The sequence below is a fragment of the Sodiomyces alkalinus genome (genome assembly GCF_003711515.1).
Source record: "Sodiomyces alkalinus F11 unplaced genomic scaffold SODALscaffold_6, whole genome shotgun sequence".
In the NCBI taxonomy this organism is placed as follows: Eukaryota; Fungi; Ascomycota; class Sordariomycetes; order Glomerellales; family Plectosphaerellaceae; genus Sodiomyces; species Sodiomyces alkalinus.
In genome coordinates, this window is record NW_021167084.1 from 2,168,189 (window position 1) to 2,238,479 (window position 70,291).

The 70,291-nt window shown below is 45.0% G+C and overlaps 10 protein-coding genes across 10 annotated transcripts in view; 3 read left to right on the forward strand and 7 right to left on the reverse strand.

Moving 5' to 3' along the window:
* The window catches only part of SODALDRAFT_379463 (RTA1-domain-containing protein), a 1,843-nt gene extending 976 nt beyond the window's left edge, over window positions 1–867 (reverse strand). The window contains exon 1 of the mRNA XM_028615046.1: window positions 1–867. This exon is cut by the window's left edge and continues 283 nt beyond it. Coding sequence (XP_028466072.1) covers window positions 1–508 — 508 coding nt within the window. The 5' untranslated portion in view covers window positions 509–867.
* Window positions 868–1,568: 701 nt separating this feature from the next.
* SODALDRAFT_334034 (Rtt106-domain-containing protein) lies at window positions 1,569–3,509 on the reverse strand. The gene is made up of 3 exons (XM_028612118.1): window positions 3,252–3,509; window positions 2,819–3,157; window positions 1,569–2,707 (listed from the first exon to the last, which is right to left on the reverse strand). Exons 1-3 carry the CDS (start codon window positions 3,343–3,345, stop codon window positions 1,755–1,757), a joined length of 1,386 nt encoding a protein of 461 aa, XP_028466073.1. The 5' UTR covers window positions 3,346–3,509; the 3' UTR covers window positions 1,569–1,754.
* A 20,620-nt stretch (window positions 3,510–24,129) lies between these two features.
* SODALDRAFT_312851 (argininosuccinate lyase) lies at window positions 24,130–26,083 on the reverse strand. Its single transcript, XM_028609213.1, has 2 exons — window positions 25,982–26,083; window positions 24,130–25,863 (listed from the first exon to the last, which is right to left on the reverse strand). The coding sequence occupies exons 1-2, from the start codon at window positions 26,034–26,036 to the stop codon at window positions 24,518–24,520; spliced, it is 1,401 nt and encodes a 466-aa protein (XP_028466074.1). The 5' UTR covers window positions 26,037–26,083; the 3' UTR covers window positions 24,130–24,517.
* A 447-nt stretch (window positions 26,084–26,530) lies between these two features.
* Window positions 26,531–27,397, forward strand: SODALDRAFT_324659 (DUF1742-domain-containing protein; the record flags this gene model as incomplete). Its single annotated transcript, XM_028609909.1, has 5 exons — window positions 26,531–26,666; window positions 26,696–26,727; window positions 26,802–27,020; window positions 27,120–27,184; window positions 27,271–27,397. The coding sequence occupies 5 exons, from the start codon at window positions 26,531–26,533 to the stop codon at window positions 27,395–27,397; spliced, it is 579 nt and encodes a 192-aa protein (XP_028466075.1).
* A 2,866-nt stretch (window positions 27,398–30,263) lies between these two features.
* SODALDRAFT_379468 (phosphatases II) lies at window positions 30,264–32,980 on the reverse strand (the record flags this gene model as incomplete). The annotated part of the gene is made up of 5 exons (XM_028615047.1): window positions 30,264–31,962; window positions 32,076–32,153; window positions 32,220–32,318; window positions 32,643–32,683; window positions 32,954–32,980. 5 exons carry the CDS (start codon window positions 32,978–32,980, stop codon window positions 30,645–30,647), a joined length of 1,563 nt encoding a protein of 520 aa, XP_028466076.1. The 3' UTR covers window positions 30,264–30,644.
* A 369-nt stretch (window positions 32,981–33,349) lies between these two features.
* SODALDRAFT_360623 (hypothetical protein) lies at window positions 33,350–34,965 on the forward strand (the record flags this gene model as incomplete). The annotated part of the gene is made up of 9 exons (XM_028614289.1): window positions 33,350–33,360; window positions 33,398–33,466; window positions 33,561–33,643; window positions 33,738–34,069; window positions 34,129–34,143; window positions 34,314–34,385; window positions 34,443–34,517; window positions 34,730–34,858; window positions 34,933–34,965. 9 exons carry the CDS (start codon window positions 33,350–33,352, stop codon window positions 34,963–34,965), a joined length of 819 nt encoding a protein of 272 aa, XP_028466077.1.
* A 99-nt stretch (window positions 34,966–35,064) lies between these two features.
* SODALDRAFT_360624 (hypothetical protein) lies at window positions 35,065–39,298 on the reverse strand (the record flags this gene model as incomplete). The annotated part of the gene is made up of 10 exons (XM_028614290.1): window positions 35,065–35,560; window positions 35,634–36,701; window positions 36,830–37,365; window positions 37,450–37,564; window positions 37,640–37,656; window positions 37,740–37,764; window positions 37,824–37,883; window positions 37,937–37,999; window positions 38,275–38,443; window positions 39,265–39,298. 10 exons carry the CDS (start codon window positions 39,296–39,298, stop codon window positions 35,065–35,067), a joined length of 2,583 nt encoding a protein of 860 aa, XP_028466078.1.
* A 405-nt stretch (window positions 39,299–39,703) lies between these two features.
* SODALDRAFT_360625 (hypothetical protein) lies at window positions 39,704–41,326 on the reverse strand (the record flags this gene model as incomplete). Its single annotated transcript, XM_028614291.1, has 6 exons — window positions 39,704–39,750; window positions 40,045–40,140; window positions 40,655–40,693; window positions 40,856–41,016; window positions 41,114–41,162; window positions 41,209–41,326. The coding sequence occupies 6 exons, from the start codon at window positions 41,324–41,326 to the stop codon at window positions 39,704–39,706; spliced, it is 510 nt and encodes a 169-aa protein (XP_028466079.1).
* Window positions 41,327–67,013: 25,687 nt separating this feature from the next.
* On the reverse strand, window positions 67,014–67,746 carry SODALDRAFT_360630 (hypothetical protein; the record flags this gene model as incomplete). The annotated part of the gene is made up of 3 exons (XM_028614292.1): window positions 67,014–67,062; window positions 67,339–67,470; window positions 67,562–67,746. 3 exons carry the CDS (start codon window positions 67,744–67,746, stop codon window positions 67,014–67,016), a joined length of 366 nt encoding a protein of 121 aa, XP_028466080.1.
* A 1,103-nt stretch (window positions 67,747–68,849) lies between these two features.
* SODALDRAFT_379471 (Fe-S cluster assembly protein Dre2) overlaps window positions 68,850–70,291 on the forward strand; it is a 1,584-nt gene continuing 142 nt past the window's right edge. The window contains exons 1-2 of the mRNA XM_028615048.1: window positions 68,850–69,726; window positions 69,886–70,291. The exon at window positions 69,886–70,291 is cut by the window's right edge and continues 142 nt beyond it. Of these exons, the coding sequence (XP_028466081.1) occupies window positions 69,075–69,726; window positions 69,886–70,193 (960 nt within the window). The 5' untranslated portion in view covers window positions 68,850–69,074 and the 3' untranslated portion in view covers window positions 70,194–70,291. The remainder of the gene's footprint in view (window positions 69,727–69,885) is intronic.

Here is a 70,291-nt window from a genome sequence, read left to right on the forward strand (position 1 = left end):
CGTCCAGGATCGCCATATCCTCGCTATCCGACGCGACGGCCGAGACGGCGCCGCCCACGGCCTGGATGAGAATCGACATGAAATCGGTCCCGACAAAGACCCAGGGGTAGAGGCTGGGGCGGAGGAAGGACCACCGCGGGCCGTACCACACGACGAGGTGCTTGCAGGTGATGGAGATGGCGGCGGCGACGAGGGTCGGCGCCAGGATGAGCATCAGCAGCTGGACGACGAAGCCCGGGTAGTTCCAGGGGTTGTAGGAGAGGGCGATGCGCGCGGCGTAGCCCATCAGCTCGAAGGCGGTGCCGATGGCCAGGTAGGAGATGTAGGACCATGCTTTGGAGCGGTAGCCGAGGTAGGACTGGGCGATGAGCAGGACGGCGTATATGGCTACGAAGAAGGCGCAGGCGCCTGTGGTGAAGTAGTCGCCGTAGACGGTGAACTCGACGGGGCAACGCGGCGATACGCCATCGCAGGTGCTGTAGCTCGGGGGTTCGTATTCTGTGTCCATTGGTCGCTGGGAGAGGCCCGAAGAGGGGCGAGACTAGGGTGATTCTGTCGAGCGGAAAAGACAGTCGAGACCGTTAGGGTAGTCAAAGAGTGTAAAAACCTCAACCAACGGACCCCGGTGTGGTAGAGATCGGGCTTAAGGCGTAAAAAAAAAGAGAGAGAGAGAGAGAGAGAGGCAGAGCCGTAGAGACGAGAGAGAGGGCGATCTAGTCGAGGTCAGGGCTTTGCCGTGATGACGATAGAGGGAGCAAGATAAAGCACGAAGCTAAAAGAAAATGGCATCCAGAGTGGCCCGTAAGGGGAAGGAGTAGGAGTAGGCAGTAGGCCCTCCCCAACATCCTAAGCGAATGTAGGCTGTCGCTTGTCAATGGCTCAGCCCCATAGGCCCCATACCCCCATCATGACCCCTGTTCGGTCCGCATTTTCCGAAAGACTTCGTCGTAAGTCAACGACTCCTTCTATCATTAAAGGTCAAGTCACAGGGTATAAGCACCGATCAGGGACTGAATGGGCCTGAATCCTCCGATGGGATAGCCACGACATCGGGGATTAGGTTCTGTAAGGAACTTCTACTCAGGAACAGCCAAATCTAAGATGGTCTTCCTCGGCCAGTTGGGTCTCATCAATTGCTCGGACTTTTCGCGTGATAGATCGAGGGGCTGACGAGTGGGTTGGGTGTTTTAGCGTGGCCCGAGAGCTCCGGCGTCCCGAGTACGCTCGCACTCGGCTTAATCGTATCCGCTCCGAGCTCGGTCCCTAACCGAGCCTCTAAATGGTCTGAATGGCTCGATCTAGGTTGTACTCCGTAGCCTTTCGAGATTCCTTCGAAAGGGAAATTACTTCGAAGTACATTCCAAAGTACAAAGGACGGAGTACCTACCTTATCACACAACCCACCAGTCACACACGAAGTACCACCCCTTTATCTTGACCAGGGGATGGCTGCGCCTGGCCTTCGCATAATTTAATTCAGAGCACGGTCGCCTGTTCCCGTCCCGAGTTACTCTTCTTAGTATCGTAATCGGACTTGTCGAAATCAATCTACCTATCCGTACGAAGTAGTTGGGCCTAGCGCCGAGGTGGTATATCGGTTCCGTACTCCGTATATTGTTCGGGAAACACAGCTCGATGGACTCGGGACCCCATGGACATTAGATAACCCCGTCTATTATACATGACAAACCATTCAGTAACTCGCGAGGCGCAACCGTACTCTCAGGTCAGAAACCATGGCACCAGGCCACATCTCATCGGCCCGTGACAGCTAAGCGTTCATCGCCCTCGTCCTCGTCCTCCTCGTATTCCTCAGCCTCTTCCATGTCCGCATCGTCATCTCCCTCCGCGTCTCCCTCATCACTCGTCTCCCCTTCCCCTTCACTATCCCCCTCACTCCCCGGATCGTAGTCCTCTTCTTCCTCGTCTTCCTCATCCTGCAGCCTCTGTTCCTCCTCCGCCTGCGCCCTCTCGAGCTCCGTCAACCCATCACCCGCATTCGGCGCCGCATCCCCTTCATCCCCGCCGCCCTTCTTCCCGTTCCTCATATTCTCCGCGAGCTCCATCTTCGCCCGCCGCTGCTCCGCCATGCTGCGATCCTGCAGCCCGTTCCGCCGCACATACGCCTCGTCAATGCCCCGGTAATCCTCCTGATCCAGCATCGCAAACTCGAGCTCCTCCGTCCCGTCCCCGCCCTCGCCAGTGAAGACCTCGACGACCATGTTGAACGTCCGCTGGAGGACACTGGTGTAGCTGACGGCCGCGATGCGCGTGAGCGGCACGAACAGCAGCGGCTTCTTGAACCCCCAGAGGATCCCGTTGGGCAGGAAGAAGAGGTACCCGTCCTTGGAGCCCCGGAAGGCCTTGACGTGCACCGCTTTCTCGTTGGGCCGGTGGGGCTGGCGCGCCATGCTGTGGAACCGGGCCGGGTTGGCGGAGACGATCTCGGCGGGGTTCCCCGCGGAGCGGAGGTGTTTGGTGAGAGCCCAGTCGAAGAGGGTGCGGTAGCTGTCGGAGACGGCGGTGGCGTCGCCTGCCTCGGGGCCGAGGACGGTGCCTTGCTTCGGCGCTGTGGCGGGGATGGTGAAAACGAGCGGTTCGGCGGTCGGGGTCTCGGTTTTGGAGGGCAGGCAAGAGCCCCGCGGGAAGAGGATGTAGTTGTGCTGCACTTGTGCTTTTTCGGGCACTGGCAGATAAAACGCATACTCTTGAAGTATCACAACCATTAGCAAAAGAACTGGAGGGGGACAAGGGGGACTATAGGACTATGGGACTATGGGGGAAAAGAAAAGTCACTGGGCCAGAGGGGCCTTCGTACCAATGTCCGTCCAGGCATGGCAGATGCCCTGTACGGGCGCTTTGGTCCCCGGCGCGCGGGCGTAGAAATGGTTCTCGGTAAAGCATAGGTCGAACTTTTTGCGTTGGGGTACCGACACGGAGAGTTCCTTGATCTCCAGCAATACTTGCTCGTCGGCAGCGTCGCCGCCTTCTGATTTCACGACGACCTCCGACTTGATGCCATTCGTGTTGGAAGCGGTAAAACCATTGCCAACGCCGTTGTCGACTCGGCGACGTTTCGCGGCGGGTTCGGAGCCGTTGATCTGGTCGTAGACGAAGTTTGCGATGTTGTTGAAGAGGGTCACACGACCTGGTGAATCTGATGGTTGGTTGTCAGCATCGTCAGAACTGTAATCCTAGGTTCTCCCCTTCTCCCGTGTCCGAAGAAGGAAAAAGGAAAAGGATCTCCATACCGGCTGCTCTTTTTATTCCTTCGATAATGTCTGGTCGAGAGTGGAAAACGGCGCCCAGCCTGTGGCTGTCGAGACCCGCAGCCATAATGGGCATGTTGCTGTACAAAACAAAAACAAAAAGGGGGATTTTGCAGTTTCAAGGTGAAGGTTAGGATAACTATGACAAGCGGTATGATAGGCACTGGACGGTGAACAGAGGCAAGGCGATGCGATATCAGGGTGTTTCGCAAAAGTTGGCGTTGCTTGTTCCGAGTTGCAATTAATTACGAGTATCCAAGTAATTCACGGAGAACGCGCTTCAAGTTTTCGCCTTGACGTGATGCCGCATGGGTGTCATGTGTCATGGTACGTACCTTAGCTAGCGCCCGGGATTAATTCGGTTGATACATTGGTACTGGACATCCCCTTGGCATACTCCTATTATCTGTTGGTTATAGTCGGTACACACTAATTTCGAGTCAGACCAAAAATACCCCACCACTATATCACTACTACTATATTCGAAGTCTTCTATATATCGTATTTCTTAGTAAAGTTAGTAGTATTTATATAATCTAGGTATAGGAAAAGCAGGTCTCTCGAATAGTATAATTAGTATTTTATATACTACCCTTCGCTTTAAATTATAGTATTAATCCTACGCGGTATACTAGCTATTAGCCTTTAGATAAGCTCTTATTTAAACTCTTCCTATACTATAACCGCGGTGTGTATAAGTAATTCCCACGATTCGATATTCTTTTTTATATCCCCGAGGTTCGGTTCCTTCTTATAAATACGCTCCTTTATTAATTTCTATAGATTTTCTATAGGGTTAAGGTCAGGGGAGTATACTAGCTAGTCCACGATTTCGACCCTGTTTTCTCGAGCCTATAAGTATAACTATTTTTACACTACGTGCGCTATATACGTAAAGGCGTTATCCTAGGCGAAGATCTTACTAGGATTGTAGATAGTTAGAAGCTAGTCTTAAAGGCACTATAAAATAACTTAATCTATAACCCCTCCGCGCGGCGATTCGGGGTTACCATAAAGCTCGTATAACGATATACGCGCGCTATACAAAATCGCGCCCTAGAATATCTAAGAGTATCTTATTAGCTTAAGCCGTGGCTATATATTTTAGGGGAGTAAACATTCGCCCTAGTAAAACGTTAGTATAAAGTTCTTAAGCCGGGATAATAGCCTACCTTTCCGTAAAAAACCTAACTCTACCTTATACCCTGCCCGCGCGCGATAGTGCTCTTATTAGAGAAGATAACGCGTTTCCAGAAATTAAGGCCTTTGCCTGCGTATACCCTAGTAAAAATAAGCCTCTCTTTCGCGTGCTCTTCCGTTAGTTCTAGTCGTTAAAGCGCGCGGTAGTGCTAGATACCTCTACGGATAAGCTCCCTCTTAATTATCTCTATAGAATAGGTAAGGCGCGCCTAGGCCTTAAGTTCCCTACACGAAATAAAAGGGTTTTGCCTAATAAATCGAAAGAGGTACCTTATATCGCGATTAGTAAGGTAGCGTGGCCGGCTAGGCCGTGGGAGTAACCTAGCTAATTTCTACTCTTACTATCACTTATATATCCTATAGATAGACCCTAGGGATACGCTTATCCTACGCGCGACCTCGTGATACGTTAGCCCTATTTCGACTAAGGATATAATCCTTGTTCGTTTATACGGCGAATAATACTATTTAGGGGTCTATAGCTATTAAACTAGTATTATTACGGCTGTTTAAAGATAGAGGGTTATAGTAGGAATAACGTGTTTAAACGAGTTAAGGGTGAAAATATGGGTTTTGACTCGAAATTAGTGTGGGGCCGCTGTACCTTATTAAGGTATTGGTGTTTGTTTTCCAAGTATTCATTTATACTCCGTACGGTATACGGATACTTTATCAATCATCCCCTATCCTTGCCTAGTGCTATTAACACGACCGAAGAGAGGCGCCGTTATTATCGCACGTTAAATAGACACTTAAATGATTAACTTAGTAGAGCAGAATCTCGTATGTATGTATTATATTAAGTTATATCTAGGAGAGTCTTTTATACCCTTAATTTAGGTGGTAAAGACTCTATTATGGGTACTAAGTTATTTAGATCCTATCCGGTCTTTTCCGGTATCTGCCCCTATTATATCCGAAGCCCTTAGTTATAGTGTGGATCCCCCTGGATCCTCTATAGACCACGTCGTGGTCCGTGTGCCTATACGATACACCCCCTTAGTTATGGTGGGTCTTCTCAGGTTAACTGACTAATCAGAGGCTTCGGTTTAAACTAAACGCTCTTAACTTTTCTATCGTAAAATTAATAGTTAGGGGAAAACGCCCTCGTAAAAGGGATCTAAATCCGCCCTATTTAACCGTTTAATTTAATTCTATCTTAATTAGTTCCTTAATTCTAATTAGCCGGATCTGCTTAATCTATATCTATCGGATCTACTACGCCCTCGGGGGCCTTCGTGGTCGCTACGGCTTTAGCTTTAGCGCGTTTAATCTCTTCGTGTAGCCGTTTAGACTACTCGATATAATCCTTTTAATCGGTTAAATTAAGCTGTTACTATAGTCTTTTAATCCCCGCCTCTGGTAGTACCTTTATTAAACCGTCCGTGATTATCTGCTTCGTGTTAACGTATGTAACCTTAAAGAGACCTTATTATACTAACTAGCGCGCCTACTAGTTATATATATCGACGTGCCGTAGCCTTATCCGCAGGCGTTATGCCTTCTTATTAACGAGGTTAATAGTCTATTAATTATCGTAGTATAGCTGTAGTTACTATTAGTCTAACCGAAGCTCTAAATCCCTTAATATCCGGCTAACAAATAACGTCTTTTTAGCGGCCTCTATAAGAGTAAGCAGTTCCGATTCTATTAACGACATCGTGACCGTCGGTTACTTACCCGCCTTCTAGTTAACGGTTCCCCCGAAGAGCTTTATCGTATATCCTTATAAACTTTTACGGTCTGGATTATCCCTAAAAGACGCGTTACTTACTATTAGGAAGAGCCTATCCCGGCCGAATTCCAGGCAGTAGTGTCTTATATAGTATAGGAATAGTAGTATTTATTAAGCCCTCTTAAGATAGTTAGAGGAGGGATTAATATTATATTAGGAAAGCTTTAAATAGGCGAACGCGATATCGGGTCTTATCATGATAGCGGCGTATAGGATAGAACCGATTATACCCTGGTACTAGCGGACCTCGGGAATCGACGCGCGGGTGCTATCGCGGGGTATTACCGGCTCTATAGATAATAGGACCTTTAGTGGTTTTTAGCAGAGTATATCTGCGTAGTATTTAACCGCGATCTTCTCCACGTAGGAGGATTATAATAGCTATAGCCTATAAGTAGCTCTGTCCCTTAGGACCTTAATTCCTAGGAACTAGCGGATTTTTTCGCCTCCTAATAACCTATAGCTTCGCTTAAGGGTGGCCTTAAGGTTGTCGGCGTTAGTCTTATAGTCTCTATAGTATATAAGTCCGATATCGTCGACGTAGAAGAATAGGATTAAACCGTCGCGGATTATAATATAGGGGTTATTAGGCACGGCCGTGAATCCTATCCTCTATAGCGTGCCGCTAAATTCCTCTTACTATAGTAGTGGCAATACCCTTAAGCCGAAGAGGGCTTTCCGTAGTAATAGTACCTTACCTAGCACTTTATAGCCTTACGGTATCTTTATAAATACCTCTTCTTTAAGACTAGCGTTAACGAACGCGTTAACGGCGTCGAACTACCTTATCTTTAGGTTAAATCGGGCGGTAATCGCTATTAGTATACGGAAGGACCACGAGGCTAGCGTTACGGCGTAGTTATCTTTAGTCTCTAACCGTTTTTATTAACCCCCTTAGACTATAAGGCGTGCCTTATACTTAAGGAGGGTACCCTCCTTATTATATTTATAGGTGTATACCCACCTATAAGCGAGGACTTATTACTTATTAGTGTAAACGACTAGTCACAGGTTATAGCACTAAGTAAGGTCGTAATAATAGATTATCTAGAACTAATGAGGGAAAAGGGAAAAAGGAGAAAAGTCTACGGCGTTAGGCTAACTATAAGGTAGCGATAACTTAGCGATATAGGTCCGTTAACTAAGCGCGTAGTCAGAAAGATCCGGAGTATAGCCGGATCCTCTATATCGGGGTTAACCCGTGACACTATCCCCCCCTCCCCCTCTAAGGGTTATATAACCACGCGTTACCGTTATAGTTCGGCTCCCCCTTATATCGCGGTGATAAAGGAATAGTCGCGTCCTTTTATCTTACCTCGCCCTTACCTCGATATTAAAGAAATCTTAGGTTACCTACTAACCTTTATTTATATACCCGAAATAGTAATATAGGCCCCCCTTGCGTAGATACTATCCGTAGATATATCGGCCCTATTTTCCTTATAGGCCCTCTTTTCCTTTATTCCCCTCCTTACCTTTAATAATAATACTAATAGTAATAGTGGTTCCGTACGTATTCGTTCTTCCTTATAGCGACGACTCTTCTAACTTCTCCCGTCCTCGGACGATATTAGTAATACTTAGTTAGTTTAAGAGTTCTCCGTCTAAAGGAAGCCGTCTCTTACTCGCGATCTATTATAAGGAAGCCTCCGCTAACTTATATTATTTTATAGATAGCGTTAGCCCCCGGCGATAATAAGGGTAATAATAGTAGTAAGCGAGCTACCGATAACGATATAGGTATAATACTCTTATGCTTTAAAGCAATACTAACCGTATAATAGTTCGCGTTATCGCCCTCGCCGCCGCCTAAAAAGAAGAAATCGGCGGGTAGTCGGCCTCCTAAGCACCCTCCCGGTAGCGTTTATACTAAGCTATACCTCCTTTACACGCGTGATATCGCTAATAGGAAGTATAAGCACCTTTATCGTGGCTAGACTAATTAGGGGAAGAAATACTATATATACTCTACGAAGATATACCGGTATACTCCTCTCCTAGTATACCTTAAAGGCTACGTATAGAGGTTATTCGAGATAGCTACCCTTATTAACGACGATAATAAGAACGCCCTTATAAGGCCTCCTCCCTTTCTAAGGTCGCGACCGCTTCGTTAACCTTCTTTTAAGAGTAAGAACCGTATCTTAACGCCTACGCAGTATTCTAAGATACCTTTATAGCTAAGAAAGCGATAACGGCGATATTACCTATAGCTATATATCCCGCGGAGGCTCCTAGTATAGTAGTCGCGCTAGTCTTTTCTCCTCCCTTAGAGGTTATAGAAAAGATGGCGTCGGGACTAAATATATCATTTCCGGAGGAGGTTATTACTAAGGCGGAATAGCTAGCCTTATCTCCTCCTTATAAAGTTATAGGTAAGGTAGTAGTTTTAGGCCTAATCTCTCCTAATATCGTAGCGGAAAAGAACGCCTATCCTATTACTCCTACTCCCTTATCGGGGTTAATATTATCGGATGAAGATTTTAGGCGCCTTAGTCTTATAAAGCTAAAGAAGTATACTCGGCTATTTAGGGAGATACTTATACTTAGTCGCGCTAATATCGTGATCTCCGAATTCTAATAGTATATAGAGCGTAGGCGGGCTTTTACGCCTACGGGTATAACCGTTACTAGCACGGTTATAATCCCTAATAATAACGACGATAATAAAGACGACGATAAGGTTAAGAAGATAGACTCCGACCTATAGCGGGGCGATAAGGGTAAGACTTTTACGAAAGTCGATAATCCTAAGGATAGCGATTTTAAGCCCGAGGATATTAATCTAGGCTCGCGTTAAGCGTAGCTAAGGTATAGGGCCTATCCGGCCTAAACTAAATCTAACTTTTACCTCTTTCCGATTATCGTGATACGATCGCTTATATATCGGTTTCTATATCGTGATAACGCGAAGGTATCTAATAGGCTATTATTTATTATTACTAAGCCGAATTTCCTTTTAAACTCGTTAAATACCCGCGTTTACGCTAATAGTTTTAGCGGTTTCTATATAGGCTTATAGTATCCTACCTATCGTACTAATACCTTACGTCTTAATCTCTTACCTCGCCTCTTCGTCCTCGCGTAGAGGATTTTCTCGACTTCCTATTCTTTACTATCGGTCGCCTTTTAAATAAACGGTAGTTAAGGGTCGTTTACTACCTATCCCGGAAAGGGGTTATCGCCCGCGCGATATAATAGGTCTATATAGAATTAGGGGTAGATTTATAATAGCACGGCGAGCTCGACTATATATAGACTAATTACCTTTATAACTCGGTATTTACGATAAAGCTAATTAAGCTTATAGGATAATTGCGGAGTTAAGTAATTAGCTAATAATAGCTAGACTAAGTCGTTAACCTTAAAACGCTTAGCCGGTATACGATATTAGTTAATAGACTCCTTATTCCAGAGCTATATTAATATAATCGCGGCCTAAGCAAACTCGGTCGCTTCCTATAAGCGCCGTAGTAAGTTATAGGCCGCTAATACTCTAGGTTCTATAAGGGGCTCTTCGGTTATCTAGATCGGGTCGATATAGTAGCCGTATTCTAAGAAGAAGGGACTAAACCCCGTTATAGAGCTCTCGCGGTTATTTAGGGCTAGTTATACTACGGGTAATAGGCGATCCTAGTCGTTTTAGGCGTAATAGATAAAAGCTCGTAAATAGGCTTATACTTTTAGTTTATACGCTCTATTACTTTATCGGTTTAGGGGTAGTATACCGTGCTAAGCTTATACGATATTTATATAAGCTTATAAAAATACTTCTAAAACCTATTTACCTAGTTTAAGCCTCGGTTACTAATAATCGACTTAGGTATCCCATAGAACCGGAAATAGTAGTATAAGAACTATTCCGCGTAAGCTTCGGCTTTTATTATCTTTATCGCTTCTAATATTATAGCCTTAGTTAGATAGTCTATAATAACCTAAAGGTAACGCGCCTTCTTCTCGCCGGCTAATAGTAGGTCCGTTATAAAGTCTATTAATAGATTACTCCGTATTCGTTCTAGCACCGGGAGGGGGCGTAAAAGGCCTTATTTCGTATTTCTCTATATATACCCCTTTCCGTAGACGTTATAGTTCCGGATAAATTATCGGATATCCTTATTTATCCTCGGCTAGAAGAAGCGACACGCTACTAAAGCGATAGTATTTTCGTGTCCGGGGTATCCTCCGATTACTAAGTCGTGAATTAACTAGACGATCCTCCCTTATAATATTAACCCTTTAATAGACCCGGGCACTTAAATTCGGTCACGGAATAATAATAATCCGGTTATAAAGACTAAGCACTTAGCTATTTATAGCTTTAATTCTAATAATAGTAAGAACTATTATTCTTCTTTAATAACCGTAGATAAAGCTCCGTAATACTATTTATCGGTCGTAAGTGTTTTATCCTATAATCGCTATAGCTTTTAGTCGGCCTTAAAGATCGTTTAACCGCTATTAATATAGCGAATACTAGGTAGAATCGCGGTATCGGGGATTAATTAAATATAGCGAGATTACTCTTATTTATCCGTTATATCTTAGGGCTTATCTTATTATTAACGCGAGAGGGCGTCCGCTATCGCGTTATCCTTTCCCTTCCAATATTTAAGTATAAAATTAAACTATATAAGCTTATTAGCCTATCGGCTTTATCGTTTAGTAAGCGTTCGCTGTATTATAATGTACTTAAGGGCCTTATAGTCGGAAAGGACTATAAACTACCTATAGCTAATAAACTTAGCCCGCTATATCGCTAGATAACTTATAACTGCTAATATCTTTTTATCGTGGATTAGGTAGTTATATTTTACTCTATTAAGTTTATAAGAGTAATATATAACTATATAGCGATTTCCGTCCGTATCTTCGTATATTAGGCTACCCCTAAGGGTAAACCCCGAGTAGTCCGTCTTAATAAATATCTTATTTACTAGGTCCTACTATTATAGTATCGGTCCTTCTTAAAACCTCGCCTTTAGCTCGCGAAAGGCCGCTTCTTTATTAGAACCCTATTAAAAGGCGTAATTCTTTTTAGTAGATACTATTAACGGGGCGGAGATCCCCGAAAAGTCCTTAATAAAGATCTAGTAGTAATTTATAAACCCTAAAAAGCTTCGCACGCCTTTAACCGTTAAGGGCGCTTCTTACTCGCGGATAGCTCGTAACTTTAGGTCGTAAAATATACCCTTCCCCGCGGTAACTATAAATCCTAGATACCTTACCGTCTTTACGCTAAACTCGTACTTTAAGAGATTTAGGTTTAGGCCGGCGTCCGCGAGCGCGCGGAGTACTTACTTTACCTTCGCTTCGTGGTTAGCCTAACTCCCGCTAAAGTAGATTAGGATATTATCGATATAGGCGGTAATAAAGTCGTCTAGGAAACGCTATAGCATTTTATTAATATATCGCTAAAACGTCACGGGGGCTTTACTTAAGCCGAATAGGCAGATAAGCTATTCGAAAAGCCTAAACCGGGTTCGGAATATAGTCTTATATATATATATCCTAAGGCTATCCTAATCTTATAAAAGGTAACGACTATGTTAAGCTTCGTAAACTATTTCGCTTAGCTTAGGTTCTATAGTATCTTAGCGATTAAAGGGAGTAGGTAGCGGTCTTACTTAGTAATCGCGTTTAAAGCATAGTCGTCGTAATAAAAATAAAATCCTCCGCCTAGCTTCCTTATAAAGAGGATAGGAGCCGCGGCTTCTAAACTACTAGCACGGATAAACCCCTTATCTATTAGGTTAGTAAGTATTTTCTGTAATACTAGGAGTTCTTCTCTTAATATATTATAGAGCGGCCCTTAGGGGAGCGATAGTTCTTTACTATGGCTTTCGGTTATAAGGTTTACCTTATAATCGATTTCTAATTAGTATAATAGTAATTAATTAGCCTTATTAAACGTAAATAGGTCGCCGAATTCTTATAATAGCTCTTCGGGTATAAAGTCCTTCGGGTCTACTAGTTACTTTTTATATAACGCTTTTTCGATATCCTTTAAGCTTACTCCCTAGACTAAGACTTCTTCGCCCTTCTATTATAATCGTCTAATAATACCTATAAACACGGATCCGGTAACTAAATAAGCGTCACGAATAGCTTATACTCTAATAGGTTCCTTTTCGTGGTAAAGTCGTATATTTAATCCGGCCGCTCCGTAGTAAAGCCGTTTATCCTTAGCATAGTACGTTATATCGTTTTATTCTATTTAGGGCTTCCCGAGGAATACGTCTTAATTAAGCCCTAGTACCACGTATATAAATATTCTTTACGGGTAGCTGCTAATCTTAAGCTCGTAGACGGCGATCCTTACGCTACTAATAGTCCCGGTAGCTTCTAAGAAGCTATTTAGTAGTCGATTCGTCTTATCGACTAATAGTAATTAGAGTCTTTAGGTAAACTATTTATTTATAGCGGTATAGTAGTCGTAACTAGTATTAATATAGGCGAGGATACGCTATTTATTTACTTTAGCTACTATAAATACCGGGTTATTACTAATACGTACTCTAAACGCTTTTTACTCCCGTTATATCGCGGCTATCGGCTTTAACGCCTATTTTCGCGTTAAAGCTATTCTTTTTCCGAGTTATCCTTATTAGTTAACTTATCCACGCTCTTATCGCGATCCTTCGCGCGGTTCTCCTTAACCTTCCGGACTATATCTTAGTTTTCTTTTAGCTTTTTATAGTTCCGCGTAATATACCCCTTTTTATTATAGTTATAGCACGTCTAAGTCTTTTACTTCGCCTTTCTATCGCTAACACGGTTTACTCCGCCTATCTTCGTATCGCTATCGATATTCTTCTTCGTGGTTATATAGTCTTAAGCTCGTTTATCGTAGTTCCGTTCGAACTAATAACCTTCGAGTTTCCCGGCGATCTCTTATACACCGTTAACCTATATAGTATAATAGTTAATGGGAATACGGGCGGAGATAAGCTTATCCCTAAGTTACGAGGTAATCGCTCCTTTAAGAAATAAGATCTATACGGTAGCTTCCTATTTAGTACCGCCCGTAAAGGCGATCTATCTTTTAAAACGTGGTAGGAAGGCGGTAAATAACTTATCGGTTTATTAGCGAATCGTGCGTAAGGCTTAGGTAGCCCGCAATTATTCCGTAGGATTAAGGTAAATACGATTAAGGTACGCTATGAAGTTATTAGGGTCTATAAGCTTACCTGGCCTATCGCTTTTATAGAAGGCTAATATAACCTATTATACTTCGGGCCCTAGGTAATTATAGATTATATACTAAGCTTGTATATTATTCTAGAATAGGTTATTATCGATTATAAGCTTCTACCGTATCGTGTAGGCCTACGCGCCGTAGTATACTCGCTTCCCTAAAAGCTTTGCCGGGCTATTAATAGTCTTACGGGGTACCGCCGTTAAGGTCGGGGCGACTATTATTATTATCGGCTATAGCGCTAATAATAGAACCGGTAATAGGGTAGACTCTACTAGTATAAGAATTATCGGGGTCTATAAAGGAGCCGGAATATTTAAGTCAGGCGGTATAGGATTCTACGGGGTAAGCGATCCTAGGAGCCGGGCTATAAGCTATTCGACTAATTAGCATTATCGCTTATTAGCTTTTTCTCTCGCGCGTTATCGGTCTATAAACTAGCGTATTTCCGAGTAATATTCTTATATTGGAGTAAGCCTCGAGTTAATATCGGTATATTATTTATAGAGAGGGCCTAGTCTTACGTTTAGGGCTCGGTTATTTTCTTCGAACCGTTAATTCGTCCACTCTACAACCTATTAAATTCTAATAGGTTATTAGACGGTAGCGTTAGGATTCTAATCTATTACTAGCGTAGTGCGTAGGTATCGCTAAGTTCTAGATATATAAACGATTAGTTATAGGTCGTGGTACTAAATAAGGTCATAATAATAGATTATCTAGAACTAAGGAGGGAAAAAGGAAAAAGGAGAAAAGTCTACGGCGTTAGGCTAGCTATAAGGTAGCGATAACTTAGCGATATAGGTCCGTTAACTAAGCGCGTAGTCAGGAAGATCCGGAGTATAGCCGAATCCTCTATATCGGGGTTAACCCGTAGTAATTAGCTTAATTACTACCTACCTCCCGCTAGTAGCCTATCTATCGGTGTCCTTTAAGGTATTCCCCCTTAGCCTATAACCACCGCTCCTATAGTGGGTAGATGCGTATATCGCGGTGGTGGTTTAATAAAGGCGGGAGATCCTCGCGGGTTATATACGATAGCGATAGCGGCTAAGAGGTATAAGGGGAATCTATAATACTAACGTCGTCGTTAATAGCTTACTTCCTCGCGCGTATAGGGTTATAAGTCCTTCTAGCGTTAAAGAACGCCTTTTAGGCATTATCGTTCTATACCTTCTCGGTCTTATAGATACTTACGATAGATAGGCGCGCGGGTAATAAGCGCATAGCCAATAAGCACCCCCTAAGGGTATCCCCGGCTATCCGTTAGTGGTTATCGTGTTCTTCCACCTTAACGCCCCTAACTACCGCTAACGCTATAAGGAACGCGCGCGCGGGATCTTCCGGGGATATTAAAGGCGTAGAAAACGGTTTAAACCTTATAGTAGTAAACCGTAAAGTATCCGTAGTAATAGCGGTGGCCTCTCCCGTAGTAATAGCGGTGGTAAAATCTTCTCCTATAGTAATAGTAATATCCGTAGTAATAGCGGTGCCCGTAATAATAGTAGTATCCGTAATAATAGCGGTACCCGTAGTAATAGCGGTAATATAGTCTATAGTAATAGTAATAGCCTCTCCCGTAGTAATAGCAATGGCATTAAAGTTACGAGGTTCTAAGTCTATAGCCTAGGTATTAGGCTATATATTTAGAACCTTATCTATACTAATAGTAGTAGCCTCTCTTATAGTAATAGCGATAGCCTCGCCTTTACCCGTAGTAATAGCAGTGGCGTTAGAGTCTTCCGACTCGAGATCTAATACGTCTACGGCTATACCCCTTAATAGTAGCCTATTTGCGGTCTTATTAGATTAGGTAATACGGATAGATTATAGGCATTCTCCGATTTCCTCGGTGGAAGCTATAGCTTATAGCGTTTTAATCCTACCGTCGAACGTCTTATCTTTGTTAAAGACTACGTCTTTTATAGTAATAATATCCGTTAGGTGTGGTAGCTAAATACGGAAGCTATTCGAGGATTAGTATTCGATATAATAACCGATTTATACCTTCGGTTTTAGCCTTTATAGGCGGTTCCCTTTTAGCTTAGGCATCGCGCGTTTTTATAAAGGCTTTATAACCGTAAGCTCGTAGGTGCGTAAGGTTAGGTTAACGGCCACATAGGCCTTCGTATAGCGTTCGCTAGTCGTTAATATATTATAGCGTCCTATTATATAGATACACGGTAGTCTTAAAGATCTTAGACTAGATAGATATAGGCAGATTAGCTCTAATCCTTATAGCCCTCGCTCTTCTCTTAACTATACCTTTAATCCGTTCTATAACGCCGTTTTAATCCTATAAATATAGTGCTAACGGCTAGCCTTTTACCCCCTTAGTAGCGAGGAAAGCAACGACTTCTAAGTGCTAAAATATCTCGGAATCGACTTATAGGATATATAGCCAGACGTCGAATTAGGTCTTAAGCAGGGCAAAAACGTCTTTTAACGCGTGCAGGATAGAACCTTAGTCTCTCTTCTATAGATAGTAATCTCACGTATAACCTATATACACGTCTATAACGAATATAATAGACTTATATAGGCCGCCTATTAACGGCTCCGCCTTTTCTAGATCGTGAAAATTAATTGCTAGGGCCTCTCCGGGCTTTAACGGGTAAAGGGATAGTATCCGCCGGATTTATATAGGCACTTACGATTACCTATACGCGTTATAGTCCGTTATATAAGGTCCCTTTATCTTTACCCCCTAAGTGGCGTTAACGATCTTCGCGAGAGTATTAGTGCCGTAGTGGCTAAGGCGTTTATGCCACCGTTATACCGTAGTCTTCTACGGTTACCGCGGTTATTATAATCTCCCCTACGGGTTATCGCGCGGGTGCCTTACCGAGACCGCGAATACGGTGGCGGCCGTGGCTTCCGCGCGCTCGATTATATACTAGCCGTGGATATCTAGTAGCTTATAGATAGGCTGGTTATCGGCGGAGCTAATAATAGTATCGTTTACGGTATCCTAGTGGTAACCTTATAGGCGTAGCTAGAGTTCCGAGACGATATTAGTAACGAATTCCTTATAGTATACGGCATTATAAAGGCGTAGTAGCCTTTTTATACCCGATAAGAATTATATACGTAGCTTAACGTCTCCGTATCCGAGGATAGGAGCCTTATAAGTACCCACCTAAAGGGATAAGGATAAAGTATCTATAGGTAGTCTAACGGCCGTAAAACGGCCTTAATTATTAAAGATATAGATTAACGGTCCTGAATCTAGAATCGCGTAGTATAATAACGCTCTGGCTTAGTTAATAGAAAGAGATACCCCTTATTCTTATTACAATCTTAATAATATCGTTGTACGACGACGCGCTACCTCTTAGGTTAGGTAGGCTCCTAGTCCCGTCGCGGTAACAGATAGGTCTTTATAAACTATTATAGTAGTAGGCGTAGTATTATAGAGTTAATCTTCCTAGACTTCCTCTATCTTATTAGCGGTAGTAGCTACTGCTTCCCGCCTCTTTTATATCGCGGTGTTTACGCGGCTTTTAAAACTATAGTTACGTATCTTCTTTTCCGTAACCTTCGTAATATCCTCGCGGCCACGCTAGGTATAAGGACGTATATCCGGCCTTATGTACTAATAGGCGGCGGTAGTATAGGGGTTTTTATATATCTCGTAAGGCCTCCTTATTACGGGAGGGATAGCCTTTACGGACGTATCGCTACGAGGACGCTTCTTATTATCTTTATTATTAGTAGTATCCTTAGTATTAGGGAGGTTCCTAAGGGTGTTAAAGGTGCGTCTCCCGACTCTAGGCTTTATAGTAGAGGATTATAGGCTCTTTATATTACTAAGAACCGCCCGTAAAGCCTTTACGAAGTTGTTAATCGTTAGCTTATTTTCCGTAATCTTATCGTAGTTATTTACTAGGTAGTTATTACTCTATTCCTGGGCGATAGGTCTAATAGCTTTTAACGGGTTTTCCGCCTAATAGTCCGCGCTTAATGGCTCTAAAACGCCTATATATTTATAGTATATTATCGCTATTTTCTAGCTTACCATCTAGGCGTTTATATCCTTAGGTATAGCCTTTATAGGCGTAGTATATTATCGGTATATAACTAGGGCTTCCTTACGGAGGTCTATAGGTATCGGTTTTACGTATACATATAGGAGAGTAATCTAGGCCTATATGTTATTTACGGTATCGTCCTATAGCTAGGCTAGAAGGCTACGTAATATAGTATAAACGGTCCCTTTAATATAGGAGTATACCTTATTAAACTCCTTCTACTACGTATTATAGTCTGCCTTTTCTTCGCGGTATACGCGGCGATCTTATAGGTAGCGCATATACCTCTTTTTAGGGAGGTTATCGATAGACGTGGGTGTCCTGGTCGGTGTTTCTTTTATTACGGCCGTAGCCTTCCGGCGGGCGGCCGTCTTCTTCTTACCGGCGGCCGTAGCCGCCGTGGTAACGGCCGTAGTAGCGGCGATATCCGTAGTATCCTCGTCGCCCTTTAGCGTGATAGTGGAAGACGGAGTAGCCGTGATAGTAGTGGCTATAGCCTCCTCCGCGTTAGGGTCCACGGCGAGGGCCTTATACTTACGGATATTAGGTAGTATAGGCTTAAGAAGCAGGTAGGTATTAGCCTCCTTATCGCTTAGCTTTAGATCGAGATAGTTTTTCTAACAGGAGGTAGATTTACCGCGCACGGCGCGCTCCCACGTTACCTAATCCCTCTAGTTAATAAGGGTAGTGGTGGTTACCTTTTATTCGGCGTTAGATATATTAGAAGATATCTTTACTAGTTTATTATTTATTAGTTAGTCAAATTAATAAGTAGATTAATTAATCTCTTAATTACTCTAATTAGGTTAATTGTAGTTATTTAAGAGTGCTTATATAAACGTGATTACTTCTTTATAGTAGAATAGGGGTAGCCTTATTAATATCTATCGTTTTAGCATTATAAACCGGGCTTATAACTATCGCACGTTAAATAGGCACTTAAATAATTAACTTAGTAGAGCAGAAATCTCGTGTATGTGTATTATATTAAGTTATATCTAGGAGAGTCTCTTATACCCTTAATTTAGGTGGTAAAGACTCTGTTATGGGTACTAAGTTATTTGGATTCTATTCAGTCTTTTCCGGTATCCGCCTCTGTTATATCTGAAGCCCTTAGTTATAGCGTGGATTATCAGATAAAGCGTAGTCAAAATCGTCACAGAATAGGTTAAAATTGATTAAGGCAATTGTGTATAATTGTAACTGTGTTAGACCGTTAGGGAAATGCTGCCACCGTATTTTATATAGTGCAGATTCTATAAGCGTCTACCCGGATTATACTCTTAGTAATTCGGCCCGTTACGTAACCGAAAAGACTATAGTCTATTCGATATACCCCCTAATCGCCCTAAAATGTTAGATAGGCGATTAAAGCTATTCGTAATCGGCAGATAATCCAGTTATATAATCTATTCGCTATATCCGCCCTTAAATTTATCCTCCAGGTCCTCTAAATATTCTATCCGGACTTTCTCTAGCTATTTCTGCTATAACCGTTCCCGTATATCTATCACGCCTACCTAGGACCTGAATATCTTAAATTTCTCGCCGTATAACGCCTTCGTTAATCCGTCTACCACTATTTCCGCGCTTATAATATACGTTACGAGTATTTACCCTTATTCCTTTACTTAACGTAACTAGTGGCCGTGGATATCGACGTGGCGGAGGCGTGTTATTAATATACTAATCTCTTAATTAACTAATCGAATTATTTAGTTATTATCGTATAAGGTCCTTAATTCCGGATCGTTAAATTCTACTCCTATACTAAGTAATAAGCGTTATATAAAGATACCCTCTTTTATATCTTATACTAACGCTAATAGCTCTGCCTCTGTTATTAACGTCGTGACCGTATCCTGCTTATTAGCGCGCCACGCTATTATACCGCTAAATAAGCGTATCACGAACGCTTGACTGCTCTTACGATCGAGGGTATTATCGGTAAACGAGGCATTAGTATAGATTTCGATAGTATTGCTACCCCCTAGTTTGAACGTAAACGATTAGCTTTTAATAGATAAAGAATAAGATAATCTACGGCCTTATAGTGTATAGGCCCTGGATTAACGTTAAAGCGGTATAGCCTAGATACTATAAACGCGATATCAGGCCGCGATATCACTACTACGTATAGCATAGATTCTATCTTCCGTTAATAGCTTTTGATATTAGTCGAGGTCCCTAAATAGGGTAGTAGTTCTGCGATTTTGATTAGGTGTGTTAGGTAGTAATTACTGCTATACTTACTATTCGGCTTTAAAAGGCGTTCTAATTTTATAACGTAGTCGCGTTATAATAGCCAGATTTTACGGGTAACGCAGTCGCGAATAACCTTAATACTAAGAAACCACTATCGAGGATCGCTATCTTATAGGTTATAGTGGCGTTATAGGTTATTAACGGCCTGCTTTATCTACGCCTTATATTATTCCTTATAAGTAATAACGATATCGTTAACGTAGAAGAATAGGATTAAACCACGGCGCAGAAAATAATACGGTTCCTACGGCACTATCTAGAAACCGTCCGCTAAAAGAATAGCCGAAAAGTGCTTTTACTAAAGCAGCGGGGACTCCTTAAGTCTATATAGCGCCTTTTTCAGGTATAAACGACTCTTAGGGGCTAGAAAGCCTAGCGGCGGGTATATAAAAATATTATAGGGGAGGGACGCATATATAAACGCATTTATAACGTTAAATTATAATAGCGTAAGGTTAAAAAGGGCGGCTATTACTATTATCGCGCGGAATACCTATCCCGTAGCGTTACTGCGTACGTCTCCTCGAGGGAGGATTAATACTACTAATCTCCTCGTACTATAAGCCTTACCTTATATTTATATAGAAACCTATACTTATCGAATTTATATATTATTACCTATATCGAGTTAAGAACCTAATTCTTATCTGCGGTAGACGCTAGTACCCGTATCCACGACCCTATCTCCTCGTGGCTCCGTAGATGGTCTTCTTATACCTGTCGGAATAGGTGGCCGTAAGGGTATAAGGGTATATCGCGAGGGTTGTTCAGAGGAGGGGGGAGGTCTTTACGATAGATCTTCGCGGTAAAGGCTACCGGAGTAACCGCCGGAGTAACCGCCGGAGTAATACTTCCCGAGGCTACCGCCGGGGTTATATTTTCCGAGATAGCTATCGGGGCCTTAGGTTCGAGTAGTAGCGATAAACGCCGCTATAGCATTATAGGAGTAGTCCTTTTTAACTGTAATTTAGTTAGCGGAGTCCTATCTAAGGTGCGTATATTAGGGGCGTGGTGGCTAGCGTTAAACGTAGCTACCTAATAGTCTCTTTTCTAGCTATCTCCTTACCGAATTAGTTATGCTCCTTTATTTAATAGGAGCCCTATAGCCGTAGCTATAGGGGTATCGTAGCACCGTATTCCGTTATCCTGGAACCCTACGGCTATAACTGCAGGGGTATCACGATTTCCTAATATAACGGCTACTATTAGCGCTATAACCGACGGCGGGGTTACTAGTAGAGAGGGAAGTAGCGGAATAGGTGGTTATAGACGGTAATTAGGCGCTATACCCGCTAAATCGTACTATTCGTGACCTAAGTTTTATCTAGCCTCTTCCACCCCCTTACGGCCGGGTATTACGGACTATAACCTTAACGGTAAAGCCGTTGAGGAAGGGGATCCGGGGGCGTTTATCCCCGGATCTAATAATTCAAAATAAGCAGTTATATAAAGGGAGGGGTCCTTAGCTTATACGTCCGTAAACAGCCGTGAATCTCTAGTCCTCTCCTGCTTAATCTAACTAATTAGGTCTTTTAGTTACTTCTCGGTTAATTAACGGAGGTCGTCCTTAAAGGCGTTAATATCGCCGTTAAAGAAGGCGCGTTCGTTAAAATCCACATCGCGCGTGCGGACGACGCGGTTATAACGTCGTAGGCTAGGCACCTAGATACGGAAGATATTAGTGGAATCGTAGCCGATAAGGTAGCCGATATAGGCGCGAGGAGTAATATGATTTTATAGTTTATTAGCACCCTTTTAGGCGTCCTTAGTTATCGCGTACACCGTATAGCCGTAGGCATAAAGGTGTGATAGAATCGGCTTCCTTTTAAAGAGGACCTTATAGGGCGTTTTCTAATCCTTTTACTGCCTTCGTGGTATCCGGTTATAGACGTATACGGCCGTGGGAATAGGCTTAGGCTATATAAATGGTGGTAGTTTAGCGTGGATATTCATCGTACGACCCTTCGATATAACTATAGTAGTAGCGCGTTTTGCACCTCTATTCTAGGCTTACGTATTGGTAGCAGAGGCCTCTAAAAGGATACCCTCTTCACGTAGAAATTAGGTGATATCGTGGGATTAAGTTAGCTTATTATTAGATCCGAAAACACGCACCTTATAGCCTAACTAGCGGTCTACCTAGGCGAGGAATTCCTTGATTATTATAAGGATATCCACTGTTAGCTTACTCTTTATAATATAGGTGGCCGTAAAACTACTATAACGGTCGGTGAAAAATATAAACCGCGAGTCTCCTTCGGACGTTCGGTTAAAATCCGTGAAATTAATCGCCCACCGCTCCCCTATAGAAGCAGGTGCGTTATAAGGGTGCCTGCTAATATACCGCTTTATCTTTATAAGCTCGTAGGCCTTATAGTCGATAGTTATTGGTCCCTTGATTTTAACCCCCTGCGTCTGCTCTTCTAGATACTAAAGTGGTTTAGGGCCTACGTGCCCTAGCCGTAGATACCACAGGATACCCTCTATAGTGCTTAGATACCGTATCGTCGATTCATAAACGGCTTTTCGGGTAATAGAAGAAGAAGAAAAGCCTAGAAAAGCAGCCGTAGATCGGTTAGAGAGCACGTATTTAATAACGGTTTAATTAAAGCGGTGACTTAGCTAGTATAGTATAGATCTATCGGAACGCCGAATACAGTTATTTAGTGGCTTCTAATCCTACTAGTATCCTCGTAGTCGTAACCGTTCGTTTAAGATTAAATTATAGGTAAAATCTTCGTAGTATACGACGTTTAATAGTCTAAAATCGAGGCCTCCTAATAGTCCGTTTAATCTTACGGTCACGTTACCGTAACCTTTAATAGGCAGGGACAAACTACCGGCTACTACGTAGTCTCCCTGCGTGGCGGGTATAAAATCAGAAATTCGGGAAAAATCGTTAAAAATATAAATAATAGCACCGGAATTAAGGATAGCAGAGGCTCGAAGAGGGTAACTAGTAGTAGCGGTTCCTGCTATAAAGCTAGCGGCGTGGGAGACGCCGTTACGGATACTACGGACGCGGCTATAGTCGAGTCACGCCTCTTTAAGCTATACAGAGTCCCGGCTTATATCCTTTTTCACCTTCTTTACGGCGCGTAGGTCTTCTATTTCCGCGCGTAGAGCGGGGTCGTATTTAAGGATCCGTTAGACGGTTATTTTAGTGTTCTCGCAGGGCGTCTAGTTATTATATACCGTATCCGGGAATAGATAGAAGTAGGCGTTAATATCGTGGCTAGGTATAGCGTATACGCGGTAGATCTACCCTCTTTATAGAGTAGATTAGCGGCGTTTAGAAAAGGAACGGTTAGCTAAATTAGTAGAAGGTATAGCTATAGGATTCTTAGCTTTATTCTTCCCACGGCCACCCTTCTTAGGCTTAGCCGTGGTATTTAAGGTATCCTCGCCCTTTTCGCTTCCGGTATATAGTGTAGGGAATACTATAGCGCGGTGGCTACCGCGTTTTCCTTAGTCTTTAAGTCTAGTATTAATATAGTTCTAACCGAGAGTATAAAGGTCTTCGGGTATAACTACCTAGTTATCTATAAGGCGTCCCTCGGCCTTTATCTAATCGCGGCCGGTATAGAGGCGTATACCTCTAAAGAAATCTATAACCTATATATACGTGGCGGGCTTCGAACCGGTATTTTTATAGCTTTATAGTAGTAGCTGCTATTTATCTAACCACTCCCTGAGCTTTCTTAGGCTATTCGCAGGATAACGAGTATACTCGATATACTCTTTATAGGTGTCGATTTAGCGGGTGGCTAGGTACTAATCCGTATCGCGTTTAACGGCTTCGTACACCTTATAGGGTATACCTCCTCGTAGTAGTTATCTACGGCTTTAGTCGATAGTATTAACCTGCTAGGTTAGTATAGCGTTGATCCCCTTTAGGTAGCTATCGTATTACGCTTATATAATCTTCTAGCGCGCGATTTTAACGTCGTACGCCTTCTGGCCGGCGTCTGTAAGGTTAAGATATTATATAGGGGTAAGCCTAGGCGTTATAGAGGGGAAAGAGTCGTAATTCGGTATTATAGGCTCCTCGGGGGTTTAAGTCGGATTAACTAGGTGGAGAAACCTCCATATATTATTATAGGTGGTAACCGATTCGTATAGGCATCGCTAAAGCTCTTAATCCTTATAGGTTTTATACGTAATAGTGCTAAGATACGATATCTTTACGGTTACGTAACAGGATTATAAATAGTCGTAAAGTGTTATATAGAGGTTATAGAATAGACTCGCTATATCGGCGTAGCTAGATAGCTTCTTAAATCGGTAGTAGTAGTAGAGGTAGGTAATTCACTTAGTAAGTAAGACTCTTAATTATCAGATAAAGCGTAGTTAAAATCGTTATACAATAGGTTAAAATTGATTAAGGGAATTATGTATAATTATAACTGTGTCAGACCGTCAGGGAAACGCTACCACCGTATTTTATATAGTGCAGATTCTGCAAGCGTCCACCCGGATTATACTCTTGGCAATCCGGCCCGTTACGTAACCGAAAAGACTATAATCTATTCAACATAAATCCCCCCTGGATCCCCTATGGACCACGTCGTGGTCCGTGTGCCTATGCGACAGTTATCACCATTCTGCCAGCATCATGACAATGGACGAAAATAAGGTAGTCCGTTCTAAGATGGAAAAAATACAAATACCACGCAATGTATTACATTTCTTTTTCTTCCCCATCTGACCCGCTCCTTCAAATATAAAAGACCAAGTTCATCCTCCTTCCCCAAAGATGCCCAAGACGCCCGGGGGATTCTGACCCAATCCCTATTACACCCTCTCAACCCACATGCAACCTTCAAGCCAGCATTTCCCGCAACACCTTGATCTGCTCTAGGACGGTCGCCCGGCTAGTTCCTCCCTGCGCAGATCGCATCTCAACGCTCTTCTCGTAGTCGAACGTCTCGGCAATATCCTCGTCAAACCTCTCATCAATCCCCTTCAGCTGCTCGTACGTGAGCAAATTCATCGGGATGCCCGTCTGCTCCGAGAGGGCCACGCACCGGCCCGAAATGTGGTGCGTCTCCCGAAATGGCACGCCCTTCCGGACGAGGTAATCAGCCACATCGGTCGCCAGCATGAACGGATCCAGAGCGGCGCGCATCTTGTCGGGCCTCGTCTCCATCGTCGCCAAGACGCCCTCGGCGATCTGAATGCTGTCCGCCACCGTCTTGACGTGGTCCAGCATCGGCTCCACGCTCTCCTGGAGGTCCTTGTTGTACGTGCTGGGCAGGCCCTTCTGCGTCATCATGAAGCCGGCCATGTGGCCGAAGGCGCGGCCGCTCTTGCCGCGGAGGAGCTCCAGGCTGTCCGGGTTCTTCTTCTGCGGCATCAGGGAGCTGCCGGTGGAGTAGGCGTCGGCGAGGCGGACGAAGCCGAACTCGGCCGCCGAGTAGATGATGAGGTCCTCGGCCCAGCGCGAGACGTGCTGCATGAGCATGGCGCCCCACTGGAGCGTCTCGGTCACGAAGTCGCGGTCCGCCACGCCGCCCATCGAGTTCCACAGCAGGCCCTCGAACCCGAGCTCCGCCGCCATGGCCTCGCGGTCGATGTGGAACGGGTTGCCCGCCAGCGCGCCGCACCCCAGCGGGCTCCGGTTGACCCGCTTGATCACCTCGCGCAGCCGCTCCAGGTCGGCCGCGAAGGCGAACCCGTATGACAGCATCCAGTGGCTCCACCGGATCGGCTGCGCGCGCTGCAGGTGCGTGTAGCCCGGCATGACGTGGTCCATCTCCTTCTCCGCCCGCGCCGCCGTGACCTGGAGGAAGCTGACCAGGTGGGCCTCGATCTTGCGCAGCTCGTCGCGCAGCCACATGCGCATGTCGCACGCGATCTGCTCGTTGCGGCTGCGGCCCGTGTGCAGCTTGCCGGCGATGTTCTTGCCGATGATCTCGCCCAACCTCCGCTCATTCGCCGTGTGGATGTCCTCGTCGACGCCCGAGATGATGTTGAAAGTGCCTTCCTCCCATTCCTTCTCCACCTGCCAGAGACCCTGCTCAATCGCCTCGAACTCTTCCCGGGTCAGGATGCCATTCTTGCAGTTTGCGCGCGCGAACGCAATGCTGCCCAAGATGTCCTGCTTGTGCAGCACCTTGTCGAAGAAGATGCTTTCGTTATACTGGACCATCAATGGGTCGAGGCCGCCTAACAAGAGACGGAGATGTAGTCAGTCTCCTGTATTCTATTGAGTCTACGGCAGGCCTGGGTGGGAGGAGGGACGGGCCGTGGGAATAGACAATTGGCAGGGAAATTGGAAACCTACCGGTAAAGCGGCCTCCCCAAAGCATGTTCTCGCCGGGTTTCGACTGGGAAGCCATTGTTTACTTTCAATGGTTGCAAAAATGCCTGTAGTTGTTGTGTTGGGATTTTCAATGGGAGCTATGACTCGATCACCTTTTTTTTTTGGGGCGTTGGATCATTTTTCTGCTGGCCCAGGCCGACTTCGGGGGGACCAAACAACAAGGAATGATTTGTCCCTAAGGTACCTTACCTCAGGTAAGGTGCGGTATCTTAATTATGGGTTATCACTTATCGCTGGATCCTTTATCGCTCATCAAGTATCGCTCATCAAGGTTATTCGAGAGCTTGGACCAGTCGAGCCCGTTGAGAAGCTCCACCACAGCTCATCTCCCCCCTCCTTACCTACTTCGTTATTACCTAAGGTAGGTAAGGCGCCTAAACTTCGACACCATTCAGTGAACGTTGTCCAGATCGTCAGGTCCGAAGCACAACACGACGCCACTCAGCCGTTTACTAGTGTACCCCCGCCGTAACTTCGTCAAATGGGTCGGCGGTATTCGAGAGGCTAACCATGTCCTTTGCCAACATCTACACTCACCGGAAGGTCGCAGAGACCAACGCGAAAGGCTGCGAAATATGTCATCGGCCCACCAGCAGTGTCCTTGTGGCCCCCGAAAAAAAGGTGCCGTGCTCCCATAGAAAGAGAAGTGGGTTAAGAAGACGGAGAGGGAAATAGAAAGAGGGTCAGAGGCCGGACTCGTGCTAACTGTACGTAGGACTTCTTCTACGCATGCCCGGGCCATCTCAAGGACACGCATTTCTGTTCCCCTATCATCGACCAGGCCGCCGTCGAGGCCAAGAAGAAGAAGAAGGAGTTGGAAGATGCGCTTGAGCAAGTAAAGAAGGAATACGAGGAGAGACAGCGTAAGAAGAAAGAACAGGAGGAGAAAAACAAGGATAAAGACAAGGATAAAGACAAGGATAAAGACAAGGATACAGATGCCGACAAGGACAAGAGCAGTAAGGTCGATGACGAGAAGCAGGACTCTGCATCTCAAAAGGTGAGCCCCCCTCCTTTTAGCACGGCCGCGCTTCTACCCACGCCCCATCGGCAGGGTCTCGTTTCGTTGATATTGGCTCTGTCCACTAACCAAACACAGGACAGGAAAACCGAAACCTCCACCCCGGACCCCGAAGATGAACCCCGGGTGTTTTCCCTGCACAGGTTAGAGGAGTCTCACGATGCCGTTCTCTTTGTTTTCGCCTCAACAACCACAGTACATCATTTACTAATTAGCCCCCTCGCGACAGAAATTTCTTCGCCATGCGAGTCGAGAAGAAGCGGCAGATGGAAATTGCGAAACGGAACAGAGAACGGATGATGCAACCGACCTTCTTCCCGTCCGTGCCCAAGGGTGCTCCCGGCAGCTCTTCCTGACGGCGCCGAAGAGCTGGGCGCCTTTCTATCTGCATACTTCCATCCTTCCATACTTCCGCTTGGAGAAGCTGCACCGTCCTTTGCCGCACTGCTTCGTACGTATGGTCCGCAGCGGTCTCTCGTGCGGCGCACAATCTACAAAGTACTCGGCAGATGGAGAACGCCGCGTTTCGACCGCTCTTCACCCTCCCAAGAAGCGGAACGCACTACATGGATACGGGATGAGACACTCCTTTCGGAGATCGTCAAGCCTTCTGGAATGGCCTGTTCCGGTATCCCGAGGGTCAGCATATATTGCAAAGACAGGCAGGCTGACAGGGTCGCCAAATCATCCCGAGAGGCTGAGTTTCGGGTAATTAGTTATTGGGCAACACTCATCAACATCGCGACCTCGCCGACGTCCGCTTCACAACGGGCTTTTTATTGCCAGCTCGGGTATTGAACTATTGAACAGACATTGTTCTCGGGCCACAGTTCCGAAACCGGGCTTCAATTCACGAGACCGACCTACTGGCCTAGTTCGGCGGAAAAGCCTCGAGGCATTTTGTGATATCAATCACATCCCCGCGAACCCACAATCCGCGAGCCTTCAGCATTTCCTTTTTCTTCCACAAAAGGACTAGCGCTGCCAGCTGTCGGCATCTTTGGCCGTGCTACACCAATCAGCCACTAGCCGTCCACAAATTAAATCTGGTTTTCTGCGCCATATGTAGCTCGGCTCCATCGTCGTCCGGCTCCTTCATTCATCATAGAAAACCGAATCTCCCGGACTGGGGATCAAGGGGGATAGCCGGTTGCTCGTGGGGGACGGCAACGTCAGGACGCGTCTCAAGACAAAGGACGATGACCCTGTGTTGATACTGAGTCCACGGCGCTCGGGGAACGTGGTTGGTTCGACGAGGCTGAACCAGAAGGACTCGGGGCACTTTGAGTCAGCCCGGACCCGACGGGCCCGGTGCGGTGTACGTGTACAACGTACCCTCCCCGCAGGTCAGGTCCTTGAGAGTAGTGGGCCCTCGAGCGATTTCGTCTCGTGTCACCTCCAGGTTGTAGCCCTACGCCTTATGGCTGGACGACAAGGGTTCCCTCCTCTTGGACGCAATTACCTACGTAGTGTGCCAATCAAGCGACTGCCTAAAAAGCCACGTTGGGTCTGAGATTGACCCTGCAGACTTTTTCTTCCTCTTCTTTCTTGTTTGCGTCTTCCCCCAACGAGGAGCGAAATCCCCCACGCGTCGTACGTTGTACTCAGTACATTCTCATCAATGACCCTTGTCCTGGGGAAGGAATGCTGCACTATTACAAAGTATTTTATTATTCATATGCATGTTTACTTCGCCAACCTCCAGAGATACAACGTAATCTTGCCGTGATAACCCCGGACGGCATCATATCGAGCCAGACCCACAAATGAGAAGACGCCCAACCCTCTAACCCCCTAACACAAAATGCACCCTCGTGGGCGGTATACAAAACCCAGGGGTTACGGTGTAGGGCTTGGGGGTCTTCACTCTCGAACACCGTGGCGTGAATCTAAGATACCTCACATATATTAAACAGGGGGGCCTTATGCAGCCGTCGATTTCTAGAAAGTCACGTGAAAGAATACACCCCCTTCCCTCCCCCTAATAGCTGGTCAGCTCGGTGCCAAGTCCGTGACCCAAAGAACTTCCAGGCTGATTCCTTTCCTGGGATTTAGTATGTAGGGCGAACTGCCGCAACCTGATCACTGCAGCTCACCGTCAGAAAGGACCTTTGGACTGATTTCACCCCTACACCTACAGAGTTAGCTCCACCAACAACGTGCACGGCTGCTGACTTGAGGCGTTTTAATTATTTTTGGTCTGCTTTATAAGGCTCAGCTTACATCATTGTGTCAGCACTTAAAATTAAGAAGTCGGAGAACCATGTAAGACGCGCCAGGACCAATGCCGACTAAGGTACCTAATCATGCTTGTAAGGCAGGGTTCAAGCCAAAGGAGTCGCTCAACCAACGCCCCAAGGTCACCTTGGCTTTCCCAAGGAGGTTGGGGCCGTTGGGTATCGACTAATAAATACCTTACACACTGTGGTGCTCACGAGGACGGGGTAATTAATTTCGGAGTACAATGTACGTTGTATGTACATGTACGACGTACAACGTACATGCTGTAATTACTTGGGGGTCAGCTTGGGGGGGAATACCTTGTATGTTGCACAGTAAACCGCCCAACCGCCCAACCGCCCCTGGCCCTATAGGGCCAACTAAACAAGAGCAAGAGCGCCAAGGGACGTCTTCCTAGATTGGGCGGAGACCAGTCCATGAACTCTCCCGTCTACCCGTCTTCAAAACACCAACTGCTAGTCCATGGATCAGATGGATCAGCCTACCAGGAATTTGGCATGGACAAGTCACGGATGTCAGGGAACAGGGGACTTCAAGATGGGTACAACTGCGAGGCCATTTGAAAATGCAGGCATCATCAGCTCGGGCTATCCGAATACAGGCATTTTCCAAGACGTATGGCGTACAGTATATACTACGTACCGCATTCATATGTAGGTACTTACACGAAACACAACCGTTGCAACGTATATCTCCCTAAGTTTTATTTGCAGGTTCCGATCAGGCAAGTCGACGGTAATTCATAAGGTACACTGGTAAGGTACCTAGTTAAAAGGAGTTTCGCGAGTTTCGTCTCCCTAAAGTACCTAGGTACCTTTAGAGACCTTGGCGGGGGCGGTGAGAGAGATGATGCAGGGAGAAGAGGGTCAGATATTCAAAAGAAGTTGGTCACTCGATAGGAAGGTTTCTTCTGCACAAGGGAGTCCAGCAACCCCGAAAAAGAATAAGGCTACCGTTGAAGCATGACGATCATGCCGAAGGGATTGGTGATTGTTTGATGTAAATGTGGCCCTGACTGAGACATACTGAGGAAAGGGGGAGTAATGTTGCCCAGATGACATTGGTCAGCCATCGCCGGCGTGTATGCCGCCAGCCAAGCAATATCGGTAGACAATATCGGTAGGCAATATCGGTAGACAATAAATGAATTTGCATGGGAGTCGGGCAGGGCCGGGAGAGGGAGAGGGAGAGGGAGAGGGAGAAGGGAAAGGGTTAGGTAAGAACTTGGAAGACGGTGAGAACTTTCCGCTGCCTCATGCATGATGGAAGCTGAGGAGGCACGGCGGGATTCGAATGAACGACTGGACGGCGGCCAGAATTCATTTTCATTTCAAGGTTCCAGGTTCCAGCAAAGCTCCCAATTCAGAGTCTTCCATTCCCTCCGTTGCTTCCTCTGGGCGCCACAGAAGGCGGCATTCGAATGCCCATGGCCACCCTGGCAGCCGCCGCAGACTTGGCGTCTACCCCGCCTCTCCCTCGCCCTACTCCGGTCTTCACCTCGTCTACTCGCCCCCGCGCCAAGCTGAACGCCGGAATCACCCACCCACCGCAGTTGCACTTAAACCCTTTCCAGCTATACCGTCCCAGGCTCGCCCCGCACCGCTCGTTGGGACACGTAAGACGCCCTTCCAGCTCCCCCGTCTCCAGAGCGCCGCGCATCCACCCGAGCGCCTCGACGAAGAAATGCTGACATTGTTGTTGTTGTTGCTGTTGCTGCTCCTGCTGCCGCTGCTGCTGTCGTTGTTGTCCGGGATATCTCTCATGTGCCCCGCGCGCGTCGGGCTGATGATCCACCACAAAGCCCGCCGTAGCGAGTACCCGCCGGCACTTCTTACACCGTAGTTCCCTGCCCTCCTCCCTCCTCGCCGCGGCCGCCGACGTAGCAGAGACAGCCTCCCCGCCCCTCTCCTCGTCCTCGAACCGGATCCTCGAAGGCGCTTCCCCGACCGCGAGGCTCCGCTCCACTTCCCGCCGGTAGCACCAGCGCTGGTAAGCCGGGTTCGCCTCCAGCCGCCCGGGCGCCGCGGGGCATCCCATATCCCACCACAGCTCCAGCTGACTCATGAACCCGTCGTTGGGTTCCGCAATCTCGCGCGCCCGACGAATGTGCGCCACGGCCGCTTCCACGGCGGCCTTGGCGGCGGGCGTCGGCGCGGCGCGTGAGGCTGCCGCCGCCGCGTTTTCGTGCGACGCGCGGCCAAACTTGGCAGGGTGCTTGTACAGCAGGTAAGCGGCCGTCACGGCGACGGATCGGGACTTTCCCATGGCGCAGTGCACGAAGACGGCGCCCGGGGCGGACGGGGAGGCGGGGTCGGCAAGCGCCAGGCCCTCGAGAGCCGGTGCTGGGACGATGGCGTCGGGGCTGTCGGATAGTCGTGAGCGCATGTCGCTCCTCTCGGCGTCGCTCGTCATCCCACGGCGATCCTCGTCGTCCTCACCCGTCGCCTGGTCCTTCTTGGCAGCGTCGCCCCGGGCGGTTTCCGGGTGGAGGGCCGCTTCGATGAATCGCACCGCGCGAGGCAATTCGGATAACAGGTCCTCGTCGTCTACGTCGTCGACGTCAATGACCATGTGCCTGTACCTGTGTCCCCATTCCTCGGAGGGACTGCAACGCACGACGGAGAGAACGTGAGTGATGCCCCGCTCCGCAAGGGCCGAGGGTCTTTTCAGGGCCCAGATGCTGCGGGTTGGTTGGTCAACACGCTTTTGTTCGTTTATCCCGCCGAACCACTCCTGGCACTGTTGTGTATGCGGATGCGTCATGACAGGAGAGCGGGTAAAACTAAGACTCACCCCCCGACGTGGAGCTCCTCGTCCCCTTCAATCCGGTTTACTGCCATGGTCCCAACCAGATTCTGGTGCCAGATGACGCTGTACCCGGAAGTTCGAAGCGCTCAGGGACCAGTTATCAGGTTTCGAGGTTGTGACCGCGTTCACACGGGATGTTCATATATGGCGATGTGAAGCTGTGATATACCCCGCACAACGCCAACTGATGAAAAATGTAGATACGTCAAATTTGCAGCAACGTTTCGTCTGAGGATAGCATGAGAAGATATAGGGCTGTGGTCTTCCTAGCTAAAGTAATGTGAGAGATGCGGAAAAAAAATTGAGACCGAAACGGAAACACGGGGAATAGGTGTATTGTCAAGAATTGTCTCTCGCAAGTTGAAGAATCAAGTTTCGGCAAACGTTTTGGTTGACAGACGTTGGCGGGGTGTACATTCAGGAAGGAACATCAGCCACAGCAGTCCTGCTAACAAGCCACATCTGTCTGAGATGGTTTGGTACGTCGTACACGTACATACGGTACCTAGATACGGGCACGGATACGCCCAGGTATCTATTAGCGGTACGTACCGTTGGTCATATCTCCACAGCGGGGCGTCTGTGTCGTAGGGCTGAATGTTACGCCAGCATAATTACATACTGCGTAGACAGGTAGAGTAAGGTAAGGTAGGTCGGCATTTAAAATGTCTCGAATCCGATTTAACGACTTGTATTGGATATTCTCGGAGTAACACGTTGCTTCAAAACCTGCGTGCAATAAGAGGAACATCCCCTACACTCGATTACCCCGAGGCCTACGTGCAACTCAGTGGTTGGCGCTTACTAGTTTTGTACGGCCGGAAATTGAACCCCCCCCCCCCCCCCCCTTCTCCCCCGCGGACCCCCGGGTCGCGCCGCGGATCAAGCATTGTGACAGTCGAGATAAGGAACAACTTGATTGAATCTACGAATAGGTACTCAGGTATAATCCTCTTCCCTGCTAGTCAGGTAGAGTGACTTTAGATACACCGAGAAATAGGCCCGTGCCCAGTATCTACTACCTTCTGTCAGCAAAATGGATTCAAGGGAAGGAACCCTGGATGAAAAGTCCCACCCCGTTAGGCACTACCACAGCGTCTAATAATCATCCAAGTTGTTTATCTAACAAAACGCTCCATTTATTCAACAACTCCAGCTGAGAGCTCCAAGTCCACGGTTCTTGTTTTCTTCATTCATTTATTTGTTTCTTTATTTTTTCTTCTTCTAGTCGTTGCTAGGCTTCCCGTTGGCGCCAAAATATGCTCACGCAGTGACACTCAGAAGAATGCAATGCTATGTACGTGCAGCTGCTCCATCCAAATTTCCGCATCTCCTTTTGATTTCCCTCCATCTTCCTTGGCAGACCCTTATTTCCAGTGCTGGGTACTCATGGTCCCCTGATTCCTGTTGAAGGCTGACCCAGCTTATTTACTTCTTCCCGGCTTACTTGCTTCACCCCACCAAATGCAGTGGGAACAGGGGACCTCTGGCCGTATGTCTCCACCCCAAACCTAACCCAATGATGAACAGGCCTGTTAATAACGGCATGTCTCGTGTGCTCGTAAGAACGAATGAACATGAGATGACTTTGGAACCCATGTGCAAAAAAATAATAAAAAAAAATCCGTGTCGTCGTGCTTCATCGAGAACCCCACCCCTCAATGCCAAACACCGCCCTCTGTGAGGTAACCAAGCGAGAGATGAAAGAAGATGGAATGCATCGCGACGCGGGGTGCAAACGACAGCATCATCCGCTCGGCACCTCAACTGGCCGAGTAGAAGCTAGCAGGCCAAAAGTAGTCCCCATGGCAAACGGGATCCAGCACCCCGTAGACCACCAATTTGTACTCCGTACAGTCTGCGTCCCGAGTCTCTTGGCGGGAGCTAACGGGTGCTCCGTCCGGGAGCAAGGAGAACAACACAAGACGCCCGCAGCACATCAAGTGCAACAACCAACTTGCGCTGTGATCCTGCCAACTGTTGGCCAGTCGACTAAAGGCGGGGGACACGGCGGGCATTGATGACCTGCCCATGCCAGTGGCCGGCGGACAAGGTGAGATCGGTGCAGCATTTGCGGCCGTACCATGCAGCATTGGAAACCAGAAACCACACACTTCAACCGGGCCTGGCTTTTTGGGCCCTTTTTTCTTCCGTTGAGTCTGGAGTCCCCGCACAAACTGCCCCCACCCCCAACAGAAAAACAGAAACAAAAAAACACGGCAGAAGCCGAAGGGGGCTGCAGTATGGCGGGGTAAGCATGCAGTAGTGTTGTACCATACTGTTCGCCCGCCGCTTGTGCGATGTAAGGTAGGTAATTTGGCCGTGTCAACGTGCTGTCGCTGAATGAGGCAGGGCGTGCCGTCCATGCGTGAGATCGGCACACAGGATCCGTCAGGCTCTGGCTTCGTTTCACCCCCATTGCGGACTGTGTGTAAGCAGCCGGTTCGCTGCTATATTGGCTTTGGCGAATAACTGTTTTTTCCCCGCCGAATTCCGATAAAAAAGGGCGTAACTAGAGAGGGAAACTGGGAGGAAGAGAAGAAAAGAGAAAAAAACCGAACAAAAAAAGGTCCTAGAAGGTATCTGGCCGAAGGACCCTCTTCAAGGGATAAAGACCCGTGAGCAACAATTTCGAAGAGTGCTACCTGGGCGCCCTTACAGTGCCTCAACCCTGCGGCCCGAGAAGTGAAACGGTGCATATCACCATGGATGCAACCAATTTGCAGCCAATTGCAACCGCCATGCTGCTGCGCCCCACTGACACATGTGTGAAGCCGTTCTGTGCGGGGGTGGACAGAATCATGCCCGATGCCTGGCAGGCAACAGACAAGACAATCTACAGTGGAATAGACAAGACAGCCTTGTTTTCCGGTAGAGATCGGTCGCCCACGGCAAGGGCACCGCGACACCCGGGAGAAAAGGACTTGGGCCGGGGGAGGCAGCCGACCGGCCCCGAAGCCATAGCGATGGCCCGCTATCTCGAGTTCGCGTCCTCTTCCATCATGCAGGCGTTTTCGAGCATGTTGGTCCACTTGCCACTCATCCCGGAGTGGCTGTGCTTCAGGTGCTGTCGAAAATGATCAGCGCGGTAGAATTTCTTGCTGCTGTTGCATTCCCTGAACTTGTGCACCTCCTGTAGGTGGCGAGCCCGTTCCTCCAGGTTCTGGCTGGTGACCTGTCGAGGCGCCGACGGCACCACTGCGCGTCCGCTTCGGGGGAATTCTTCGCCGCAGTAGCCGCAAGTATCAGCCTCGCCTGGCCGGTTCGTGCTCTCATGGAATGCTCGCTCGTGGCTGGTGAGCGCCGAGCAGCTCCAACTATGAGGCCGGACATGAAGGCTGTTCTGGTGCCGCTCCGCTTCGTTCTTGTTCTTGAATCGATTACCGCAGAACGAACATTCATATTGCTTCTCAGCCTCATGTGCACTGCTCCGATCGTCAATATAAAGTCCGCTTTCTTTCTGACCGGGGCTACCTGGCTGAGTGGTTCCGAGGGCCGAGGGCCGCTCAAATAGACCACTCGGTAGGAAGGGGATTTTCTTACCTGAGGTCTTCAGCCGTCTCGAACTTCTTCGGCTTTTTAGGACAGCACTCGCACATGAAAAACCCTTGATATTTCGCCCCCGTAAACTTGCCCTCCGTAACCTTCCGTGGAGATACTGCCGGTCGGTTCTCGCTGATGTTCCGCTGATGCGTGCCGCGCGATAGCGACCCTCTCGGCGACGGGTTGAGAGAGACGGGTGCGCTGTATGGGGAGCTGCAGCCGGCGTCTGTTGCATTGGGCGAGATACCACCAGGCGACACGCCGCTGGGTGACAGCCGGCTGTAGGATGAGGAACTGAGACTCGAGTTCATACTACTCAAACCAGTGAAGACCGAAAGCCCTCCTGAATTGAACGACCTCGCCCGATTCGGAGGAATGGAAGGAGTGGAACCCTGGGGGATGGTGCTAAGGCGCGGGGCCGGCGAGCCGCGTGACACATCACGACGACGCAGCAGCTCTCCCTGGCCGGCAATACCGGGCGGTTTCTGGTCGCGGCCCGGTGGCGAGGATGCCCGGCGCTTGATGCCTGCGGTTTGCACTTCTGTTCGAGTGCAGTCATCAATGCGAAGTCGGTTCATGGGGGCATCGTCCATCTCCATATCTTCGCCAGGCTCGTAGCTTCCCTGTGTTGACCTGTCGTCGCTATTCGTGCGCCGAGTCCTCCGCGGAGGAGATCGCTCCATCTCAAAATGGGCACCAGAACGGTGATCCACACTGCTGCTCATGGCAAACGGTTGGTTCCCGCTGGGTGTAGCCGAGTACAATGGTGTTTGGGTGAAGCGATCAGGGGAGCCCACCAGGATGCTTCCGCTCGGCTTGGTATGGAAAGGCAAATCTGTCGGTAGAGATAAGGCAGGGTGGCGCGGGTCCTGTGGGGGTCGATGCGATGAGGGAGTATTGGCCGAAGCGCTAAGGAGCGATCGGGTAGGAGTCGGCCTGAAATCTAGCGTCTTGAGGGGATCGAGCTTCTTCTTCATGGCAGTGAGGGCGTCGGCGCCAGATTCGAGTTGGAAGCGGTTGTGGAGATGACCAAAACCCACTGCAAACCCGGGCAAAGAGTGCTCCGACCTGTGGCAAGGGAGGGGACCCAAGTGGCGCATCGTTAGCAACCATCCATGCCATACTCTTCACGAAGCCGGAAAAGCTCGTGGCCAGAACCGTTCTCGGCCGTGGACCGTGGACCGTGGACCGCCTACCTCATGGAACCGACAGACGAAAGGCTCGCGTAGCCCTCGTCCTTTTCCACCTTGCCAGCATTACCACCACTTTCCCTCCTCTTGTAGTTGGGTCGCTCGTCCATGAAACTCGCAATGCTTCCCACAGCACCGTGAGTACTGGGGCTGAATGATGGCGGACCGACGTGGAAAGGGGGCGGGTGATGATGACGGTCGTTGTCCGGAGCGTGACTTGGAGCATCAATCGGGAAAAATCGTGGCGGAGGCAATGGAGGCGGCGGTACGTCTGAAGGGTCTATGGCTCCTGGAATAGATCTCGCAACGGATGAAGAGAAGAGACTGTATGAATCAGGCTGGTTCAACTTGTAATGGCGATCAGAGGAACTCGAATCCACGTATATGGCCGGAGCAGGGAGCTCCGGGGGCTCCCTGTATCTTAATGGTGGCGCTTCCATGGTGTTGTTTGTCGCCTGTTGTTGGTCGTCGTGGACGTCGTCGTCACCTTCGTCGTCGTCGTGGGCGAAACTAGGCCAGCTGAATATTTCTCTCCCCTTTTCCTAGGGCAGCTGAGAAGAACAATTTCCACGACCAACAGGAAGCGGCATGAGGACTATAGAGTCCGATTAGCTTAATGGCAATACTTCCTTGCCGGCTGAAGGCAATAGAAGAGGATCGTGGTGGCAATGTGAATTGGGCATGCAGTTGGCTGACGGCTTTTGGGGCAGGGGCAAAGTCCCCTGCAAGGTGACGCTGTGGCTAGGGGATGGAGAAAGGGAGGTAGTGGGTAATAATAGGGCGGCAAAAGTACGAGAAACCCGATTGAGGGTCCACAAGACGCGCTGGAAAGTCTTCGAGGAAGAAGTGGTGTGAGGCGGTTTGGTTTTAGGTGGGACGGCACCTACCGCTTGCTCAATGGTGCATCGAATCGTACAAGCGGACCGCGAAGAGACCAGTGGCTTTGCCGTAGATTGTCGACGGTGAATTTTTTTTCCCCCCCCGATCAATGGAGCATTACGCTGAAGGCATGGAAGTGGGGAAGTGAAGAACGCAACCGTACGACAAGCGGATGGTCCGACTAGGACGACAATTGCTTTTGGGTAGTAAATTGACGTTAGTAAATTGACGTACGTCTGGTTATTTCTGTTGCTGTTGCTACTCTTGATCTGTGCGTGTGTTGTACGAATATCGTCCCTGTGGTCTTCGGGTGTGAGGGGATGGGTGCGATATGGGGAGGAACAAGAGGGTGATAAAGGGGGGAGGAGGCGGAAGGAGAGAGCGAGAGAGAAAAAGAGAGGAGAAAGAGAGAGGGAGAAAGGATACCTACTTTAGTTAGGTACCTTCTGTGTGCCGAGAAGATAGGACAGAACTGCACGACGGCCGGATAACGGATGGGGCGTGGGCATGGGATAGGATATATCCGTACGTAGGTATTCTGTATGTATGTATGTATGTATGTACGTACATACGTATTTGGAGGTCCTGACTCCTGACCCTCTCGAATCCTCGTCCTCGTCGAAGTATTCAACAGGCAAACCAAGGAGGTGGAGAGACGAGGGACGGACCCGCGGATGGGACCCTGGACAGACGTCGGGTCTAATGTGGACGGGGCAATGGACGGACGGGGACGGAATGGGGCTGGCGGAAGGGTGGAAGGGTATTCGTAGAAGGGTAACAGGGAAGGCGGAAGGAAGGGTAAGAAAAGAAGTGTGCTCGGCAATATCCTACGACGTAAGGTAAGGTAAGGTAAGGTAATATGGTAAAACGTGCTGCAGAAAATAGTACGGAGGAGGTACTACGGAGAAGGCATGTACCTTATTGAATACCAGCATTCAGGAGTAACAGGGTAGGGGACCGCGCGTTACGACGTGAGAAGTGTGAGTTGACCCTCATATCACTGGACGAACCTTACAGGGCTACACCGTACAGGTACTCGCACTCCTTCGTAAGCTCGGGGACTGGATACAGGGCCTTGCAGGGCGGCTTGCGTGCTCCACTTCGTTCTAGGTTCTCCTGCCTCCTGTCAATCCCCTAGCCCGTGCATAGTACGTTGTACTTGTAACCTTGCATTCGAAGTACGAAGTACGATCGTGGGCAAAGAAGCCCTCGTCCCCGTTACCACTCCCGGACGCTAATCACCGACCGATCTTAAGTACATTCATGGATTATGAATGTAGCAGTATTTCTTTTTGGATAGACTAGTATTAAAATAATAGCCTTCTATTTTTTTCTTCCTCTTATAAGGTACCTATATAAGAGGAGCAGTATAGAAAAGAGTACCTCACCACCCTTAGTTAGTAGGACCCCGAGGCCACTTCTTGAAGTCATGGCCCGCCCCCTGGGATATAGACAGTGCGGTAAATACGGTACATATGACAAATAGTAGTCTGCCAAGTCCACTACAAGGCCACGAACTCCACTTAATTAGCGGACAAAAACCAGTCTATAACGTACTGCACCTGGACGAAGTGGTTCGTAGGGTGGGAATGCCATGGCCACTGTAATTATAGGGGGTGGATTATGGGTTCAGGGTATTAGGCATAGGTGGGTAAAGGGGGGTTGTTTCTGCATAAGTGACCGGGGGAAGGGAAGGGGGCTTATTCGGGGTGAACCCAGAGGGTGCAATCAGGGGAACCTTACAGGGTCTATAACGTAAGCGTGGGGATAGAAGGGGAAAAGCTCCTAGCCCTACCTGGTATTTATCGCAAGGCGACTGAGTACGAAGTACGTCGTACTTACTCGGACGCATTAAACCCTTCTCCCGAAACGGCACCTAGGCCGACTAGACAGAAAAGTATATATGATATTCGTATATTTTTTATAGAATTCATACGTGTAAGCGCAGAGGGCCCCAAGTTAGGAGATATCCGGCTCCTATGGGTTTTCACAGCTACGGTGCTATGCCGGTAGAGAGGGCGCGGGATTCTTGGGGATGTGGTCCTTGACTCATGACCAGCAATGACATATCGCCCTTCTTGGACTGGTCATTTCGTCGCCTCGATAGAGGATGGAATTGTCTGCAGGGATGAACCATACCCAGCAAGATAACACAGCATGAGGTGGGGAGGTATATACTAATTATGAGATGCCATGAGATGCTCATCAAATGACGTTACATGCTTGAGTAATTGAGCAAGAAAAGTCCGCAGCATCATGTCGCAAGATATACAAGGTCACGCGGCTACGAGTAAGCTACGCCATGTATCCGTATACAACGTATATACATACTAGAGTCTCACTCAGCCCTGCTGACGACAGAGGCCAAGGCGGTGAGTAGCCGAAAGCAGGGCAAGACATAGCATGCTCCAAGTGCCGTCCCAACTTGGCTTGATCTGCTGTAGGTACGCACACGTGTACAACGTAAGAGTTTGAAGTGGGCGGGGCGGGGCGACCATGGACACGCATATTTCCTCCCTTCGAAGATCACGATTCCCTGAAAAAGCTCTACGACGCGGGGCAAGAAAAGGGGCTTTGTTGGCGGCTTCACGAAAACTGCAGTGAACATAAGTACCTTGTGGTAGGGAATAAGACAGCCTCCTAAGCACTTCTATCTCAGCCCTACGCGTCCTATTCTTCCCCGCTTATCCCTTTGCCTCTGGTTGGTCACCATAGACAAAGCCTCCTCTCCGACAGAATCCAGTACGAAAGCAGAGCTTGATTGGTCTTGAATGTATCGTAGAGGTGCAGTAGGTACAATTAGGTATAGGTACACCAAACATCTGATGACACACGCACATGCTTGCCGAAAATGAAGATTTATAAAGTAGAACTACATCTCGCAGACATCGTAGGTTCCTTAAGTCTTAGCCGCCCACATATCCGTTCCGTGCCTATGCCTTGCCCACATACCTTCCGCATACAACGTACATCCGTGCTTGAGCTCACTCACTGCCTCGTAGTCATTTGGTTGTCATCCCGAGATTCCTGAAGTACACGTGTATTGGATGGCTACCTGAGCCAAGTTGAGCCAAACGATTCTCGACTCTTTCGACTAGGTACACTACAGGTAATTACGGCGGGAGATTGTCAAGTACCTATCGGTAAGGCTACCCAAGTACGTAATGACGGTGTCCATAAGCACGGAGGTCTTGGCAGCCCGGCCACCAAGTCCATTCTTCGCACATTTACAAGACTCCGAGTCCGTCGCCCAGTGACTCGGGCCACACAACTCGAACAACTCCACTGGCGCCGAGGCATCACCAATCATGGGCCTGGCATGGGCGCAAAGCCCTATAGGCATCCCAACTTTCCGGATTCGCCATTTCGCCTCGAAATCAGACAGCAAGGACTATCCAATGGCAGCAGAACTTTCTTCCTGAAACAGGATCGTCTATTGATGTTGCGATCATGCGGTGCACTAGGGGGAAAGAGTGGGTCCCGTTCTCTACACGTGTAGAGATCACCGCCAGGAGCCCTGTTCTTCGTAGTCAATGGTTCGAAACTGGGATATTGATAGATAATGGATTGTGGATGCTCCTCGCACAGAACAATAACTGGCATTTCCAGTAGAGTACGACCCATAATCCAGTTATCCGCGAACAAACAAACATTTGAACAAACAAACACCAACCAAAGCAAGCCGGAAGAAGAAGGAAAAAAGAAGAAAAAAAGAAGAAAAAAGAAAATGGAGAATAAACCTGCGGGCTATTAAAACGGCAGCCGTCTCTTCGCCTTGCGCCTTAAAACGTGACGACAGGCGAATCTAATTATCCACAAGCGCGAAGAATAAACACGGACTTGTTCCAGCCCGGAAATCGCACGTATTCGTTGTTACGTAAGGTATGCACTAACCGGCCTGCCGAGAGAGCCGGCGCCGAACGGCGGCGAGGCTCGACCATAGAGGAGGCAGATGAGATGCTTGGCATTATTGATAGTGCTCTAGGCATATAATTCCTAATTACTAACTGGGGGCGAGGCGACCCTGTCCCTGTTCAGAAACTCGTCAACCAACCCACGGCCCGTTATCAAGATCTCGGCTAGATCTATTAGTTAGCCCAGCCTACATATATACCTTACCTGCCGGTGGGGACGAAGTACGGATTAGTACACAATAGGGATACCGTTTTCATCCCACTAGAAAGTACTGGGCAATTTCTATATGGTAATTACGTTGTACTTCAATATACGATGTATTTAACTCATGATGAAAATCCGACCCGGTTTTACACAAGGTGTCCTACAGAATCAAGAACCTTATGTAGCCTGAATGAGTCCAGTAACATATCTGCCGGTTCGAAAAATAAGTACTTACCTTGTCGTTTGTCAGTGCCTCCCCCTATTTTTTTCCTTTTCTTTTTCTTTTTTTTTTCTCTTGCCTCTACAAGTTCAGGAACGCCCGTCTCTCTGAATTAGGGAATCGATAAGTAGTGGGGTCTCAAGATCCATGGCGACATCGCATAGTTCAAAAGATCCATGCTAATAATTACTTAGTTATTACCGCCAAGGTTACGAAACCATTATACCGAGATAACACCGGGGGGTTGTTGTAACTGCGGCGGTCTGCCCTGGAGTTCACTGTTCAGCCCTGACTCACTAACCTATCGTACCAAACCCAGGCCAGTTGAACTATTCCGCATACAACGTATTGTCCGTGCTGGCGGGGTTGTCTCCTCCTTGAAAGAACCGCGGGTATCATTTCGTAGGGACTTATGACTGACTGCATGCTACCGGCGTCTGCTACGACTTTAGAGATCTCGATGCGATGGATACGTACACCCTGTGGCTCTCCAACCACATATCATATGGACTAGTGTGTCGAAATTTGAGCTTTACACGTCGTGCGGGGATATTAACCCCGCTATGCAGAGTTGAATAAGGTAGACGCCGGTTCGCCAGTTAGCGCTCTACCTTGTGAGTTCGCCAATCAGTAACAGCACGTTTTCGTCCTCCCCGAGGCGTGAGGCGGTGCAGAGATACACCGGCCCTGTGGATTTCGACGTCCCCAACGCGGCATGCAGGCTGTTTAACTGGCGATGTACCGACCGAGATATCCGGCCTCGGGATCCAAAAACTACCTATGGATGCTCGTAGGGAGCACGAAGTTCCAGACTCGTGAAATCTCAATCCCAGCTGCGGGATGTGCCGAACAAGGAACGGGGACCAAGGGATTCGTTCGCTTGGCCTCGCAACTTACACGTGTAATAAGAATCGCCGTCTTGGCTCTGGGTACTGTTTAATAAGATCCACTGCCTCCATGCTAGGTCAACCAATTACCTGCTCCAAGCAAGCACCCACAGAAGACTTGGATCCCCGTAGTTACCTAGTCGGATGGAAAAGAGGGTGTGACTTGGTTGGCGACGTCGGATATATTCGTACACAATAAGGTAGGTAGCTTGGAAGAGGATACCTACATAGGCCCCTTTTATTCGTACCTACGAAGCGCCTATTTCTTTTCCTCACACAGGGATATGAGCTAGAAAGAACGCGAGCCGCTTAGGAAACTCGATATAATTGTCCTCGTACGGATGATTCGTCGCACATAATTTCGGGCCCTCAAACACGACCCTGTCGGCCGAGGACATCTAACACGAGGCTTGATGCCCGTCCGCCATAGCATAATTATCGCACTAAAAACACGTGAGCCTGTTTTCTGTGTTTCTATTAGCTGGACTAGCCCTATATTCCTCGCGTGGAAAAGGGGTAGATGTATTTAGAACATCTATACCTTCCTATTCTTCTTTCCTTTATAAAAAGAAGATAATTATATATCTATTAAATCTCTGCTCCGGCCGGGTTACACGCCCGTTAATCTAATAGTTATAAGCCCAGGTAGTAGTATTTATTACTAGTAACTTTTAGCTAATCTATTACCTATATATTATTTCTACCCGTTACGTGTGCTTCTATAGCTAATTAAGGAGTATCTACCCTACTCTCTCGCTTAGAAAAGCCCTTATTCGCTAAACCCCTACTATAAACTATATCTATAAAGCTTAAAGTTACCGCCGAAACGCTTAGTATACCGCGACTAGAGTCTACTAGGTAATAGGCCGATTAAATCTTCTATATTAAGTTATATACGTAGGGTATAAAGGTCTAGGCCTTACTCGACCCTAATAGGCCGGAGTAGCTAGATAACCGACCCGAGTACGTTATACCTATATCTATCGACTAACTACGCGAAAAACACACCTAGGTTATTAACGGGGTGCCGACCCCTCCTACCACGTTAGAATTAATCGAGCTCGCTAAGCTAAAAGGCTATAAGGTTACGGCACGTAATTAAAAGTTCGCCTCATCGATTAAGACGCTTAATAAAGTTAATTATATACTTAAAGCGATTATCGAAACCTCTACCTATTAATAAGCCGTCGAGGAAGTTATTAAGAAGTACCCTAGCTACGAAGAGGGGAAATAAAACCGTTATTTCACGATTCGATAAGTAATAAAGGAATTAAAGAAATACTTCGCTCCTAGCGTACTATTCTTAGCTAAGGAGGTCTATCGAGTATATAATAAGCACCTCCAGGATACCCGAAAAGCTAATATAAAGGTAGTAGTGTAGTATACGGAGTAGAATACTCTTATCCAGCGCTATCGTTAGTATAAAGTAAACGACGTTAAGGGTTCTATAGCTATCCGTAACTTCCTCGTTATAGTTAGGTAGCGTTTTACCCCGGCTTAGGTAAAGGCTAAGTTCCACGAACTAATCCGTAAAGAGAATAAGGACGAAGAAATTAACGATATCCTAATATACGGCCGCGAATTTAACGCGATTATAAGCGCTCCTAGCCTTAATAGAACTAGGTATAGCGTTTACGCTACCCTAGGCGACCGCTCCGATAAAGATAATAATAGTAGCAGAAAAGGGAAGAAAGGTAAGGGTAAGGGGTATAAATACCCCTATAATAGGACTTATTCGTGGAAGCCGGAGCTCTATAATAGAGTATACTCTTATAGGTAAATACGAGTAGTAGCTATCCGTATAGATAAGCGATAATTATATCGAATAAATCCGGAAAAAGCTATAGTAATAAAAGTGGAAAAGTCTATAAAAAACCCTATTAAAAAAGGGATAGGGAAGCGCCGGTAAAAGCAGCGATAAGGGTAACGGATACCCCTTAAAGGTTATTATAACTATCTTAGATCTAACCCTTATTTACGATATAGGGGAAGTTCCCGGTATCTACGCGGCGCTATAATCTAGCGCCTACCCGCTCTTATATAGCACCCTTTTAGATAACTACGGCGCGATACACTTAGTTAATTTAATCGACCTACTTATTCCTGGATCTTTCGTCCCGATAAACGGTACTATTAAATTCGGCACCACGGAATTCTCTATTATCGGTAAAGGTAAATAGATCTTTAAGGGCCTTCTTAATAGACTATTAGGTACTCCGAAAGTCGACTTAGAGCTTAACGACGTTATCGTAGTAGAGGGATTTTACACGAATATTATCTCGGAAGCTCTATTATATAAGGTTAGGATCTAGTATTCGGGATATAACTACTTACTACGATACGGAATAGCGGATAAGAGCGTGGTTTTATTAAAGCTATTACGACGCTTTAATATAACTATTCTTTAGTATAAGCTAATTTTATCCTTTTCTTCTTCTTACCCGTATATTTCTATATACTAGTAGTAGCTATCGATCGACCGATAAAAGCGCCGCTTCCGAAGCTATTTTAACTATCTCGAGATTCCCCTTATCCTTATATTAACGAAGAGAGGCTATAGCACTTAAGGGCCGGCCACCTAAGACTAGAAGCTCTCCGAGCACTAGTTCGTAACGCCCGGAATATGCTAATATAAGGCACTAAGCGGATTAAGTGTAAAATATATACTCGAATATAGGTTTATTAGGTTATATCTTGTCGACTATTAGATTACCGCTCGCCTAAGCCGTTCTAGCGTATTTATTAGGACTTATAAGAATTACCGGAGAGTTATAACGGTATACGTTATCTCCTTATTATTAAGGAGGAGTATAGCAGTTAGATTTATATACTGTCTTTAGCGTTAAAAAACAGCGTTATAGTCTATAACGCCCTTAAAGCGTTCGAAAGATAGGTTACGTATTAGTTTAATCTATATATCTATAAGATATATAGTAATAACGAGCCTTTAATCGTATATATAGTAGGGGATTCGCGGACCTAGCTATAGGCGAGCACGAAGGGCAATAATATAGAGATCGCGCCTCTGTATACCTATAAACCGAATAGCGCTATTAAGAGGGTAGGATAAGCTATCGTTATAAAGTCTAACGCTATACTAAATAGCGTAGGTCTTCTACGTTTTATATAGCCGGAGAGTATAAGAGTAGCGACGTAACTTTATAATATAAGTCTATCGTAGCGCTTAGGTTAAAAGTCCACTATTAAGGTACTAGACTTATAGTTTAAAAAGCACGCGCCGCTTAAGATAAGAGAGTATTCCGCTAACCTACGGCTAGATTAGAATAGTATTTATACCTACGGTTACCGCGCCTATCCCTGAGATAGGAATAGAGAGGCTAGAAGAGAGAGAAAGATATATAAGATTTAACCGAGGGGCTATATTAAGTATCTTATAGGATACGTTATCTATAATATCTATAGGATATAGATCCTATAGCTTTAAAAGGTTATAACGACGCGTAACGTGTAGTTTAATAAGCGGTTATTTTATAACTCGAAGCTCGAAGAAGCAGAGTAGATTACGGAGGCGGAGGTAAGGAACTAGCTTATAACCTATAAAGACTACGAAGATAAGGATACCGAATTTATCCTATAAGTAAAACCGCCAGCTAGCCTATTTAGCAGCGTATCTTCTAAAGATTAAGCAGAGTCTACGGGTTTAGACTTAGGGGTAGGAGTAGCTAGTACTATTCTAGAGGCGCCGGAACTACTAAATACCGATATAACCACTAATAGCTATAATAGGCTACCCGAACCGCCCGCGCTAATAGGACTCTAAACCCCACGCATTATACCTAATCCGCCGAGCCGGAATAACCAGGACTAAGGCACCGGGCCGTAGCTATAGTAGGAGGAACTCTTAATTAAACCCTCTTCTATATAGACTACGGCACCCAAAGGAGACGCTGCTATTAACACGCTAGAGCTATATATACTAGATCTTAATATAGATAATCCGGAGCACTAAGGAGGAGCGAGGAGTATATAGACTAAAGTATAGGAACTAGCTACTCCTAATCCAGGTCACGGTATTAACTAGTCCTTAATATCTAGATCTCGAACTAATATCGACTCTAAGGTGACTACGCACTAATATTATTACGGGCTATAGCCCGCGGAATAGTCCCCGGCAGTGGCCGGGACCAAGGAGCACGGACCTCCTAGTAAGGCCTGTGCGATTCTATACGTACTTAGCCGCCTACACACCGCGCAGACTTTTCCTTTCCTCCTTTCCTTCCTTAGTTCGAATAATCTATATTTTCGGCCTTAATACGTGAATAACTTTTAATAAGCCGTTATATATTCGAACTCGTAAGATTATAAGCTTTAATGCTTATATAGAAGGAGGTCCCGGTTACTTCGCCCTAAGCCTACTAAAGGACTAAGGGTAAGTCGTAGGGACCTTATACGACGATATCGATAAACGCATGTTATAACATATATAGGAAGCGGTAAGGATATATATCGCCCCTATTTATAATATAATCGTTAGCTTATAAATAGCCTTCGAAAGGTCTTAACTTAACCCGTACCTCGCACCTACTACGTACCCGACGCCTACCCTAGTCGTTACGCCCTCGCCCTTACCTAGGCTACTAGAAGCAGAGATTACTATACCTATTCCGTCGCCGCCGCCGGCACCCACGCTCTTATACCGGGTATAGTAGGTTGCTATTCCCGTAAAATTTAGTAGAAAACGTATAGAATATACCGCCTAGTCCTAGGCTATACGACTAAAACTTAAACTCGATAGGCCGCTATTCCGTAGTAATAAGGAGGCGTGGTATTTAATTAACGCGTGCTTAGATACCTAGCCTTAGTAGGTAGTTAGTACCTTCTTCGGTAATAGAGGTATAAATAGCGAATTTAACCCGGAGGAATTTATAGCCTACCTCGACCGCACGTATAAGGACTATAACGAATAAGGTCGCGCTACTAACGCCCTTAAAGCGATAAAGTAAAAACCCGACCAGCTATTTGCGCGCTTCCTACCGACTTTTAAGAGGAATCTAGCGTAAGTAGGAGGCCATGACTAGGTAGACTATACTAAGATATTATTCCTTAATAGCGCCCTAAACGATAGGCTATATAATAGCCTAGTAGTAGCCGACCTCCCTAATACCTACTCCGAGTACGTTAATAAGGTATAAATAATCGCGTAGAGATAGGAAGGTATTAATAAGTTATACTAACCGATTCCCGTTACCCGTAAACTAGCTAAGAACGCTAATAACGACGTTATTATAGGTAGAGTTAATAAAATCGGCGAGTCTAAAAGGACCTAATAAAAACCTAACCGCTACGCGAATATAACGTGTTAGAACTACTAGAAGAAGGGCCACATCTAACGGCACTATAAGAGTAAGAAGGATACGGTAGCCCGAATATCCCCTTAAGAGGAGGAATCCGAAGGCGTTCCCGAGGATACCGAAGACTCGGAAAATGAGTAGCTCTAGTGTAAAATCGGGCACCGGAGCCGACGACGTAAGAGTATGTCAGGTGTAGGATATAAGGAAGACTTAGGAGGTACCAGGATATAGCAGTGGACTACGTAGTGGACTACCGGCTGACTGATAAGTGGATATTTATTATATAAGACGGGGAGCTGGATTATTCTAGAAGGAAGGAGTCAGCGATTATCTCTCCTCTACACTACCACCTACCTTTAAGATACTCTTCCTATTAACCACCAGTTAACCTATAGTTAGCCTCCCCTTATATAAGACTACGATCCTTATCTATTACTTCCTATCACCCTTTAGTCCTTATCCCTTCGGGGTAGACCTATATCTTCTTCTTAATAAGATAATCGCTCTAAAAGCGGATAGCGACCGTTAGGCAGGATTCGGTATGTCTAGGACCTAATAGTCGAATAACGATCGGCCACTAAAGGCTTAGTCCGACGATAGTATTCGTATTTATATTAGCGATCCTTAGCCTAATTAAGTATCTTCGTCGTTAGCGGCCGAATAGCTAACTAACTATAACCCTGCCACTAATAGCACTACTCGGCCACAGATAATCAGCAGTATAAGTAGTGTTATTAGTCTTTAACCCGAGTTTTAATTGAATTTTCCTCCTAGCCCTATAATTTCGGAGAATACCCCGATTCCACCTTATATATCTAGTGCTATAGATATGGATATAGATTAACCGCAGACCAGCTTAGGGTCTTATAAGACCACGATGGGTATTAACCTAAATTAGCTGCACACGAGAAGTCAATAAGATTAAGAGAATCGTTTACCTCTAATTTTATATTCCCGATCTTAATCACCAGTTAAACCGTAGTTACCTAGCTTTAGGGAGCTAGAAGATCTATTAGCTAAAAAGAATATACAGCTTGAACAAGAGAGATAAGAATAGCAGGCTCGTAAATAAGAGCGCTAGCGATAACGATAGCTATACAATTAGTTAAAGAACGTTCGGCAGTAACGTGCCGATAATACAGCCGCTGCTTAATAGCAGGCGAATAATGCCGACGATTTTAGTCAGGTAACTATGCATTTATATCCCCCACCCCTGACTCCTAGCAATTCAGCTATACCCCCGCCTAATATACCTATAGCATCCAGTCAGGCTTTACAACCCTACCAACCTATTTAAAATTATCAACTTATTCCCGTCCAAATAGCCGCTGCTCCATAGCCGACTACTTCGGAGAACCCTGCTTTTTCGAAACTCAACATACTAAATCCCCATTTTTCCGCTGCTTCGTGGGCTTAATACAAATCTTTTATTGCGCAAATACAGCAGATTCGTATTATTAACCCTGCTCTTAACGATGACACCAACCGTATCATTTTTGCTGTGCAGTGCCTCGCACCCTCCTTACGACACAACAACAAGATAATTGGGTTAATCTTTTGGACTTTGCCGAATTTATATATAACACGTTATAGCATTCCGCTACTCGTTATTCATCCGCTAAGGCCCTAATAGATTATAACCCACGCGGCCCCCATACTCCTATACTATAAGTTAAACGGCCCTCTGCGTTAGTAGAAAAGAGAGTAAAATAACTGTCTCTCAACCACACGTTAATTTATAAGTAACTATTACTTAGTAATTAGGTAATAGCTGACTATTATAACCGTAAACACACACTAAAGGAGTTTTATTTACACGATAAGGTTTTAGTATCTACTAAAAACTTGAAAATTGCACGCCCGAGTCGAAAATTGTCATATAAATACATCGGGCCTTTCGAGATTGTTAAGGTGATAGGTAATCACCGGTTAGCTTATAAGGTCGACCTCCCTAAGTATCTTCGGATTTATAACGTTTTCCTTATTAGTTTGTTTTGATATTAATATTATTACTAATAATATCCTTAATATCTTTCGAGTATATCCTTCGTACTCGAATAAAGGATATCTTCCCCGCAAGCCTAGACCGTTCTCTTTCGAGTTAGTTCATCTGTTACGAGTCAGATAAAGGATACAATGGATTACGATATTACTACGATATCGATATATATTACGATACTATTACGATATCGATCCTTTATAAAGAATAAAGGATATTAACCCGTTCCCTCGGTTCGGTTCTTCCTTTCTTTATTCTTTATCCTTAATCCTTGATCTCAATCCCTTTTTCGATCCGAAGAAGAGACAATACGCGCGCAGAGATCCTACCTTACAATCCCATTATTTCCTTCTTATTTTTCCACTGCTTTTCGTGACTTTCGTCCCTTCCGTTTATCCATTATCGTCAGATATCTTCAAAAGTATCGTCTCCGACCGAGGATTACTATTTACGAGCCGGTTCTAGAAGATACTCTATATATACCTCGGGGTAGATAGGCGGCTATTAATAGCCTAGCACCTATAGATAGACGGTTAGATAGAATGCTAAAACCAGAGTCTCGAGTATTACCTACGTACGTTTTGTATATTTAAGCAGAACGACTAGGTGGATAAGCTCCTACTCGCTTAGTTTATCTATAATACCTTTTAGCACTTAACTACTAATAATACGCCGGCTGTCTTACTTATAGGTTATAATCCATGTGGGCTATATAAGTTATAATCTTCGCTAAGAGGGGAGTCTAAATTAGCTACTATAGAATAATAAGTTCGATACTTATTAGTTAACCGCGAAGTAATAAACGCCCTGATTCGGAAGGTATCGGCCATATATAAGCGCTATTATAATAAGCGCCGCGTTTATAAACGCTTGAATAAGGATAAGTATATACTACTCTCCGCTAAAAATATTCGCTAGCGGCGGCCTAACCGTAAACTATTCGATAAGTTCTTAGGACCTTACCGTGTCGCTAAGGTTATTAGCTAGCACGGCCTAGTATATAAACTAGACTTACCACTAAAATTAAAGATCCACGACGTATTTCTAGTTTCTCTATTGGGACCCTGGCGGTCCTGTGATAGTAAATCGCCGGTCCCTAAGGACGTGGATATCGAACTATAAAAGTTAGATAAGTATAAGGTCGAAGATATCCTCGCCTACCGTTATAACGGTAGTCGCCGATAGTATCTTATTAAGTGGACGGACTACGGCTATAAGGAAAATATATAGGAACCGAAGAGAAATTTACCGAATAATCTTCTTAATCGCTACTACTATAGAATACATAACTAGTTAGCGATTAGGAACTAGCCGACTTATAATTGATTTCCGTATAAAAAAGTTATTTATTCTATTACCTAATGGGCCTCTCCTTATTATTATCCCTAAAAAAGCAAAAATAAAAAACAGAAGCAAAAATAAAAAAAAACCCTATATAAAGGGGGAACTAAAACGGCTAACCCCAAATTATCTACGTCTTAACCGTATTCCTTTAAGCCGGTATAGTGGCCAGGAGATTATCCAGTTTAACCTCCGTATTTAACCCGCCGTCTTAGCTATTACCGCCTACCTCCTTATTACTACCGCTAGATTAATTAACGATGACCGCTAGCTTATTAACTAAATTCTTATTACTTTAAACTAACTCTTGTAATAAACTATTAGTTATATAACTTTCCATAATATATTATTCTATAGCCACTATAAGGCGGCCTAAGAGGTGGTTATAATCCTTAGAAGCTTTTAGTTACGAGTTAGCTTTAACCTCGCGCTACCGACGAACTAACCGCTTAGCCCGGGGAATTTAATTACGGGCCTCGCTTTAATTAAGCTATAAGTGCCCTAAGCCAAGCCCGGGCTTCCGTTAATAACTACCGTTTACCTAGTATAAAGCTGCGGTTTTAATTAAAAACTCTTATAATATTATTTTATATTAGTCGAGGTAATTTACGAGTATTAATAGGTAACTATAACTTGTTAGTCGGCCGCGGAGCGGTCGTAGCAGGAAAGGGGTATAGGGCTTACCTCGTTATAAGGCTTACTGCCTTACGTCTAGCAGTAATTATATTTAGCGGATCGTTCTACGAATATAGTCACGTTAGCTATCGCTCGCTAAGGAATTACTAAAGGGTTATCTTACTTTCGGTAAAGCAGTATAAGCGGAAAATAACGGGGGTAACGGTGAAATTAGTCTTAGTGCACTAATAGCGGGCGTAACGGTCGTATAGTTCCTATAGGGGACCGCTATAACCTATATCCTTTATATCTCCGCGAATAACGGGGCGAGGAGTAGTTATCGGACTATTAGGCGTTAATAGAGTAGTAGGAGGAGCGGTAGGAGGCGTATTAGGGGGAGCTAAGGGCGGGACGGGCGTTGAAACTATCTTAGGAGCGGTGAGAACGGAAGTGGTGAAGTTATTATTAATTCCTAAGGAACTAGCGGGCGACGACGTTACACTACTACTACTACCGCTAATAGTAGTATTACCGCCGGTGGTCTTCGCGCGCTTAGGGGCCCTCTTAGTAGCACCCTTAGCCTTTCACTTACCACTTATGGCGGGGGTATTACTACTAGCGCTAATAGCGGCGGTATTCTCTAGAGCCGTTTTAGGAGGTATATTAACGAATTAACGGCGAGCTATAGAATTATTAGTCTCCTGACGAAGATAAGAGCATAGAAAAGGTAAAAGAGGCCTTATAGGAGGAATTATATTATTATAGAAGGAGAATTAGTTATTTAGGGGTATCCTTAACGGCTATTAGCTAATATCTAACTATTAACGATAGATATAACGCCGAGTTTATAACTAAGAAACGTAAGGGCGCTAATCTTCGTCGACGCTTAAAGCGACGGAAGATTAATAGCGCTATAGCCGGGATTTAACTTACCTGCTATAACCTAAAAACTAAGGTTATTATAATGGCTTAAGAAGAATAGAAAGAGGATTATAAGGTTTTAGAAGGTATAGGATAATATCTACGGCCTATAAGGCCGCCGTGCCTTCTATTTTATCTTACTAAGTAACAGGTAAAAGCACTTACCTCCCCGAGTTACTATATTTATAGAATAAAGGGGGCTAAGGTATTAACTACCTATACGATAGTTACTAAAAGGCTGTTATTTATAGACTGTTTAACTAATAAAGCCTTATAACTCTTTAAGATATAAATAATGCTCTTAGTTAAGAGGATAAATTAATAAAGAATTTTAAACCAGATACCTTTAAGGTACTTTATAACGGGATAACTACTAACCTATAATAGGTTTTTATCTCTAAGAGAATACTATTATATATAAATAAATCACTTATTAACTAAACGCTATATAGCCTACTGTAGTTACTAGATTCCCCCTTTATCTAATAGCCGCCTAAGGATAGGCGCTTCAGGGAGGGGTATTATATCACGGATATACTAAGTAAGGGATAATAAGATATACTTAGCTTATCAGGTTAATAATAGCAGATATATCACGGACTAACCGGTTATTAATATAGTATTATCTCGATAGTATAGCTAAGGGATAGTATCCACGAGACTTATATCTATAATTTAGAAGGGCCTATCTAATAGTAGGTATACCTGGAATCAATAGGTCGTCGCTATAGTCTTACTATTATATAGCTAAGGAATAGTATCCACGAGACTTATATCCACGACCTTAAAGGACCTGCCTCTTAGTAGCAGATATATCAGGAATTAATAGGTCGTCGCCTTAGTATCGCTATTACACAGCTAAGATATAGTATCTATACGACTTAGGTCCACGATCTAGAAGGGCCTATCTAGTAGCAGGCATACCTAGAATTAATAGGTCGTCGCTATAGTCTCGCTATTATACAGCTAAGGGGTAGTATCCACGAGGGATATCACCACGACCTAGAAGAGCTAAGGCTATATCTAGATTCCTAGATATCAGGCCATAGGAAGTTAGAGATAGGACTACTAGGAGTTAATAGGAGGATAAAGGTTAAGATATCAGGTATAACAGTCTTATATTAAGGGAGTTAGCCGGGGAGAGATAGGAGGATTCTAGGTCAAGCCCTTCTCGTAGTCGTAACCAGAATAACACTAAGGGTATTAAAGGATAAGATAAGGATACGTCGGATAAATTCCCGAAAAACCCTAGGACTAGCCTACTACCCCCTATTAAAGAAATCGAGTATTTCTACTATTACGAGAAAGGCTACTATCGCTCCTTATATCTAAAAGACCCTAGGAAGACGAATCAGAATACTAATAAGCCTTAGACTAATAATAAAACGCCTAGTACTAATTCCGTACTAGTGGACCCTAAAAGGAATACAATAGTAGGTTAAGTGTAGGTTATACCTTCCTAGGAACCCTTTTAGTAGGAACACGCGCTATCTATATCGGCACCTCTTTCCTAGAGCCCTCTAGAGGTATAACTTAGGTTACAATAAGGCGGTATATAATAAGATAACGAATAGACCTCCTACTATACTTATATAGACTTAGGTTCGGACTTAGATATTATTAACCACGCTAGCCTCCTACCCGGTTATAAACCCTTAGGACCTGCTAAGGACGTTTTATAGTTAGTATTAGGTTAGTAAGTAAAGACCTATAGTGTGGTAAAATTAATCTGCTAGATTATAGATAGTTAGGAGAGGACCCGAGCCGAAACTATTATATTCTACGTTATAGATTTAGATCCTAATAGCGCCTAGGTTATCCTTAGTCTCCTATAGCTTTAGTCCTATAGTCCTAGTATCCACTAGAAGGATAAGACGTGGACTTTCCGCCTTTAGAAGTCCGAATTGGCCCTTATCACTATAACCCGTTAGCTACAGAAGGCTATTAACCGCGTTACCACGGTAGTCCCTTTAATAGTATAGACTATTACGGCCGTCTATCCTACGCGTTTAGGATAAATTATAACCGCTACCTAAGACCCTCCTTAAGACTACTAAGAGGATACCTAGAATTCCCCTAGACCCTTTAATAAGGATACCCTCCCTAAACTATACCGAGATTTTACTAACGTTTTTAATACGGTTAAAGCCGGACGTCTCCTACCGCACTATAAGTGGGACCATGTAATTAAACTTAATAAAGGTAAATCGCCCCCCTTTAGTCCTATCTACGCCTTAGCCGAGGAGGAACTCGTAGTCTTAAGGGAGTATATTAAAGATACTTCGAAGAAATAATAGATCCGGCCTTTATCTAGTCTAGTAGGCGCCCCTATTCTTTTTATCCTAAAGAAGGGTGGAAAGCTAAGATTATATATAGACTACCGAGGACTTAATAAGGTAACTAAGAAGGATCGTATGCTACTCCCGCTAATTTATAAGATTTTAGACCGCTTATTCTATTCGACGATCTACACGAAGTTAGACCTTAAGGACGCCTATTACCGGCTACGGATCCGAGAAGGCGATAAATAGAAGACCGTATTTCGGACTAAATACGGTTCTTATAAGTATTTAGTAATACCTTTTAGTCTTTATAACGCGCCTGCCTCCTTCTAACGGTATATTAATAAGTCTTTATAAGGACTTATAGATATTATTTACGTTATTTACCTAGATACTATCCTAATCTATAGCTTAGACGTGGTATCGTATCGGCGATATATACGGAGTATCCTATAACGGCTATAAGAATAGTCCTTATACGCTAATCCGAAGAAATATATCTTTAAAATTTAAGAAGTGGAGTTCCTCGGGTTTTTCTACAGTCCTTATAGTGTTTTTATAGACCCTAAGTGGGTAGAAGCTATTCGGGATTAGGAAGAGCTAGACACGATTAAGAAAATCTAGGTTTTCTTAGGGTTCACGGGTTTTTACCGGCGGTTTATTAAGTCCTACTCTAAGATTATAGCACTACTAACTAACCTATTAACAGATAGGGGAAGAGTAGGGGTCTTTATATTAACCTTTAGGGAGTAGGATGCTTTTCGGCTATTATACTAGAAATTCTAGGAGGCGCCCGTTCTTCGATCTTTTAACCCGATATTATTAATCCGGATTAAGCCGGATATATCGAGTTCCGCCTTAGGTGTAGTTATTAGTTAACTCGACGTAGACTAATAGTAAAGACCTATAGTATTCTTCTTTAGAAAGCTATAAGGTCCTAAGTTAAACTACTCTACCCCGGATATAAAGCTTATAGCTATTATAGAAGCTTTTCGATAATAGAGATACTACGTCGCCTACGCGTAGACCTCCGTAGAGGTGCTAACGGACTACTTAAGCCACTGCTACCTTTTTAAAAAACCTAAGGTTAAGGCCTAGTACGCCCGATAGCTCGAGGAATTAGTAGTCTACGACTTTATTATCCGATACCGACCGGGTATTAGTAACCCTATAGATAGCCTCGTAAGGAAGCCCTAGCACGTAGTAAGAAGTCTTAACCTTCGTATAGAGCGATAAAAGCTAATAGAAGCGTTTACATAAAAGTTTACGGTCGGACCCGTTTACGCCGTCCCTAATACTATCCCTACCCCTTATAAAGATATAACTGCCCCTTATAAAGATATAATAATATTACTACCTAGTCTTAAGGATAATATTATAGAAGTCTAATAAAAGGACCTCTTTTATAAGTCGTTACGGGGAGGTGACCCGATTAACCCGTGGTCCTATAATAAATAAGGTCTAGTCTTTTTCCGCGATAGGCTTTTTATTCCGAAATACTCCGGTCTCCGTGAATAGGTATTATAGGCTTTCCACGACTATCCTATAGCTAGATACTATAGAATTACTAGGACCCTTTAACGTATTACGGATACCTTCTTTTAGGAATATATAAAATAGGACGTTAAGACTTTCGTCCCTACTTACCCTATTTATTAAAGGACTAAACCTAGATATTATAAACCCTACGGGTGCCTTAAGAGTCTCTCTATACTAGGCCATCCGTTCTAGGAAATTTTAGTCGACTTTATTACCGGTCTACCGCCCGTAATATATAAAGATAGGAAAAAAAACGCTATCCTTATTATTATATACCGATACACGAAATTTACCCTGTATATCTCGTGTAGTTCTAGTTTAAATACGGAGGACCTAATACACCTTATATAGTTAAGTATCTTCTCTATCTTTAGCCTACTAGATAGTATTATTTCTAATCGTGGTTCTTTATTCACGAGTAAATTTTAGTTTACCCTATATAGACGCCTAGGACTTAAGAGGCGACTATTAATAGCGTTTTATCCGTAGACCGATAGTTAAACTAAGCGTTAGTATTAAAACCTAGAGTACTACCTAAGGACCTTTTATACCTATTAGTAGAATAACTAGGTGGATTAACTTTTACTAGCCTAGTTTATATATAATACCGTATAGTATTCTATAATCTATTAGTCCCCCGTTATAGCATTTATAGGCTATACCCCCTAAGGACCTAATAATATTACGCTCCCTAAGGCTAATAAATTCTACGCTGTATCAGCCAATAAGTATATTAAGCACCTAATAGCGAATAGGAGAGCCCTTATAAGTCTTATTAAGAAAGCCTAGGAGACCTATATAAAGTACTATAATACCGATAAGCTTACTTATAGGTTTAAAAAGGGTAAGTATATCCTCCTCTCCGCTAAGAATATTAAGTAAAAACGGCCTAGTAAAAAGCTCTCGGATAAGTACCTAGGACCCTATAAAATTAAGGAAGTTATAGGTAATCACGGACTCGCCTATAAGTTAAAACTTCCAGTAACTATAAAAATTTATAATATCTTTTCTATTTCCCTTTTAGAGCCCTAAAGTCCTCGTATAGACGGCGTTGCGGTCCCTAAGGAAGTCTAGGTAAAACCTTAGGAATCCGATAAGTACGAAGTTAAGGATATCCTGGCCTACCGTTATAATAGAAATCGCCGTTAATACCTAATTAAGTGGGAAGGCTACGGCTATAAGGAAAATACTTAGGAACCCACGCGAAATATTCCGGAATTACTCCTTTACGAGTATTACACTAGGAGGTCCTAAGGTGCCTCCTAGATAGTTACTCAGGATGCCTTATAAGTTTAATCCCGATATACTAGAACTAGAGAATATATCACGTATTAGAATTTTAGGAATTCACGTGCCGAATCCGTAAACCTCCTAAATTAGGGTCTAGAAAATTAATTATTACCCTATAAGGACTTACTATTATACTAGATAGGAAAATAAAAAAGCTAAATATTTACCACCCTTCCCCCCTAATATAAATTCTCGGTAACTATATATTAATTACCCCCTAAACTCCCCTTTTATTACGGCTACTTACTAAGCAGGTACTCGTATAAGCGTTTACCTATAGCTATAAAACGTAGTAGCGTACTCTCCATAATCTCTTAATAAGACCGAGTATCTTAAACCGCCTCCTCGGCGGCACGGCGAACTATAAGAGCCTTATTAAAGCCCCGACGATTTTAGACCTAATACCTACTTTTAGCCTTACTTAGTAAAATCTATAGCTCTTTTAGTTTAGCCTATTACTAAGTTAGTAAGATATACTCTTTTAGGGGGTAAGGTTTACTTATAAGCTACACGTTAGTATAATAACCGCGCTTATTAGCCTTAATTAGGCGGCGCTATATATGCTTACCTAGTAACTCCGCCTTAAGAGTTATCTATAAGTCTATTAGTAATCCACGGAGTAGCTTATTAGGAAGGGGTTATAATCACTTACCTTTATATAACCCCGAGAACTATTACCTTAGTAATATTTATATTTATACGAGTTAATAGTATACGCCTCCTTATAGGCGCTAAAGATAATATAGTCGCGATTATCATCTAGGTTAAGCTAAAGAAAGTGCCACGTATAACGGTTATAAGGAGTATAAGGGTAGGTACCCTCTATATCCTCCTTAACCGTGCATATAGTATCCTCCTACGGCTTATTATCGCCTTTATAGGTATCGGCTATATCCTTATCCTCGTCGATATTATTAACCGTATCCGGGTTAGTATTATCCTCGTCCTCCTCTTCCTCCCCATAGTTTACTATAACCACCTTATTACCCTCTTCTTTGAAGAACCCCTTAAAGGAATCCTTATTAATTATAATAACACTATTATTATTAGTCTCTTTATACTTACTAGGAGCGTACTCGCTATCTAATAATAGCTTAATAATAAGGCTATTACCTTAATTAACTACTATAGTAAGAGTATTATTATTATTAGTAAGGCTCTTTTACTGGTCTATAACTAGCCGTAGTACTATATTCTCTTAGCGGAGGTTCTCTATATACTCTATAATAAGCGCTAGTTAGTCTTTAATTAGATAGTTAGATATAATAATAGGAGTTATTAGCGCGTTAATAATTAAAAGTTATTAATATTATAAAAGTAGACTACCCCTTATTACATTAATCTTCACAGACAGACGTATAGAGACACTTACTAGTAGGAGAAAAGCTATAAATATATACTTATATTGGGAAAGAAAAAGTTAATATAAAGGTTATACGGGAAAATAGTTAATGTTATTATTATTACTATAGTAAAAGGTTAACTAACCCTAGAGAACCGCGTATACCTTCCTTATATCTACCACGATAATATATTATACCTGCTATCAGACCTCCTATATCCTTTTATTCTTACTATAATAAGAACCGTGCTAGTTAACGGTAATACTATAGGCAATCTCTTTATATACTTACTTTAAGGATATTTTAGGCACGTTATTTATTTACACGATAGTTATTTATAGATTCCTTTTTACTTCGCTCTTTAAACTAATTATACTGCCCTTAGGACCTTTATACCTAAATAATGTCTTAGTTAGATATAGCTATATCTACGGTTTAAGAGTAAACGCTTATTATTTTCCTCGAGTACTCTAAATAGGAAGAAAGAACCCGGTCTAAATAAAGACGGTTATCCTGAAAAGTTTCGTAATAATATAGGTTCCCTTTACTAGATAACTAATCCCTATTTAATTATCCGCACTTACGCTCCTAAGGATAGGAGTATTTCTGGAGAGGGGTATAGTATCAGAATATACAGCGCTTATACGTTACCACAGGACTAGCACTAGACTTATATATAAATAAGGGGATCGTAGTTAGGTTAGACCGTTAAAGATATAACACGCCGAGGTTAAGTAAGCTAGTTAGCTTAGAAGTCAGCTTAGATCTAGTAAGCTAACTAGCTTAGGAACCAGCTTATACCTGAACTTAGTCCTAAGGAGGCCTCTCGCCACCTACTTAGTTAGAAGACCGTAGGTAGGTATAAAGAGGGGAGTGCCTTCTATAATTCCTAGAGTCTCAGAAGGACTTAACGAATAATCTCATCACGATACCCCCTCTTTAGTTCCTACTAGTCCCTAGGTAATCTTATATCGTTTAGCAGTCGCCTATCACTCCTTATAGTATATTAAAGATGCTTCGGAGAAACAATGGATCCGGCCTTTATCTATTCCAGAAGGCGAACGAACAAAATATTATAGGTATACTATAAGGAGTAACAGGCGACTGCTAAACGACACAAGATTACCTAGGGACTAGTAGGAACTAAAGAGGGGGTATTATAATAAGATTATTCGTTAAGTTCTTCCGAGACTCTAGGAACTGTAGAAGGCACTCCCCTCTTTATACCTACCTAAGGTCTTCTAACTAAATAGGTGGCGAGAGGCCTCCTCAGGACTAAGTTCAGGTGTAAGCTGGTTTCTAAGCTGGTCAGCTTACTAGATCTAAGCTGACTTCTAAGCTAACTAGCTTACTTAACCTCGACGCGTCGTGTCTTTAACGGTCTAACCTGACTACGATCCCCCTATCTATGTATAAGTCTGGTGCCAGTCCTGTGACAACGTATAAGCACTGTATATTCTGATATTTCCTTTCCTCCTTTCCTTCCTTAGTTCGAATGATCTATATTTTCGGTATAAGCCGTTATAAATATAAGCGGAGTATATAGGTTAAGGATATAATAAGGGTTAGCGCCCGAATTATAGATCGACGTACTTAGGGGAAGACTATTCGGATTAATCCACGGACGTATATAGTAGAGCTAGAAGTGCCCTTAATGTATACGTTCTTCCTATCTAATTAATAAGAAGTGCGCGACGACGAGATATAAGGGCTCCTATTCTTTTACTTAATAATATTTAGAGTAGCCGATATAACAATAAAAGCTTATTCGAAAGCCACGGAGGATTTAACACTAAAATCCTTACTCGACGGTAGGGTCTATCACGACCACCTAAAGGCTATACTAAGGTATTAAAAAGAGCTTTATAATTACCCTATACGCGATTAGTTTAAAGAAGCAGCGTAGAAGGAGGTTAATAAGCTAATTAAGAAATGCACGTGGAGGGAAATTAATAGGGTAGCGGCGAAGTCTAAGCCTTTTCTACTTAAATAAGTATTCACCTATAAGTTCGACTAAGGCGGGTATCTTAAGAGATATAAGGTAAGGCTATATATCCGAGGGGATCTCTAGGAAAGCTTAACGATTAAGGGAACCTACGCAGTAACGCTCGCTACAAGGTCTTTTCGTATTATTATAGCTTTAGCCGCTTAATTCAACCTAAAGATTAAGTAACTAGATATCGTTAACGCCTTCGTTAACGCTAAGGGGAATAGAATAGGAACGCCTATTATATATACGCTTCTAGATAGGTTTAAGTAGCTAGATAAGTGCTTAGAGCTAGATAAAGCACTCTACGGCTTACAAGATTCACCTCGATTATAGTTCTAGACCTTCGTAGCGACGTTATCGGATTTAGGGATAAAGGCTAGTAAAGAAGAGCTATACCTGTTTTATATAGTAGCTTAAGACACGTTTATTATCTTCTTTATAGACGATATCCTTATCTTATTTTCTAAGAACACGGCTATAAACGCCCTTAGGATTATTAACGGTATTAGAAAGAGGTTCGAAGTATTAGAAAAAGGTAACACAGAATAGTTCCTAGGGATTAAGATCACGCGAGATCGCCCCCGGCGTAAGGTTCTACTTAGTCACGACTTATATATCGAGAAGATTATAGCTAGATTCAATTTAGATACTACTAATATATACCTAGCGATACTAGTTCCCGTTATAGAATACCGGAAAAGAGAAGATAAGGCCACGGCTTAAGAGGTTAAATTGTACCAGGAAAAGATCGGATTATGATTATATATAGTAGTTATAATACGTCCTAATATAGCCTTTACGGTATCTATGCTTTCCCGCTTTCTTAGAAACCCCTCCCTAAAGTATTATAAGGTAGCGGACTATGCTATCTATTACTTATATATAACTAAAGACCTCTTAATTTAGTACGGATTAAGCACTGGTTTAAAGGCTATAGTAATCGCGAGTAACGCCTCTTTTACTAACGATATCGATATACGACGATCTTCCTAAGGCTATCTTATTAGCCTATTTAGAGGTCTAATAGTATAGAAAGTATTAAGGTAAGTAACCGTTACTACGTCTATAACTAAAGCAGAGCTACTCGCTCTAGAGTAAGTCGCGAAGGAAATAATAGGATTAAAGCGCCTATTTATAGAGATACGCTTTAACCCTGAATCCCCTTAGGATATTAATTACGATAACACTTAAATAATTAGGCTTCTAGTAGACGACGGCTATAGGATTAAAACCCGGCTTAGATATATAGATATTTAATGCTTATAGATTTAATAGGAGCACGGTAAAAGGACCTTTAGGGTGGTTTATTTAGCTATAAGCCTTATACCGGTAGACGGATTAACGAAGGCACTCCCACGATAAAAGTTCGAGATCTTCTGCGTATATCTTAATATAACGAGTGCACGGAGGGGGTAGACCGGAGAAGTTAATATTAAAAATTAGGCGCCGGAGGCATACCGCGCGCCGGCGGTATAGTAGGATTAGGGTAAAAGTAAAACTAGTATCTCTTTATAGTATTAACCTAACGCCTAAGCTATAAGCTAACTTCTATATCCTAAAAGTAAAAATCGGAAAACTATTAGCCGGCGAATATAGAAGCTATTACTATACTTTATTAGGAGTGACCGGAGCAATAACTTTAACGCCACTCGAACCGCTATTCTTAACTACTAGAGTAATAATTTCCCCCTAAGGGACGGCGGAGACTATAGCCGGCGTAATATTCTGCTATTACTGCTATTATTAGAGCTAGTCGCCGACGCGATAAGCTATTACCTCCTCTACTAAACTTTCGAAATAAGCCGAGAAACTAGGCTTAGTTAAGCCCTCCTCGCCAGGGCCCGCTATATATTTAAGCTCCTTTTTATTAAAGAACTGCTTAGTATTATCGTCTTTTAAATATTTAATCGTTTACTTAATATATTGCTTTAATTTTATAAAAACCTACGCCAGAATTATTAGCCGGAGCCTTACGATCGAGGAATAAGACTTAAAACTTACCTTACGATTATCTTTATTAGAAAGAGGCCTTATCTTACGGACCGTGACGGTATCAACTAATATTTTAACTAAGGGGATTATACTATAATAACTAAGGATTAGTTATTAGTAAGAGTACCCCGGGGTATAAACTCCTTATCTCGATTTAACCCGGAGCTTTCGTCCTTAATCGTAACTCTTAGTAACTAGGGGGTAGGAACTTATATTTATAAATAGGTATAATTACTATTATAGTATTTACGGTAACGATTAGAGCGCCTATCTATAGTAACGTATAAGTTAAAGAAGCTTTATTTACCCGAATAAATACCCTTTACATATTATATATAGGGCGGATTAAACGGCACCGGTATAAAGTTAGGGTTAGGCGCCTTAGTAGACTTTTTATTCGGTTTCTTAGGAGTCTGCTTTTTAGTTAGTACCCGGAGCCTTACGACCGTAAATAATAGTATAAAGCTAAAAAGACCGGAGCACTTATATTAGGTTTTTTACCGGGCGTAGTCTTTATAATACTAGAGGGCTTAGTTAAAATAGCGGAACCAGCGGCCTTAGCACTAGCGGCGCGGGTTAAGGGAGCCTAAAATAACCACTATCAGCACCTATATTAAGAACCAGAGCTCCGGTAACTTACTATAGCGCGTTTAAGTGACGAAAAACGGCTATTTAAGGAGGATAAGAAGAGAAAAGTCCGAGAGATTAGGCGAGGCACGAAAAAATAACAGAAAATCGTTAAAAAGAGGCTATGGTTATAGGAGGGAAAAGAAGGCTCCGAAAAGCCTAAAAACCCTTTTATTTATATCCGGCACCTCCCCTATCTACTAATTACTTTAAATAGTATTTTTCTTTATTATGTATTACTATTATTATTACTCTTTCTTATTTTATAGCTCCCTTACCTGCCTTTTAACTCGACTTTAAAGAATCCGTAACTACTCTTTAAAGCTATTTAAGAATTAACTATAAAGCGCCGGCGAGGTTAGGCTAAGTAATTACTAAGCTAATCAGGGTATAGTAATTAGGGGGTGTATCGTACTAAAAATATATAAGCCTGTTTTCTGTGTTTCTATTAGCTGGACTAGCCCTATATTCCTCGCGTGGAAAAGAGGTAGATATATTTAGAACACCTATACCTTCCTGTTCTTCTTTCCTTTATAAAAAGAAGATAATCATACATCTATTAAATCTCTGCTCCGGCCGGATCACACGCCCGTTAATCCAATAATAATTACCGGTCCCTTTCTCCCGTGAACGAATTCTATTTTTTGCTTCCTATCCTTATAACCACGAGTGCCTGATGTGACGAGTTATGTTTCGTAAGTACTTTACACAAGGTAGGCTCTATATAAACCACGGAGGGCTGAGTGGCTTTGTCCGTATTCGTAGTTTGTAAAGGGGACGGGGATACACCTCCGAGTGGCAAGACCGAATAACAGGTGAAGGATTGGTTTGTTGGACACAATTGGTTGATGACTTGGAAGTCACAAATCTTGGCTACCTTACCCCCTAAACAGACGTCTGGGATAACTGAGATGTGAGCGAAGATCGACTGCAATTTGCATAAAACTCGGGGACGGAACTTCCTCGACGCGGAATGACAGATATAATATAGCGTGGCGATCGAACCCCCTAGCTGCCGAAGGCAGCATCCAAGAATACGAAGTACGAATACCTACAGTGCTGGTAAATGTGGTAGTTATGAAGGACAGGGTAGAAATTACAGTGTCGCACCAGCAGGCCTAGAAACACTTTCAGTTCCAATGCAGAAACTCGCTCTCTGCTTCTCTAGCCCCACATCCCGACGACCGGTCCGGGCGCTCGGGACATTCGGGTGTAGGTACGACAGTCGTAACAACGTCGACGGTGGAAAAGGAAGGCTGTGCTCTTCCTCCTCGCCTCGGAGTGTCGTTTGATTGTGCGATGACAAAGACGGACGAGATTCGGGAGGGAACCAACGCTGTTCGAACCAAATCACCTCCTCCCTCTTCTTCTTCTTTCTCTCCTCGCTAGAAACAGAACTAATTACGTTCCTGAACCGGCCATTCCGTCCCCAAGGGCGTTCCTTTGTGGAGTTGAAGTTGCTGGATGACCTTGCTCGAACAGGGTGCGATGCGAGGTCCGGATACACGATTATCTGAGCGATTATAGACAAGCTGAATTAAGTTAGTAAGGGATCTATTTCCGTGCCAATTCAAGTCGTGTTGGCAAGTCCTTAACATGATACTAGGAGGTCGCATCGAACAAAACCGTCTATGTACGGGAATCCCCGGGTGGCTCTTTCACAAGCCCAGTAGGGCGTGGCACATACGGGGGCTGGCCGTACTATGTAGTCTACCTGCGCAGTACTTCGGCGATCGCTGTCGACCGTCGAGCAATACCTAGGTAGGTAATTACCAGCCGGCGTGGAAGTCGGGAGGACACTCGGCTTCACGATCGGTGATCGACTCGGTGAGTCCAACCATGATCGATAGCTTGCAAGCTAGTAGGCTAGCGTACTTGTCTTCCATCTCCCGATAGACGTTGCCGGCCATGGGAATAAGATTGTAGAATAATTAGCTCATGTTTCTCTATCGACGCCCTGACTAACGTCCTCAGTTCACGAGTCAATTCCCCATGGTCCAGGAGCTACTACTTCGTATCCGTATACAAAGACAACGACACAATTGTGTGGTGTCACCTCATCCAAGTACGTTGTACAATGTACGGACTGTCGGACATGAATCGAAGCTTGCTCATGTTTGGAACATCCTGGGCTATCCGCTACGTTATCCCAAGATGCCATGTGTTCTCGCAGCCTAATTTCTCTGGTGCCTCTCGGAGCGGGGGCTTTACTGGAACCCGACCGGAGCCCTCGCTCCGAGACGGCCAGCGTTGCCCATTTTTGGTCTGTGGCCCGGAGCTGTCAAACGAGTTTGCGACTAGCCGAGTGGCACTTCTTGAACAAAACCCATTAATGCCCTTTGCTCCAGGCATGTGACTGCGGCATGGACTTCCTACGAAGTAGGATTCAAAACATGATCTTGAGCTTTGACGATCCGTAGCGATCAGCTAGAGCCTAGCCCTACCGCTTCTTCGCCAGCATGACCCTGTTACGTCTTTAGTAGCGCCCCTGGGTCCTTATCGGGGTCGGGGTCGACACCGTAGGTAACTAAAGGGAGTGCTCGACTTCCATGAACTCCAGTACGCTAATTCGGCTTGTCCACTTTGTTGACCGAAGGTTCAAAATGCACCCCCTTTTAGTTTTTCTCCCTTTCACCCGTGGCCAAGTGGAATCGGGCGCCTAATATCATACCAGGAGGAGATCGGAGGATATCTAGATGTCCAGATTCAGATGCCGGCGGCCGTTTCCCTGGACTAATCCGTCCTGTGACGCTTTCCTGTCTACCCTGACACCTGGAGTAGAAAGACCCTATATGGGAGACAATGGAATCCCGTGAGAGCCACAGACAACGCTCCTAGCCTAAATATGCCAGGGCCAGCGCCACGAACACGTCCTTTGGTCGCCTGTTGATGTGTGATTTCTCACCGCCTAAACGTACTCCATAGCCTCTTATGTCCGTAGCTCTGTGGAGGTATGTATCGGAGAGGCGCATGTCCACCTACCTATAGTTCAAGGCGACTCTCAAGCAACGGCCGTGTTAACTTCTATGCGTCCACATATCCTATCACTCCAGACGCGATAAGCCTTGTTCCCCAACTTTCCGAGGTGCCCGAAACAGTACAGCGTATATACCCGGGCTGTTAGTAAATCGTGTCTGCGGGGGCAAATAAATGCCTTACGGAGCCCGGTCCTGGTTCGAAGGAGGTAAGCGCCAGCGCTTGGGCTGCCCTACATGCCAGCCCATATGGTCGGCGTCTAGTCCGTGAGGTTGAATCGCCGAAGTGATCGGGACCAAGCGCTCGCGGTGGAGACTCGGGGTGGGCCACAGTGAATCTAGATCGGAGGTCGGGGATCCTCCCCAGCTTAGGGCTCGACTCCTAGCTGGCTAAAGGAGGCCAATACCATGTGTCATAGTGAATGTGATCGGTCACAGACAAGATCCCGGGTAAAATAGCATTGTGTTTGAGCAGAGGAACTTCAGATGCTTCCCCCGTTTTACCAAGAGATGCAGCAGACAAGGAAGACAGATATGGGCTAACAAGTGCCAAGTATTTTAGAATCTGGACGTGTTGTGCTTTGTAGCCCATAGGGGGCCCAGAATCAAGCTACCTATCGATACGACATCTGGTCTAAACTATTGACATGGCGTTTTATGCGGCATGCAGTAGTTAGGTATCGTGATAATATGCACCGGGCTAGTAGGGGAATAAGAGTTCTCAATCTCCATATCTTTGGGCGTGGCCTGTTCTCGCCCTCGTCACGCTAATCCCATGTTAACATAGCTTCGTAGGGCACCAAGGTAGTTAGGTTAGATATACCGGTACGAGCAGGTAGGTATTGTCGTCTTTGGCAAGTAGACTGAGTCCCTTGCTCGGGGCTCACTATAACCCCCTGGACCGTTCCTCATCTGTATACTCCCGGGATGCCTCTAAGCTTAGACGCATGACTAAGAGAAAATAGCGAGGCCTATCACTATCGACATTCAGCGCTGGTAAAACTTGCGCTAGTAGCACTGTTTCACCGTTTCACTCTTCTGTGGCTTGCTCCCAAGTATATGCTAACTCGCCGCACTGATTAAAAGCAGTTCTTTAAATGGCTTGGTCTTGCAACGCTTTACATTCAGTTGAGCCTAACAATACCATAAACGGCGCAACATCTAACACTAATATTAACCATATAGCCTTAATACGTTATATACAGAAGCTTGCGGACCAAGCCTGTAGCAACGTGATGACTTGTGTTGGTCCAGTCAGCCATGATGTTTGTTTTTCTTAGCGCAGGTAGTGAAAACACGTCTGCTTGTATAACTACGAGTTCACTGATTAATAACTAGCGTTATGCATAGCAAGATCAAAATACTTGCTAGAATTTTTGCGAGGAGACGCATCAAGTCTCTAATGCACGTGATATAGAACCCTAAAAACGATCGAGGACCAAAGTGTAATTAGCGGTCGTACTCTGTAGATCCGGATTAGCAATTTGTGAAGAGTTCATGCTAAGCACATGCGTAGAGACTTTATATGTAAGGTAGGTAATCATCAGGGTAATAATAGGGTGCCTTGGATTGGTCAGCGGGGGGGCAATTCCTCTTCCTCTTCCTTTTCACTTTGTACTTTGTATTACTCAGCCCTATGTATCTGCTTATCTCCGCGGGGCAATTTTTCTCAACTCATCTTTATCTTCCCCTCCATCAGCAGCGCATTTTCCTCCGATTACGGTCCCTCGAATCCCACCTCTACCTTATACTCAGAACAGTCACATCAAGTCCCATCAAGTCACATCGAATTTATTACAACACTCGCCAACAGAACGTCAAAATATCTTTATTTCCACGAACGCGAACACAAAACCAAGTCACCTCATTGTCCAGCTGTCGTGTTCTTGCACTGAAGCAACGGCCGGGCCAACCAGCACCATGCCGCCCTCGTTCGTCACCATCGACACGACCGTGGACTTGGACATGGCGCCCTCCGCGGAGGCTACGCAGTCCAGGTCCATCGGGAACACGAAGACGAAGCGCACTCTCCTACTAGCCCCTCCCTCCATCTCCGCCCAAGAAGAGAAGCTCCGCGACCTTTTCAACGTCTTCGACCGCTCCGTCACCGATCTCCAGATGCTCGACCGTCTCGCCGCCGGCTACGTTCCCCTACCAGCAGACGCCTATGATTCAGTCCTCATCCTGACCGACAGTGACGGCACTCGCCGCTCCGAAGCCCTGAACCTACTCACACGTACCGTATTCGCCACCCTCGTGCCGGCCATGAAGGTCGGAGCCACATTCAAGGCGCAGGATGGTGCCCTCAGTGCGGCCGAGGCACGCGAGGCGTTGCTCTCTGGTCTGGTGGAGAAGGATGGCGGCTTTGAGAAGGCCAACGATGAAGAGGAGGCAGTCGCCGTACCGTTGCGGTTTGGAAACAAGAAGAACACGGAGGGGGGAAACAGCGTGGTCAAGCCAATCTCCGTGGGCGCACCCGTCACGCTTGACCTCGACGACGATGACGACGACGATGAATTGATCGACGAGAACGCCCTGCTAGCAGATGAAGATATTTCCAACCTTGACATTCGTACGTTTTCCAGTCACATTATCACTAACTTCATTCCTCCCCGCCATTTCTTTTTTCTTTTTTTTTTCTTTTTTTTTTTTGTCCTTCCTTTTCTTTTCTTTTCTCTCCATCTCTCACTATATGTGACGTGCGCTTGCTAACAATTTATCTCTGCAACAGCAAAACAATGCCGCCCCAAACCCGGCCGGAGACCACGCGCCTGCAAAGACTGCACGTGTGGTCTTGCTGCCCGTCTCCAAGAGGAAGATGCCGCGAAGCGTGCCGAAGCCGACAAGCAGCTCAACGTGCTGAAGCTCGAGTCCGACGACCTCAACGAAGTCGACTTCACCATCCAGGGCAAGGCGGGGTCGTGCAATAGCTGCTCTCTGGGCGATGCCTTCCGTTGCGATGGTTGTCCGTACCGTGGCCTCCCTGCTTTCAAGCCGGGTGAGGAAGTGCGTCTCCTGAATGATGTTGCTCAGGTTTGAGGAGGCACAGAACGGTCCACGTCCGAGAGAAGGAGAAAAAACATACAGTCGCCCTAGTTTGATGGTTTGACTAGGAACCGGGAAGTCCCTCTCCATGG

Coding starts and splice junctions, on each gene's coding strand:
- SODALDRAFT_334034 (XM_028612118.1), bottom strand. CDS start 3,345: ATGCCCATTATGGCTGCGGGTCTCGACAGCCACAGGCTGGGCGCCGTT. Junction 3,158..3,251: donor AGGAATAAAAAGAGCAGCCG/GTATGGAGATCC, acceptor ACCAACCATCAG/ATTCACCAGGTCGTGTGACC. Junction 2,708..2,818: donor CCATGCCTGGACGGACATTG/GTACGAAGGCCC, acceptor TGATACTTCAAG/AGTATGCGTTTTATCTGCCA.
- SODALDRAFT_312851 (XM_028609213.1), bottom strand. CDS start 26,036: ATGGCTTCCCAGTCGAAACCCGGCGAGAACATGCTTTGGGGAGGCCGC. Junction 25,864..25,981: donor TTGGGGAGGCCGCTTTACCG/GTAGGTTTCCAA, acceptor GTCTCTTGTTAG/GCGGCCTCGACCCATTGATG.